The 72089-nt window shown below is 46.9% G+C and overlaps 2 protein-coding genes and 1 pseudogene across 3 annotated transcripts in view; 1 reads left to right on the forward strand and 2 right to left on the reverse strand.

Moving 5' to 3' along the window:
- Window positions 1-17039: 17039 nt before the first annotated feature.
- On the reverse strand, window positions 17040-35791 carry LOC310779396 (dynein axonemal heavy chain 8-like; annotated as a pseudogene). Its single transcript has 5 exons — window positions 35707-35791; window positions 35077-35333; window positions 34774-34931; window positions 21112-30452; window positions 17040-19641 (listed from the first exon to the last, which is right to left on the reverse strand). The product of its transcript is annotated as a dynein axonemal heavy chain 8-like (transcript).
- A 595-nt stretch (window positions 35792-36386) lies between these two features.
- LOC310779397 (dynein axonemal heavy chain 8-like) lies at window positions 36387-55137 on the reverse strand (the record flags this gene model as incomplete). The annotated part of the gene is given in 10 exon segments (XM_083639932.1): window positions 36387-36654; window positions 36656-38358; window positions 38362-41862; window positions 41866-46817; window positions 48224-48241; window positions 48244-48361; window positions 48365-49404; window positions 54073-54277; window positions 54423-54679; window positions 55053-55137. Coding segments are annotated over 10 exon segments (12147 nt in total).
- A 15539-nt stretch (window positions 55138-70676) lies between these two features.
- Window positions 70677-72089, forward strand: part of LOC310779769 (uncharacterized protein) — a 3181-nt gene continuing 1768 nt past the window's right edge. Inside the window, exon 1 of the mRNA XM_083640262.1 lies at window positions 70677-71029. The gene's annotated coding sequence lies outside the window, so the exon portion shown is untranslated. The remainder of the gene's footprint in view (window positions 71030-72089) is intronic.

A 72089-nucleotide genomic window follows, 5' to 3' on the forward strand; every position in this document is an offset into this window, starting at 1 on the left:
GAGGTTGTGGAGGCGTCCACCTGCATCCTTTGAAGCTTCTCACGCAGTAGTGCAGGTTGGATGGTGTTGAAAGCACTGGAGAAATCAAAGAACATCATCCTCACAGTGCTTCCTGCTGTGTTGAGTGGGCTCGCTGGAGCAGGTAGATGATGGCGTCGTCGACTCCAACCCAGGGGCGGTACGCGAATTGCAGTGGGTCCAGGTAGGTGTCCACCTGGGGTCTGAGATGAGCCAGCATCAGTCTCTCCAGGACCTTCATGATGTGTGATGTCAAGGCCACCGGTCGAAAGTCATTCAGGGCAGATGGAGAGGGCTTCTTAGGAACCGGAACAAGGCAGGAGGTCTTCCACAGCACCGGAACCCTCTCCTGGCTCAGGCTAAGGTTGAAGAGGTGCTGTAGAACCCCACATAGCTGTTCTGCACAGGTCTTCAGGACCCTGGGGCAGATACCATCCGGACCGGCTGCCTTGTTCTGGTTAAGCCTCCCCAGCTGTCGCCTCACCTGTTTGTTGGTGACAGACAGTCTGGTGGTGGGGGTAGGGGGGGTAGAGGGGGGATCAGCGGGTGGGGATGGTGGTGCTTCTTGAAGTCTCTGTTGGGAGGGGGGAGGGTCGTAAGGGGGGGGAGTGGTGGCCCTGAGTGAGCTGGTTGAGAGAGAGGAAAGAGAGTGAAACGACTGTGGGGGCAGGGAGGCAGGGGGGGGGGGCAGAGTGGCTGGGGGCAGAGGGTGAGCCAGCTGAGGGTCCTGTGCCGCTGAATCTGTTGAAAAAGTTGTTCAGCTCGTTTGCTCTGTCCAGGTTACCCTCAGCCTGATCCCCCTTTGCTTTGAATCCCGTTATCTTCTTCATACCAGACCAAACTTCCCGAGTGTTGTTCTGCTGAAGCTTGTTTTCCAGCTTTTTCCTATATGTCTCCCTGCCCTCCTTCAGCCTGACTTTCAGCTCTCTCTGTGTGCTCCTCAATAATTCCCTGTCCCCCTCCCTGAAGGCTCTCTTCTTTTTGTTCAAGAGCTCCTTCAGCTCACTGGTGATCCAAGGCTTATTATTGGGGAAGCATCGTACAGACTTGGTGGGAATTATGTTATCTACGCAGAATTTAATATAATCTGTTACGCAGTCATTCATGGCGTTGATGTCCTCTCCATGTGGCTCACAGAGCACATTCCAGTCAGTGATTTGGAAGCATCCCTGTAGAGTCTCACTTGTGTCCTGTGACCACCTTTTCACAGTCCTTGAGGTTACAGTCTGCCGTTTAACAATGGGTGTGTATTGGGGGGTGAGACACACCAGATTGTGGTCTGATCTCCCGAGGGGGGGTAGGGGAGTGGAGATGTATGCATCTCTAACGTTTGCATAGAGTAAATCTAGTGTTTTATTTCCTCTAGTGTGGCATGTAACGTATTGCTTGAAGTTAGGGAGTGTTGTGGAGAGGGAAGTGTGGTTAAAATCCCCAGAAATGGCTAAGAATGCATTCGGGTGCTTAGTTTGTAGCCTAGCTGTGACTGAGCTGATGACGTCACAAGCCTCTTCGGCAGCAGCTGATGGTGGGATGTACACTGTTATACAGATGGCGCTTGTGAACTCCCTCGGCAGATAATATGGGCGACAACTCACTGCTAACAGTTCAATGTCCGGGCTACAGAAACGCTCCTTCACAGTAACATGACTGGGATTACACCATCTGTTGTTCACAAACATTGCAATCCCCCCACCTTTTTTCTTGTTGCTCTTCTTGCAGTCTCTGTCAGCCCGTATGTCCTGAAAGCCGGGGACGGCGATGTTTGCGTCCGGAATGTGTTCCTGTAGCCATGTCTCAGTGAAACACATAAAGCTACATTCCCTATATTCCCGCTGCGTCCTCGTCAGCGCACAGAGCTCGTCCATTTTATTCGCCAGGGACCTCACATTTCCCATGATGATGGAGGGGATATACGGTTTGTATTTCCTCCTCCTTGCCTTCCTTGCCGCACCGGCTCTGCATCCCCGACGCCTCCTCTTCAGCTCGTCGGGGATTTGGTGTTCGTCTCCGGGCAGCAGTGTCGGCTTGGAGAGCGTGAGCAGCTGTTCGCGTAGGTAAACAATCCTACCACCGCTCTCGTTGGCATGGTGACCCGGCACAACAAACGCTAAAAGTGCCAGTAATAGAACGAGAAGTCCTTTCAAAAGAAGGGTATCCATTCCGCGTGAATACTCTGCTCCTACACTTATTTTACAAATAACAAAAGACCCGCAATAAAATACAATAGACTAAAAAAACACTAAGCATTGAGCAGAGCTGCTGTAACAGGCAGCCACCAGCGCGGCGCCATCTTGTCGTTAACAACGCTAAGCTATAAAGCTAACTCAGCCAAGACAGTGAAAAGCCCCGTTATCTAACAACCACAACGGCAGTGCTAGCTAATTAAATAACGTTACCTGATGTTGTAGAGGTCGATGCCTCTCTCAAGTGGTTACATGCTGCCACTCCGACGTTCTGCCACTCCGAAATATCGGCACTCCGAAAGGGGGTCTATATTCCCCGTTTTTCACTAACCTCTCCCAGCCCCCACGCCAAACCTAACCTCCCCCCATGCCTAAACCTAACCTCCCCCAGACCCTAACCCAAAACCTAACCTCTCCCACCCCCACGCCTAAACCTAAGGTCGGCATTACGGCTTCTAAGGTGAACGACCGCCAGTCCGAATAATGGAAGTTAACGTTCGGAGTGGCAGCATGTCGGAAAGGCAAAGGAACCCCCTCTCAAGTTCCGTCATCATCGTCCTCCAAGACTTCAGCTAACGTTACAGCTGACGAGCTGAGGAGGTGCTGCGGTGCGGTGTCTGCTTCATTCAATCAGGCTATCTAACACGTTACAGTCTTCAGCATTTAGCTAAATACATCTTGTGTTTGACCATGCTTCCTCAAGTTTGAGGTGTTTGCCTAGTCAGCTTTGCAATTCACATCACAAATGTTGCAACCAGTGTTGTCTGAGTCTATCTTGGTAAAGTGTAGCCACATTTTTGGACCGCTTTCGGCTGGCCCTGTTTTGCTTTCAGGACCTTCAGGTAGAGTGACGTACTGACGTAACGCGCTCTCCCGTGTTGCCCTAAGGTTCCATCGGAATTTCTATTTTATTTTCTCTTTCTATTACTCAGTTGCGTTCAAGTACCGAAATTTGGTACCGTTCGTTTTTATGTGAACTGGTACGGGGCAGTACCGACGTATTTCGGTCGGTGCCTGTAAAAGTACCGAGTTCGGTACCCATCCCTAATGATGAACAATGTTTATTTAGAGCACACATGGGCAACATATGGCCCGCGGGCGCCCCCTGTGTGGCCTGTGATGGAATTGGATTTTTTTTTTTAATAAGTGTCCAAATGTTCATGTCATTCTGGCCAATACTCTTCTGTTATAGCATTTCAGTCTGGAATATGGAATATCTTTCAATAATATTTATGACTAAAAGGCTAAAAGTAATCTCATGTGTAAGAAATGACTGTTCTACATTGAAGTAGAAATTTAAATAATTAACTTGTTGGTTTTGGATTTATTTCGCTTCAAGAGTGCATTTTTGTTCGTGTGACCCTCAACACAGGCTTTGATCATCCCGGGACACTTACTGATACTTATGCTTAAATTAACCCACTCATATTCTGGTTTATTTCAAGAAAAACATTTCGGCTAGTGGAAATTCTAATTGGCTGGTAACTTTCAAATCTAGCAGCCATATTGGCAGGTGGTGAAAAAAGTTAATTTCAAGCCCTGCAGGGAGAGCAGGTGGTGACATAGGAGTGAGTGAGAAAAGGATCAAATATTGGTGGTCAAGACTGAATAATGACATCACAACTGTTCATTTAAAATGAGTTATCCCTCTAAACCTGGCTTCAAATGCCCCAAATGTTTCGCACTGGCGCGGTTCAGCCCTCAGCAAAATCTGGTAGTGAGGACATTTTTTTGTGGCCCTCTCTATCAAAGTTGCCCATCCATGGGTTACGGCATGACAATATTTGTTCGGCCCCTGGCAACAATCTGGGTTTCTCATGTGGCCCCCCATGAAAAATAGTTGCCCACCCCTGCTATAGCTGCTTTATCCTCAAAACTGCATAATAATGTCAATGGTATGAAATGAAAAAATCTAGGCTACAATAGGCTATCATAACATGTTGGTGCGATCGTGATGGGATGTGAGTGCCAAAATGCGACATTTACACTTCAAGTTGTACTCTTTTATTGAATGGTGATAAGAACATAATTGACACACATAATTAACAAGCAGATGACAGAGATCACAGAGAATTTCTAATGGCAGAAATGGGTTAGAATTAAGTAGAGAATCCATGGTGACAGGCTGCCTGTGTGTGTGCGCATTTGGCACAGCAGCAAGATGAGGGGATGAAAGGCACACAGCGTGCAGCGATGTGCCTCGGTGCTGCTGACTGAAGTGAATACAGTGAGTAATACATGTTTAAGGTGCAATGTTATAATACACATGACATTCTCGCACCAAATCCCACTTTTTTCCCCTCCATCTCTGAATCGGACCGGTTTTATTTCCTTTTTTCACCTCTGTTGAATTAGTCATGCATTTACTGTAGCCAGAAACATGTTGCCACTCTTTTTCTTTTGAATTGATAATCAGGCTCGTTTATATGCGCTGTAGTCTGGGTTTCCAGACGTTTGGTGAGCGGCGCCAACAGCGCCACCTATCCACCAAACGTCTGGGAATTTACTGTTCCAAATCTGGTTCATTGAGCCCGGCGAGAACGGCCGGCAGCAGACACGCCTACATTTATTATTAGAATTTTATTTGGTAGCGGCAATGCAATGTTTCATAGTTCCAGAGCAAGACACTGATGTGCTGCAAAGAGAGTTTATACCTGTTGTTTATTTTACAATCATTTTTCCTACCCGGAAGTGGTCCACTTGCTACTGTGAGTCATCAGCAGGGTCTGTAACGTAGCCTCGGGAGTCGGGCTTATCGCTGGGGGAAAGACCTCTAGCCGCCGGGGCCGGATGAAACACGTCCTATTAACAGGTTATGTTTGTTTCTAAGTGATTAATATGTTTCTCCGCAAACGCGACAGCACCGGCTCTGCATGAGCGTCACTGCTCCCAGAAAGCAGGCCCGCCCACAACACTCATGATTGGTTCTCCGATGCAAGGCTTCCAACAGCACCACCTAACGTTATAAAAATATTTAAATAGTAATATTCTCAGTCTTACAGTAGTGGAACGGATTACGACTGAGAGCTGAGTCATATGCGCTGTAACTTCATGTTGTGATTTGCATTGACCATTGGTTGGATTTGAGTATGTAGGGGACGGGTTATGGGGCAGATCCCCATGCGTAATCACTGTGGCAGCTGCTGGTAATGGGGAATTGCGTTCAGGTGTGCGCGCCGTCACTGATAGGTTAGTCATTATTTTCAACACAGTCCTAGGAATCCTTAGTAGGGATTCTACGCAAGGTTTGATAGATGAGACCCCAGCAGGAGCGCTGGAGGAGGCTGAAAGAGAGGAAGAGAAGGCGCTTTGAGCAAAATCTGTTGGGTAACTGTCTGCCTTTCCGAAGCCCTGCCACTCCGAACGTTAACTTCCATTATTCGGACTGGCGGTCGTTCACCTTTTTTTCATAGGCCCCACCATTACGAAAATTCCTGCCTTCATTATTCGAAATGTCGGCCCTTCCTCGTTTTTCTAAAGGAGTTTGGATATTGTGTAATATGGCACGCATTTACTGATGCTTTCTGAAGGCTATTTAGCCTACTTGATTACTACTGTTTTTGTAGTGTCCACCCGCTATGCCGACCACCCGCAATGCCGACCTTAGGTTTAGGCGTGGGGGTGGGAGAGGTTAGGTTTTGGGTTAGGGTCTGGGGGAGGTTAGGTTCAGGCATGGGGGGAGGTTAGGTTCGGCGTGGGGCTGGGAGAGGTTAGCTCCACCGACACGCTGCACACCACCTCGGTTTTCCTTTCACCACTAAGTAAATAAATAAGTTATGTTTATACAGCAGCTTTCACAGACAGTCAAATCAAGTTCGGAGTGGTGGACCTTATGGAAATCGGAGTGGTGGGATTTCTGAGTGCCGATATTTCGGTGGCAGAACGTCGGAGTGGCAGCACGTCGGAGTGGCAGCATGTAACCAAGCTGTTGACCAGTCTCACAACCCTTTCCAACCAAATGACCCAGGTCATCAGCCAGCAGGCAACACTTATCGAACTAATGCAAAATAAACAATAAAGGATTCAGTTTACACGGTTACACCCTGCCTTTTCGAAACCCCCCCACTCCGAAGATCGACCTCCATTCTTCGTAATGGAGGGGTTTTCCCATTTTTTTAAAGGCACCGCTATTCCGAATGGGGACAACCCCTCCATTTCGAAACCCCCCCACTCCGAAATTGATTTTCAAGTCCATATTTCTCCGAGTTTCCTGCATCAAACTGCAACTCATTGTTTTTTATTGAAAATATGCATAGGCAGCGCTAGACCATAGGGAATGGGGAAGCTAAATTTCATCAGATTTTCATAAAACAAAATCAGTTCAACCTGACTGGCATTCACAAATAAGAACGTCCTCATCTTGCTAATATATGACTCAATGAACCTTATTCAACTGTGAGCATTTGACTCAAAGTTACAATTAATTTTTTTCAAACACTTTTCACGGTATGAATGTGGGCGTGTGTAACAGCTCACCTTTAGATGTGTAGAAAACATCATTTATGATTAGATCCTGTTGTGTCAGGAGATATAAATAATCAGTTGAATATGCTGCTGTGGAACAGATCCTTGCGCTCTCTGATTACGCATTTGACAAACTTAACAAACTGTATGGCAAGACAACATAAATAAACATTGTTTAGTGATTGTAGAGAGATATCTCTGTGCACCTGCAGAAAACTGCAAGCCAGAAATGCGCAAGACCACACCTGGTATTTAGACCAGCAGAGTGGAAAGTCTGTGTGCCAAAAAAATAAAAAATAAAAACACTGCTCCGGGCCCGATACGCGCTTAACTAGAGTGTGCGTTGTCAAGGTGTAGCCTATTTCTTTGCGGAGTCGGGGAGAAAGCAAGCCGGACAGCTGTGCCCAGTCCCTGAGCAGCGGCTCGCGCGATTCTGAACAACACAGAGTGCAAACATGTCTGTGATCCACAGCTGATTTCAGGATGTATCCAACGTTCACATTCCTGTATCTATCTGAATGCAGCATGGCTCACCATTGCGAAAGGGGGACACCTCGCCATTCCGAAGTGTCGGCATTCCGATCATTGACTTCTATGCTTTCGGAGAGGCGGCCCTTTTTTATCTCCAAAAAATGTTTCGCCGAGAGGTTAGGTTAGGCTTAGGCGTGGGGGGTGGGAGAGGTTAGGTTTAGGGTTAGGGTCTGGGGGAGGGTTCTTTCGCAATGGCGAGACAGATCTCAATTTTGTCGGAATGCCGGTATTTCGGAGTGCCGACATTTCGGAATGCCGAGGTGTCCCCTTGCGAAAGAACCCTAACCCGGGGGACCGGCTGGAGCTAACCTCTCCCAGCCCCCACGTCTAAACCTAACCTCTCCCACCCCCCATGCCTAAACCTAACCTCCTGCAGACCCTAACCTCTCCCACCCCCCACGCCTAAACCTAACCTCCCCCAGGACCTAACCTCTGCCACCCCTGTAGGCGAAATAACTCAAGATGCTATGTCGGAAAGGCGGACCTAATATCTTTCGCAATGGCGAAACCTTTTTTGGAGATAAAAAGGGCCGCCTCTCGGAAAGCATAGAAGTCAATGATCGGAATGCTGACACTTTGGAATGGCGAGATGACCCCGACTCGGTCTTTGATCCGCACCATGGTCCGTGGGAGGTTTCACACCTGTCATTTTGGTTCAGATCAAACTGGAAAGTCCGGACCAAACGAGGTAGGTGTGAAAGCGCCCTAAGACACAAAGCAAAGCCTTTATTAGGGAGAAATAATAATCATGTGGGAAATCATAGGTAAAAACAAGAAAAAATAAATTTGTGAAAGTATATTAAAATAGTTTCACTGTGGTGTTCATTTAGTGTGTTTATTGTCTGGTTGGGGCTGTTCTTTGTCAGTTCCCTCTGCTGCCTGAGGGAGGCGCACTGTCTTTAAACAAAAAGGCTGCAGAGAGAGCGAGAGATGATGTGGTCGTGGACAATGATAATTTTTCCTTGCACTGTGTGTGTGTGTGTGTGTGTGTGTGTGTGTGTGTGTGAGTGTGAATGAGTGAGTGAGAGTGTGAGTGAGTGAGTGATGGCCACCTTTGAAAAGGCTTGCTTGGAGACCAATAACATATAAAAGGAGTCAAGAAACAAGTTTGCCAAAAAAAGTTTTTTTTATTTTCAACTCAAATTTTAACAAAATAACAAAGGGGTCAGGTGGGACGGCCAAACAGAACAAAAGAGCGGGCACACTGGCCGGCGGACCAGGCACCACCCTAAACTACAAAACATAACAAACTAAATGAAAAAAGAAAGGATAAATCAAAGAAAGTAACAAAACAAACCAGATACATGCTGCTGCCACAAGCGTGTAGGTGTGTTGAGATGAGAGAGGGAGAGAATGACTAAAGCTGCCACTACTTATGAATGTGAGATCTATGATTAACAGATGAGGATCAGCTGAGTCCAGGCATAAGAAATGCCACTGAAATGGAGAGGAGGATCAGCTGAGCCAGGCATGAGCAGCAGAGTGGGATCAGCTTAGCAACCAGAGGCAGGACAACTAAGTAGAGCAGAGAGAGAATAATGTTAGGAGAGAAACATACAATAAGGGGGGAGCGCATAACTGTGTGTGTGTGTGTGTGTGTGTGTCTACAAGAGGCCAGAAATGCAATCTCTGTAGTGATTTTTGCATCTCGGGGTGGATGAGGGTCAGAATCAACCTGATCTTCATCAGGGTCATAATCAAGGTTGTCATCAGCCCTCAAGCAGATGTAGAGGATACAGCAGGCGGTGACTGCTGAACTAATGTTCCCGATTTCTTTCATGTGTAGGCATTTGAGCCTCCGGAACTTTGTCTTTAGAATTCCAAAGACATGCTCAATCACCACACAGGCTGTGTTCAGCTTCTGGTTAAACCGTCTATGCCTGCCAGTTAGATGGCTGTTATCCCTGTATGGCTTCATCAGTTGGGGTAATAGGGGATATGCAGAGTCTCCGATGATGTACATTCCCTCTGGCACCACGGAAAGGGGATCCTGCTCCAGCTGTGAACCAACCATGGACATGCGGAATGCCCGCGCATCATGCCAACTGCCAGGGTCACCTGCTTTGACATGGCAGAACCGGCGCTGGCTGTCGCAGAACCCAGTGAGGACGATGGAATAGAACCATTTTCTGTTGAGGTTGAGGCGGTTGGGTTGTTCAGATTCAGATTCAGATTCAGATATCTTTATTTGCCATTGTGCAAGACACATAGGAATTTGTTTTGACATTGACAGTGTGCACATTCGTTACTCTTTTTCACATATAACAACAAGACAACAACACAAAACATAGCACAGTGCAGGAGGTATAGAAATAAAGTGCAGAGTTAAGGAACATAGTGCAAAATGTCCGGTGACACTGCCTAGGGGGCAGGGGTGGGAGGGAACCCAGAGGCATTTAGCAGCCTGGCGGCTGAGGGGAAAAAGCTTAGTCTATGGCGGACCTTTGTAGCCTTTGGCAGCCGCAACCGTCTCCCAGAGGGGAGCAGGGTGAGGAGGCCGTGGCCAGGGTGGGAGGGGTCGGCCATGATCTTTCTCCCTCTCCTCAAAGCCCTGGAGTCATACAGGGATTTGAGGGAGGGCAGAGGACGGCCAATCACCCTCTCCGCAGAGCGTATCACCCGCTGCAGCTTGGCGAGATCTTTTGCAGCTGCAGCAGGGAACCAGGTGATGATGGAGTGTGTGAGGATGGACTCAATGATGGCTGTGTAGAACCGAGCCATCATAGTTCTTGACAGTCTGAACTTCCTCAGCTGCCTGAGGAAATACATCCTCTTCTGGGCCTTCTTTAGGAGGGCCATGCTGTTGAGTTCCCACTTCAGGTCCCGAGAGAGGATCATGCCCAGGAACCGACATGACTCTACTGGGGTCACCTGAGTGCCTCCCAGTATGATGGGAGGGGGCGGGGCTGCGTTCCTCCTGAAGTCCACCACCATCTCCACTGTCTTTAGAGCATTCAGCTCTAAGTTGTTGTTGCTGCACCAACTCTGTAGCCGCTCAATCTCCCTCCTGTAGGCCGACTCATCCCCATTGGAGATGAGGCCTACCAGGGTGGTATCATCCGCAAATTTCAGGAGTTTGACGGATGGGTGGAGGGAAACACAGCTGTTGGTGTACAGGAGGAACAGGAATGAGGACAGGACACAGCCCTGCGGGGAACCGATGTTGGTGGACCTGGAGCTGGAAGTGCACTTCCCCAGCTTGACCCGCTGCGACCTGTTGGTGAGGAAGCTCGTGATCCACCTCCGAGTGGACTCCGGTACTTGCAGCAGGGACAGCTGGTGCTCCAGGATGGATGGCAGGATGGTATTGAAGGCCGAGCTGAAGTCCACGAACAGGATCCTGGCGTAGTTGCCTGCAGTGTCCAGGTGTTGTAGGGTGTAGTGCAGATCCATGTTCACGGCATCCTCCGTGGATCTGTTGGCTCTGTACGCGAACTGCAGTGGGTCCAGTACAGGATCTGTGATGCTCTTCAGGTGAGCCAGGACAAGGCGCTCCAGGACCTTCATGACCACAGAGGTCAGGGCGACGGGTCTGTAGTCATTTAGGCCCGACACCTTGGCCTTCTTGGGGACGGGGATGATGGTCGAGACCTTGAAGCACGCTGGGACGTGACACTGCTCCAGCGAGGCATTAAAGATGTTGGTAAACACCGGGGCGAGCTGGTCAGCGCAGTGCTTCAGGACAGTGGGAGAGACAGATGTTGCAGTGTGGTTTGACGATGGGGATATGGCATCCATCTACAGCACAGGCAGTGTTGGGAATCCTGCAGCTCTGAATTTTGCAGAGCTTGACCAGTGGGCCAAGTAATGTGGTGTGATAGGTGGGTGTTAACAAGACTGCAGAATTCATGGATATGAAGTGAGACGGTGGATTTTGTGATGTTGAAGCGGTCTGCAATGCCTGCAATGTCAGACAGACAGGCTTTGAACTGCCAGTAGGGAGGACAAGCATGTACAAATCTGTCCAATCTTCATTAAAAACTCTGTGTCTCGGTTTTTTCTTCCCCGTGTGTGTGTATCGCTGCTCACTGACACCAGCTGTGACAAGCAGAGCGGACCCGCATGAGGAATTTTGCAGAGCCGTATACATAGAGGAGTCCCTATGGAGAATGGGCACTCCATAGAGGAGTGCCCATTCACTCCAATGGACCAGTTTATTTCCAGGAAGTAAGGTCCTGGAACTCTTGAGTAAAAAAAGCAGCACTGTCGAGTTGCAGCAAAATAGACAGTTTGTGTTGTACTTTGAAAGGGGTCTTCTTTGAAATCCCTTGAATCAAATTGTACATTATCGGCTTTATTTTAGCATGCAAAAGTAGCGCGAGACCCATTCCTGGCTGTTCATTGGCTAATGAGTCTCGCATTTTGGTCCTCCGCTGACGCCACTCTCTCTCTAGAGGACACTAGAATTTTGGAATGGCTGGAATCAGATCCGTGTAGATAGAAAATTTCATTGGCCGAGTAGCGTCATGTGGGACTCCAAACCAGTACCGTAAATGCTAGAATAGCCAGAAAAGCTGCACCATTTAAAAATACAAAACACTGCAACATCGAAGAAAAATCTCAGTTTATAGGTCTGCGTCCACATAGGACGGCGTCTCGGTCCGGATTTGGACCGCGGTCCGCCTATTAGTGACCCCTGCCATAGCCTATCAAAGTGAAAATGATTAGGTGAATGTTGTAGTTGTAGTTGCCTAATTATGATCTAAAATATGAACAAATATTCAAAATTAAATATGATACAAATGTGTAAATGAAATACAATCATATACGCCCAATAAAAGTCAAGATAAACTAACCCATCATAGGCTATGTTGTTTTCATTGTACCTTTCCTGTGTTCTTGGATTTAGCCTGCTGCTTTATCCTCAAAACTGCATAATAATGTCAATGGAATGAAAAGAAAAATCTAGGCTACAATAGGCTATCATAACATGTTGGTGTTATGGACACGATCGCGATGGGATGTGAGTGCCAAAATGCAACATTTACACTTCAAGTTGTACTCTTTGATTGAATGGTGATAAGAACATAATTGACACATAATTAGCGAGCAGATGACAGAGATTACAGAGAATTTCTGACAGAGATTACAGAGAATTTCTAATGGCAGAAATCGGTTAGAATTAAGTAGAGAATCCATGGTGACAGGCTGCCTGTGTGTGTGTGCGCGTTTGGCACAGCGGTGTGCCTCGGCGCTGCTGACTGAAGTGACTACAGTTTCAGGTGCAATGTTATAATACACATAACATTCACCAAATCCCCCTTTTTTCCCCTCCATCTCTAAACCGGACCCGTTTTATTCCCTTTTTTCCCTCTGTTGCGCACATGCATTTACTGTAGCCAGCAACATGTTGCCACTCTTTTTCTTTTGAATTGATCATCAGGCTCATTTATATGCACTGTAACTTCATGTTGTGATTTGCATTGACCATTGGTTGGATTTGAGTATGCAGGGGCCGGGATATGGGGCAGATCCCGTGTGTAATCACTGTGGCAGCTGCTGGGGAATTGCGTTCAGGTGTTCATTATTTTCAACACAGTCCTAGGAATCCTTAAAGGGCCTATATTTTGCTAATATAATGTATTATTATTTTATTGTTGGCCTCCAGTAGAGTAACATATTGCATCATTCATAGTTGAAAAAACTCAGTTTATCTTGTACTGGCTCTCACTGCCCCCTTCAGTTCAGCCTCTGTATGAAACGCTCTGTTTTAGGTCCTGTGCTTGAACCCCCACCCTCCAGAAAATACTCCAGGAGGCAGGAGGGCAGCGCGAGGAGTTTTTGTGTTTGGCCGCGGCACGTGATGCCCTGCTCGGCCAGCCGCCGAAGGAAATGTCCCGGCACAGCCCGGGCCTAGCGGAGCTGTAGATAGCTAGGGGGATGTTGATATATCAATTGATAGCCTTGCTTGTTACGCCCAAGTCACGTTTGTTATCGATGGTCAGATTCGTTTTGACAATCCCTTGCTCGTTTATATAATTGTTTTACAGCTCCCCGCCCTGCCCGGCGAGCTTCACACTCAAGCCACAACACAACAGCTAATGTAGCTGGTTAGCTAACTTCCCAATGCTTGTGACTATAGTGTGCCTCTCCTAGCAAAGGCTACACGGACCAAACCAAAATGAGGACTTGGAGAAGTCAGCAAGTTGGACTAACGTTACAAGTTCTGAAAATGTGTGCCTTCGTCATTCATCGGTTGTTCATGTCTATGAAAGGCAGCTGTGCTGCTAGGCTAATAGCAAGTGCTAACGTTAGTGGTATAAGTAACGTTAGCGCTTCCTAGCTGCTAGGTACAACCGATGCTGGAATGAGACACATATTTTCAGAACTTACCACTTCAGTCCTACATCCTGGCTCACTTCCAAGTCGTCTCCTTGTTTTGTGTGAAAGTGAAAGGCAGATACGGCCGAGACGAGTGGAAATTAGCAGCGCTACTGTCGTGTCGGTCGGCAGTGTACTGGAGAAATGTCAACACAGGGAAGGGTGGGGGGCTAGAGTGTGTGCGCGCGCTGCGCGCCGGCCGCAACGCTTTGTTGCCAGGGTAACAAGTCCTACCTGACGTCACCAAAACTATGGTTCTCGCACAAAATCGGCATAAATCCATGTAATCTCGTCTACGAGAGTTCATGGGCGGGAGGGGGGGTTCATGGGGGTAACATTAAAACACTTTCACATATTTATTTGAAGCTTAGCCCATGTTTAATATGACCATCCAAGATTGTAACAACATATATATGATACAAAATTAAGAAATGCATAATATGGCCCCTTTAAGCCCGACACGCACAGGGAGCGAAACTTTCAAGTTCTGCCCCTATAGCGCACTGCAAGCATCAGATCTGAAATGTATACACCACAGAATGACAGAACCATCACTATTTGGGGGAAAAGGCCACTAATTTATATGTAATCAGGCACAATTGACCGATTAAAAAGGAGTTGTTATACCGTAGTTTTGAGCCCCTGTGATAAGCCTCTTCTAAACATGAACTGCGGAACATAACCGTAGAATTAGGTCCGACTATCCGCCGCAGTTACCCTGCTAGACATGACTCAATAAACCGCTTAATCACTTTCTAAACATGGGGAGAAGCTCCGGCGCGGTTTGGAGCACAGTGCTGCCTGCCTACTGCAGAGGAAAAGTAGGCTACAATTCTCTCCTCTGGATCAAATTATATTGAATTGAATTGAAAACTTTATTTCAGACACTCCCACAGGGAGGTCCATAGCACATAGACACATACATAGCATACAGATAAAAATAAAAAATAAAATACAAATATAAACAGCCTAATATAAACATGAGCGCCAGTGGCTCCTCAGTCTAGAGGAGTACCTAACAGAGCTACGTCCTGGGTTGGCTATGACATTAATGATGTCATTATCAGAGGCATCAACTCTGCACATAAATTTGTACATTAAATTACGAAGCAGGGCAGGTGGGGACACCAACACTGACAAACATTTGACTAGCGCTAGAACTTCTAGGCGCTCTAAGCAGTAGCCTCATACCATCATTGTAGGCCACTGTGAGACGTCTCAAGCTTCTCTGTCTATATCTGCACCAGAGGTGGGCAGTATATAGGGGATTGCAGAATGTTCTGAACAGGGCTACTTTAACAGGAACCGAGCACATATTCAATTTACGGCACAACATGTTCGCTTGAGCGTACAATTTACGACACTGTCTATACATATCTTTATCATCAGAAAGATCATTAGAGATAAAGTGCCCAAGGTATTTAACCTTGTTACATTCACTGAGGGCAGAGCCAGATAAACAGAAAACTGGAAACCTGGACTGGCGATCGTCTCTACTGCGCACAATCAAGATGTTGCTCTTTTTTGCATTATATTTAATATCATATTCTATCCCATATTGGGTGCATAGACTTAGCAGCTGTTGTAGACCAGCAGTGCACGGGCTGAAGATGACCAAATCATCTGCGTACATCAGATGATTAATCATACTATCACCCACCATACAACCAGTACGACATGCAATGAGACTCTTTGATAGATCGTCCATATAAATATTGTACAATAAAGGAGACAAAATTCCACCTTGGCGTACACCATTGTTCACATGGAATGGGGCAGATGTTGACTTTCCCCATTTTACCCTCATGGTCTGATGGGCATACCAATATACCAATATTCTAACAAGATATATAGGAACCCCTCTTATACACAGTTTGTTAAACATTTTTTCATGATTCACACGATCGAATGCCTTGGAGGCATCAATAAAGCACAGGAACATTGACGTATTATGTCTATTGTAATTATCCAAGATCTCCTTCAAAGCAAAAATACACAGGTCTGTGCTATGTTTATGTTTAAACCCAAATTGGTTGTCAGAAGTGAGGATGTACCTCTCCAATCTATACATCAGAATTCTCTCCAATACTTTAGACAGTATGCTGGCTAAGGCTATTGGTCTGTAATTATCAGAGCTGTTAAGCTTGCCAACCTTATATTTTATGACCGGCACAAGCAGGACAGCCATCATAGTATCAGGTAAGGTGCCATGGACTAGACATCCAGTAAAACAAAGACTCAGCAGAGGACAGAGTTTCTTACTTGCATGTTTCATGTGTTCGGCAGTTATATTATCCATACCGCATGCCTTGTTATCACAAAGCTTCAAGATTGCGTCATGAACTTCAGAGGGAGTAATAATCATCCCCTCATCATACTCTACATTGCCAACATCAAGAACATTACTTTTAACACAGTTAAACAGCTCCTGATATTTCCTCTGCCACAGCAGAGAGATCTCATCAGAGCCACTCACACCATCTATATTACAGGGTAAAGGTGTTTTACTGTTATTAATTACTCTGATTTCTTTCCAAAAATCATTTATATTGTTGCTTTGAAACTTCCTCGCCAGTGAATCAGATCTCAAGGTGTTCTCATTTCTCTTTATATAGCGTAGAAGGCTATCATAATAATCCCCATTTATGTGCGGGATCCAGACACACAGCAGCAGAGTTTTGATGTATTAAAAAAAATAGTTTCGGAACATTTTGATTAGCAATAATAATGTTTTATTAATATTGCTCAACGTTTTATTATCCCCCCCCCCCCCGAAATTAACAACTAATATTACTAATATTCCTAATTAATATTTATTATTAATTCATTCAGAGAATTGACATTATAGGCATGTATATCGGTTTATGTGAGAGAAAGGGAGAGAGAAAGATGATGTCATGAGTCCCCAGACGGATGGGGACCTGGGGGGCTCATCCCCAGGAAACCACTGCCATTTGGTCAACCGCAAACTGCCGGTCGTTCCATTTGGTCAACGGTCCATTTGGTGAAGTATGTTCAATTTGGTCAACTATGTTCCAATTAGCCTCATCAGTGATGTCATCAGTCCCCACTGGTGGTGATGTCATCAGTGATGTCACTGGTGATGATGTCATGAGTCCCCAGACGGATGGGGGGCTTATAGAGCTGCTGGCCATGCTGACCACAGCTAAAATGGGTCCCTAGCAAATACCATCATCACTGATGACATAATCACAATAGTTATTATTCCGACCGCTATAGTCCGTCCGTTCGTTCATTCTTACGTTCGTGTAGAAGCTCTGGTTTGACTGGTTTAGTTGAATTCGTCAGGCTCGTCAAATTCGTAGCAGGGCCACCACGTGCAGGTACTAGTCTTGACCCCCCCTCCCTCCCCTTTTTTTTTGTATGCCCCTCCCCCACCCTAATTATTTTTATCTTTATTATTTTATACGTTTATTTCTATATTTTTACCCCCCCCAACAACGATGTCATTGTCCATCACGGTTTCACTGTTGACATCGCCAAACCCTGGTGACGCAGCTGTCACTTGTTGTCACAGAGCAGTGCGACGCCACGCAAGATCCAATGGTCTGGTGGCTGTGACTCAGGGGTCTGCAACACCACTCCTGTGATGTAATTCAGGTCTGTGCGTTTTTTTTTCTTGTAGATGGGGCAGACGTAGAGCTTGTCCTTGTCCTTGTCCTGGCCCTTGGAGAGGGCGGAGTTGATGGCGAACATGTGGATGATGGGCAGTGGCGTGAACAGCACCTTGGGCGTGGACTCGATGAGACGAATGCCCTTCCTGTCCCAGCCGGCCCCCTCCAGGAACAGTCCGTAGACGTACACTCCCTCATCTGGGGACTCTGTGATCTCCTCCCTGTCCTGCTTCAGGACTTTGTTGGATAAGACGACGGTGTCCAGAGCCCAGCCTTTGTGTGTTCTGGTTACCTCTTGTCTCATAGCTGTCAAGAAACCCTGAGGATTGAAGAAGCCGGTCATCCAAAAGGTTTTGGGTCTTCCTTCAAACACCCAGCTGTGGAACTGTTTGTTCCTCTCCAGAAGCTCGGTGAACCAAAAGCCCAGAGTGGACGACTCCCAGGAGATCTTCTTCCACAGGTTTGGCACACGGGCGTCAAACATGTTGTCCAGGGTGTCACAAAGATTCTCACTCATTATGATGGTGCCCTCAATCGCCAGCTTGAGATCGCTTAGAGTAATGCGCACCACACCGATGATCCTTTGCATTCGATCCACCTCCTGACCTAGGAAGATGTTTATAGGGTTCCGGAGTCCCATCTTCACCAGCTTGGCTTTTACCTCATGGGGCACATAATTGGGGGGCAGTTTCCCCAGCATGTCGTCTGCCAAGTTGTAAACGATATCCTCCCGAGTCGCTCCTCCTCCCCCTCCGCTTTCCTTGGGCTGGATTTTTGTGATTGTGCCTAGTACATTAGTAGATGTGTTTGTCTGGTAGGTGATATCAGCATTAGGATGCAGCCCAAAAACCTGGGGGGTGTCCAAATCAGGCAACATCTGAATGTATTCCATGTACTGCTCCACTGTTTCCAACACTGGAATTTCATAGCCAGTGTAGTAGTTGAATGACTTCTCAAAGATCTTGTCAGTGAACCATACTCGAGCAAAACAGTTGAGTAGGCGTTTATCATAGTCATCAGTAACCCTTCCTCCGTACTGCACCTCGCTTATCATGTAACGCACAGTTACCCATGATACACCCTTCTTGGGGGTGCACTCGTCCAAGTGGTTCTCAACAAACTCGACACTTGCAGTGAAGTCAGCTGAGTTAAACTCATAAGGTATGTTCCAACCCAAAGCATCAAATTTGCGCCGTTCCTGCACAACAGTGTGGAGAAGGGCCACACTGTACAGTAAAGGCTTCCAATAGATCAGGTTGCTGAATTCCACTTGCTTCTGAGAAATTCCTGCAAATGTGCGTTTCAGGCCAGCGCGCACTCCCTGAGGTGGACCATTGGTGAACTTGATAGAGGACTGCAGAAGGGTGATGGAGAAGCGATCGTGCTGTTCAGTGGTGATCCACACCCTGAAACTATCATGCATTGTCTCCACTGTAGTGATGGTTTCCAGCAATTCATCCATAAACTCCAGGCCCAGGTGACAATTCTGCAGAAGGACCCAGCCTCCCTGTCCTTTAATGTCCATTGACGTCTGTATGAGCTTCCTTGCATGCACCTCTTGTCCCTGTCCCATGGATATAGCTCTGCATTCAAGTTCAAGGTTCTTAGCAAGTGCATTAATCTGGTTGGTGGGATCTGAGCCCATAGACAGGAAGCAAATTAGCGCGGTACGAGGGTCACTCTCCTCCCAGGTGCTGTGAAGGTTCAACATGACTGGCTCAGCGAACCTCTTCCCCATAGAGTCTGCCACATAACCTCTGGCCTGAGACAAGGTGCGGTCAGGGCACCACGACCTGACCAGCAAGAGTCTATGGAAGATAGTGAGGGAGTCATTGTAGTTATCTGGGATGACACCTTCCTCTGGGGCATCCATACCAATCCACGCTTTCCAGGGTTTCTCATTGCTAGCCACCTGGTTCAAGATGTTAGCGAATTATGGTAATTTGCTGAGTTCCACCAGGTTTAGCCAGGACTCATCCTGTATCCATCTAAATGGCTTTGGTTGACAGGTCTTCAGGTCAAGAGCTGCACCACCTTTAATGAGAAGCTGAAATTCATTCTGCTCTATTAACTGCTTCTCTAAATCAATCTTGAGGGCCAACAAGAGTGTGAAGATGAACTTGTCTGATTCATAAAGGCCTCTGACTGTGTACCTGAACACCTCATAGCTCAGATAATTAATGATGTTGGTAAGTCGCGTCTGAGTGTCAGGAGACCTCTCAGAGTGTTCCATAGATGAGTCGAAAAGTTTAAGGAACTGACTCAAGGAGGTCTGGTACATGACATTGACCATACTCATCTCTGTGATGAGGAAGTAAAGGATGCTGCCTCGGGAGGCAGCGGGACGGTATTCCTCCTGAGCCGTGTTGATCTTCACCTCTGTCTCTGCTGCAACATGGAGCTTCTCACTAACTTCAGTTGCAGTCTTCTTAGTGGTACTCAGAATGCCAATGATGGAATCATAATCTACCAAGGAACCTTCTGTGGTGCTGATGTCACAGGGTGATGCATTGGTGTGGGAGAAATGTGGGTGTGATGGTTAACCTGGGGGTGGCAGTGTCTGTAAGGGGAGTTTGCTTTATTTTCGTGGGACTTTCTTAATTATTCAGAGCACAATGGCTGTGATTAGTGCACGGGGCTCTGTGGGTGGTTCCCTCAATTGCTCCGGACTGTTAATTAGGAGATGCAGAGCTGGTGTGCGGGACAGAGACGGACACACAGAAAGCGGACAGCCACAGAGGCAGAGAGAGAGCCTGGAAGCCGTGCTGGATATGGAGGACTGACGTGAACGGGTCGAGAGGAGGAATGGCGGAGCTGGGGAGCAGTATTCAGCCCTGCCTGCGGCTTAGGTAAGATTTGGTGGGGGCGGCTTTGGCTGGGATGGCCCAGGTACCTCCTCTCCCTCGCGTACCTAAGGTCGCACCGTGGCTGATGCACGGGTGAGAGGGAGAGGGGGGGAAGGCCCCGGAAGCCGCTCCACCATGAGCTGTGAGCCGCAGGTGGGGTGAGAGCTCCCCAGTCTCTTTCTGTTTCAGCTGCCATTCCTCCTCCAGACGAACCGAGCGAGTCAGTGTGCCAGCTGTACTTGTGACGGACGCCAGAGAACACGAGGGCACGGACGAGAGCGGACGAGTCGAGCTGACCTGAGAGCGAGCCGACCGGAGACCTGAGAGCGAGCCGACCTGAGATCCGAGAGGCGGAGGAACGAAGCCGCCTGGAAGCGTGGGAACAGCCAGAGGGACGCTGCGACCCCATCTCGCACGAGCTGCGAGGGAGAGAGGACAGGAGCGACACGTCGTGTGAAAGCGGAGGGGTGGAGGTTCGCTTCCCCCCTCCTTCAGTTAAGTCCCGCTCCATTTTTATTGTTTTATCTTTGAGTGTGACCAGCTCCGTGGATGACGCGGGTCTGCCCGCGCGCCTAACCCCAGACATTCGATAGTAGAAAGAACGTTCAGTGGAACTACTATAGCCCACTACTACACGGAACGAGGAGGAGCCCTTAAGGCGTGTCGTGCACATTATGTTCGCGTGATTTACATGAGTGATTTACATGCAATAGACGTATTGCAGTTGTTTTACAGTGAATTGGGTTGCAGTGCATTTATCCACTATTTAAACTTGGCTCATCCAAAATACCAGTTCTAGTGAGTTATCCTACAATTACTGAACTGTCGTTTCTCTGGGAAATTAAGCATTAAGCCCTGCTCTGTTCTATACCCTCGTCAGCTGGAGACGTCAGGAGAGGACGGGGAACCGGACGAGAGGGGGACAACGCAGGTGCTCGGCACTAGCAGATACTGGACCTTGTCACACGGACGTTGGACACTTTTAAATAGGCACAATTTTCTGGTTTGATTTTAGTAATAAAAACTCTTTGTTCCAACTTTGCATCTTGTCTGTGTATGCTGTTTGGGCCAGCACCACTCCCCAGTAGAATCCAATCATTCACAGTCACGCACACACCCGTGACGAGCTTGTCTAGCAAGTCGTCCTCCAACTTCTTCTTTTTCCTCTTATTGGCAGACACATCCTCCAATAGTGCCTGTCTCTCTTCCTCGAGTTCAGATTTCTCTTTGAGCATGACTATGCGTAGTAGCTGGTTCTCCAGACCCTTCATGGTCACAGTGAAGTCAATGATGGCGGTCTTGGCACTGACTTCTGGGGTGTATGCCGGATTAGGCAGTTTAGTGGTTATATAGAGCTGGAAGGTTTTCATCACATCTATCTCTTTGTCACCAACTTTTACTTTGAAAGAGTTACCAGATTTAATGAAATTCTTCTCAAGCACATTGTCTAGGGCCGGGTCCAGTTCCTCAAGTACATCCTCAATAAGTAGCGGGCGTCCCTGGCCGAGACAGTCTTCTAGGTGAGTGCGGAAGAACTTATGATTGAGCGATGTGATTTGGAGTTCATTGTTTTTTTCTTTTTCCTTGATCCAAGACCTTCCTTGTGTCAGGGGGTCAATAAGGAGGGGGTATCTTGTTGCCTGTGTGACAATAATGCCATTCTGCACTGACAAGTCATCTCCTGGCAGCCCTTGCAGGTCCCACTCACTCATAGTGGCAGGGTCCACTAGTGCTGAAATGAGATTGATGTTTTCTGTGAAAGGGATTTCTTGTTTGAGGAGTTCTGCCTCCCAAATGTCTTTCAGCAACATGTTACGGAAACTCTGGTTAAAGGGTCCACAGTAAGAGAGGAAGCCAGTGAGCTGAAGAATATCACCCACAAGTCTGCTGATCTCTGATTCAAATGCTTTGCTCTGCTCTTCCCAGCTGTTCCTCTGTCCGCTAAGTCCCCCAATAAGTGTCGTTGCGGCCTCCATTTTGTTCTGACACTTCTCAGCATCGTCCACCAACTCCTGCTTCTCTTTCATGGCAGCATCAAATTTAGCCTGGACTATGGCCGACTCTGCTTCCTTCGCGTCCAGCTCTTCTTGTGCAGCGGCCAGATCTTTACTAGCCACCTTCTGTCTGGCCTCCTGAATGATCAGGTTTGCCTTGAGTGGCAACACTTCTTTGTTAATGCCAAAGAATTGTTCCATAGATGTGGTCCAGCACAGCAGACCAGCTACGTCACTACACACTTTCTTTGCATTGTCCATTGTGTAATCCTCAATTCTCAAGTAGGGCTGCAGCAATTCTACCATTTCCTCGTTGATCTCGTCCTTAGGGAACTGCTGGAGGGAGGATAAGAAACCACTGGCACTCATAAGCTTCTGCGCCTCTTGCCATGATGGCTTAAGACATGGCCGCTCTGGATCCTGAGTGACGATGTCCACCTTCTTCTGGAATAACAGCAGGCAGCAGTCCATAATCCTCATGATCAGATGTGGAGGCTTTGCCAGTTTTTTTACAGTGGCAATGTGAGAAGGTTCGATGGTATTCAATGCAGACTCAGCCGCCGCTAACGCTGGTTTGGCATCCTCCAGTTTTATATCTGCAACGGCTTTCTCTGCCTCAATCTCCTTCAAAAGTTTCTCAGCTTTATCCTTCACTTTCTGGACGGAATCCTTTACCTTTTGAGCAGCTGCAGCCTTGACTTCCACCTCTTCAAGCACCTTTTCGGCTTTGGCAGACACTACAACCAGATCTTTCTTCTTCACTTCCAGATCTTTGGACAGCTGAGCCACAGACTCACTAGCCTCCATCAGTTTGGTCAACCCACCTTTTATGCGCTCTGATAGCATCTTGATGGAGTTGTACTTTTCCTCGTACAGTGTTTTATATCCATTTACAAAGGAGAGGTAGGATTTAGGGGTAACATGAGTTCTTCTTCTGAACCTTTCATAGTAGCTCTCACAGGTCTCAGATACTTTGTCATGGTATGTTCCCATGGTATTCACCACAGCAGCCTTCACAGCATCAGAGCAGACCATTTTAAAATCCTCCAGGAAATATTTAGACACAGCCACCAGAGCCTCTTTTGGCCAAGGGGTGAACCAGTCCATGGTGCAGCCTGAAATTAACCCCGGGAACTTCAGGGATCGAGAGCGGAACTTCTCACCCACTGGTGAGAAACACAAAACTACGTGCAGATTTTTTTTTGCCCTGGATATGAAGTACTCGTATAAATTGTCAACAGTTGGTGGGTTTTTAGGCAACTCTCTTTTCATCACAGGGATCAGGCCCTGGGTGATCTATGTCATCTCATCTTTAGGAAAAAGGTTAGAGACCTCACCAGATGAGAGCACATTGTTGAGATACTCAAGGAAGGCCTCATCTTTCATTTCATTGTCTGTAAAGACAAAGGTGATGCCTTTGCCATCAGCACCAGCGGTTTTGTACAACACTTTCAGGTCATCCATGAGATTAGTTGTGTTATACGACCTCGTCAGTGTGATCTGGAAGACTCCGTATCCAGCTATATATGAAGCCAGGCGAGTGAGGCTCTGTTTTCCTGATCCTCCCACTCCTACCAGCAGGGCGTTTCCATTGTCAGTTCGAATGATGCGTGAGATTTTAATGATGATGGCATCCCTAAAAAAAAACAAATCCAGCCTGGCACCTCTTGTGGCCTCATTGCGCTCTTCCTGATACATCTTCAGCTTCTCTTCTAAGAACTCAAAACTTGGTACCAGTTCATAAATTTTGGGGGCCTCCAAATCGGCATCTTCCGGTTCATCTCCAGTGACTTCAGGAGCATCTCGCAGGAAGTCCACAAAGTATGGCTCAGGATGAAGCCCTGCGATAAGCTTTTCATCATGCTCTTCTATCACAGATGTTATAGACGCTTCAAACCAATCTTTGTCCGCCTTGCAGACAAACCTGTCAGCAATCACCCTCGTACATTCACTCTTGAATAGAGCCAATAGAGAATTGATATTATCACATTCTTCTGCCTTGATGTTTAACATTCCTTGCCAGATCCTGGACAAGTCTCTCAAATTGAAGACATAGTGGAACTTGGCTGGTGTGGGCAGCATTTTTACCTTTGTCTTCTGCCATAAGACCCTCCCAGCTTTCACAAGATGAGTCACCATTGCTGACACCTCAGGCTTGAATCCCCTGCATGAATGGATATATCCACCACCCATTACACCAAAGATCTTATCAATGGAGGCATTGGATGGCAGGGTACAGTTGAAGACGCTGAACTGTCTCTTCAGTCTCTGTAGGATATCGTTTCTCCCACCCCCCGGGTGAATCATGGCAGCCACTATCTGCACATCCACAATAATGGTAAAGTCTCCTGGTTTGTCCAGACTGTACATGCCGCACATTTCCATCATCTGGCGGACTATCTCATTGGTGATCTGATCTCCCCACTCATTCACGATAGGCATGTTGATGTCATCAACAAAGACGGTCATCCTGCGCCCCCCTGGGGGTCCATATGTGCTGCCGATTCGTTTCTCAATATAGCTCTCCACTGTACGCTGGAACATCATGGGCTCAGTCGCAGATGAGAAGTTCAGAGACTTGAACAGGTCTGTCTCAGGATCATACTTTTTTGTATAGCCTTTTATCATCACGGTCTTGGCTGTTCCTTGTTCACCAATAAGCACCACAGCCTTCCGCTGTTTGGCAATAGTTTCCAGCAGGAAAGTTGTTCTTATGTTATCCACATTTGGGACAAGGATGGAGGCATAGTCTGGCACATGGTCAGTTGGATAGGGGTACTCCACTACATAGTTATCCCAATGAGACCAGTCACCGTTTTCGTTGACCTTGTACTCAAACATAGTCTCTCCTGGCTTCGTTTCAGGCAAGTTAATTTTGGTGTTATGCTTTCTGATATAGTGCTCCAGTGTGTCCCTGTCCTCCAGCTCCAAAAGAGCTCCCAGGCTCCACATCAAGCAGAAGACAAAGAGGCGCTCTAGGTGCATTTTGCCATGCAGGCCCCCATTCTCTTTGGAGGGGATCAGACCCTCCAGCAGATTCACAGACTGTATTATGTAGTTGCACTCCAAAAGTTCCATTTTAGGCTTAAGATTTTGCTTCATATACAAGTAGGCGTCCTGATATATCCTGTCATATAAAGTTAGAATGTTTTCTGACTCTTGTGCATTTCGCTTGCGAGCCCATCCCTCCAGTATGGGTTTCCAGCTCAGAGCAGATGAGCTCATGAAGACCATTCCCACCCGGGACACAGTAGCAGGCGATGCATTGTCCATGTTGTGTACCTCAAACACCAACTTGCAGGATGGAGACATGACGATGCGATCTCCATTAGCCAAGGTCAGGGTTTTATTGTCATCCAACACAGAGTTCAGGTTCTCAATCCAAATGGCATCCACAGGGCCATCCAGCACGATCCATATCATTTCCCCTTTCTTGCCTTTGAGTGTCCTCCTCCACAAAGTGGAAAAGATGCCATCAGTCCAGTCATTGGTGGCTGCATCAAGACGACCAAACATCTGTGGTGCAGTGATCGCCTTGGGGTTCATGCGCATCTCCCTATGTGGGGTTCCACATTCCTCCATGGCACGCATGAGAATGTTGATGACCTTGGTCTTCCCAGCTCCGCTGGGGCACAGAGTCATCAGGCCATGGCGCACACGTGAAGCCTCAAAGAGCTGAACCAGCTTCAGGTTCCATGGATCGTGGTTGACAAGGCCATCTTTTTCCACCTGATTGGCTACAGCGGCCTGCAGGTCTTCATACGTACTCCCATCGAGCTGAATCCCGGGGAATAGGTCATTGATCAGACTGATGAAGAGGGGCTCATCTTCATCCACCAATTTAGAAAGATTCATGTCACGCAGCACTCTCATGACAGTGCTGGACTCTGTGTCATTGGGTCGGTTTCTTTTATTGGCCCCCAGTGTTCTCAACACAGACAATATGTTCCTCAGACCAAAATCGTAGTGAACCTGTTTTGTTAGTTGCTCCTCACATAGTTTATAAAGGACAAAGAATTTCTGGGCTAAGATGACATTCTCAATGAAACCACAACTGGCCAGTTTGACTCTCATGATGATCTGCCGGTCTGGTACCATCATAGACACTGTCCTGAACTGCACTTTTAAGTTTTCAGGAAGTTATTGTCGCCCTGCGTAGCCAGGATTCATGGTGATGAACAGACCAAACTCCGGATTCAGATTCACACAGTCTCCATCGCTGAAGATGAAGCTGGTTTTGTGCTCCTTGCGTGCATTCAGAACAATGAAGATCTGCTGAGCAGCAACAGACAGCACTGGCAGGTCAATTCTGTTGAATTCATCAAAGCAGCCCCAGGACCCTGATTGTGCAAAGCCTTTGTATATCCTGCCAAGTCCTCTGAAGTCCATCTGATCAGAGCAGTTGAAGACCACCACATACTTGCCCAGGCAGCGACCCATGTCCTTGGTGGTTTCAGTCTTCCCAGTGCCAGCTGGCCCTGCAGGGGCTCCTCCCATGTTCATGCCCAGAGCCTGGGACAGTGTGATGTAACACCTGTCAGTAAGAGGGGTGATGACCAGACGGTCGGTGCAGCCTAGGAACTCATTCTGATAAATGAAGTCGACATTAGTAATGGACACAAGGATCTGATCCAGGTCCTCCTTGTAATAAAATCTGCTCTGCTTCAGCCATTCAAAGTCAGTGACAGATTTGACACCCATTTTTACCATGTCATTAAATATATCCCTCTGGTGCACATGGATTGTGACCAGCGTCTCAAACTTGACTCTGTCAAACTTGGTCAGGTCAAGGGTGGTCTGTGAAATAAGTGTGTTGAGTAGATCCAAGAATGATTGGTTGGTACTTGGCATGATCTCCTTGTTATCTACGGCACATTCCAGTGCATCTTCTGAATCTCTTGTCCAAAGCATCTTAATTCCCAGCAAGCCCACCTGTGCTTGGAACTGGTTGAGGAAGGGTAGAAGCTGGAAGTCGTAATCATTGATCTCAAAATCAGCATATTTGATAACAGTATGCAGAGGACTGCTGTTCGCGCAACAGCTCCCCTAGCCAGAGCTCCACTGGTCCCTGCGCCATCACAGGATGGTCCAGATCCAGTTTCTCTGACTCTTGTGAAAGAACAGCCAAAATCTTGTCATATTCTGATGCATGGAATTCTACTTTGCCGACATTGTCAAACACCCCAAGTAGATGTGCCTGAATGGTGTGAGAATCACTGGCTTGTCCGAGGATTTCCAAGAGGGCTGGATCAGACACAAAAAAGAATCGTGGAAACAGAAGCCTCTTTTTCTCAAGGTAACCCGTGAGAGACTTCTGGCAGAACTCCAGCTGGTTCTGAAGATCTGGTAGGATCTCTCCCACAAGTTCATGCCCTGTACAGCACTCCACCACATTTGGGACTGCTTGGGCATGCTGCATTACCTTCATCCATTGCTTGTCAATATTCTGAAAACGCTTGGCTTCCTGTGGCAGCTCTTTCGCAATGTCTCCCCCAACAAACACAGCCTCCAAATAGACCCATGAGTTTTGTACAATCAACCATTGCTCAATCAATTCAGTTGATTTTGAGATATTGTTGACCCACTTTTGGATTTCATCCCTGTAGACGGCATTGTATCTGTTGGTCATCAGTGAGCCCAGAACCATGAGACTATCCTCCATTTGGGTTAGGATGTCTGCCGTGTCTGCCAGCATCACCTCTCCTCTGTCCTTGAACTCCTTCAAGGTCAGGTTGTAGGCGATCCATACTTCTGTCACTTCTTTCAGCTTGGCCTCAATATCCTTCTCCTTCACAGCTGATATGCAGATGTCCTCAATGTCATCCTTATGCTTCAACAGAGGTGCTTCCATGACGTTCCGCAGTGCAAAGGTAGGAGAATCCACCTCAAATGTGTGCCCAGTCAGGTCTGCGATCCATTGCCAGTGTCTCTGTATCATGGATTTGTCTGCCATCAATTGTAGCAGAGGGCAGGACTCACTGAATCATCATCATCAACCTTTTGCTTAAGGTCCATAAAGGCCTGCCATTCTTTCAGGGCTTTGGGCAGCTTACGACACCTGTTCCCGAATTCCAAAAGTTCTCCATTGATCTTGTCAATGTCAACGTCTCTCCACGGAATGTCATAGCACCCGCTAATATTATTCATCACTGCATCATATAGGCCATAGAGTTTCTGTAGCAGCCCAAGCTCTCTTTTTTTTTTCATCCAGCTCTTCATACTCCGTAACTGGCAAACCAAGGATCTGCTCACCAGAATGGTATGTGATATAATCTTTATATAGGTCATCAAATCTAGCCTGACAGCTCTGGAGCCTGCCACTGGCTTCTTGGGGGAGCTATTCCTTCCACCATAGGGCCATTTTAATCATATTCCTCTATAAAAGAGGCAGCATCATTTTTGAAAGTGGAAACACCCTCCAGAAGGTTTTGTTTGAACTTGGGTTGCATATGAACAAGCTCATCCTGGACTGATCTAGCTTTGAATTGGAGCTTGGTGAAGGAACATCTGAGATTGCCCAACCCATCTGCCTCTTTTGTTGTCACCTCCACTTGAGATCTTTTCAGAATGACATAGGCTTCCTTAATAGAGTCAAATTTCACATCATTCTCTATCTCAGAATCCCGGAGCTTGGACAGGGCCTTCATGACAATACGTACATCTTCCAGATCAGCTATGGGCCTCGATAGCTGTGCGTGGTGTTTGGCAGTAAATATGCTGATGTCGATCATTTTCTTCCTGTACACTGCCTTCAGGTATTTGCACAACAGTTTCTTCACGGCTTTGACCTCAACTGTCAGGCACATCTTTAACGGAGCTGTTGACAATTCCATGGACCACAAAATAATGATGGGTTGGATATCACCAATGTCTTGTTCAAATGAGGTGTAACGCTGGATTTCAGATTTGATCTCGCTCAAGTATGGATTGCTGTCCATGAATTCCTTGACTTTCAAGTCCCTGTCTTCAGCACAGATCACTTTAAATGGATGGAACTGCTTCAGAAGATCATCAGCTTGTCCCCTCAGGGAGTTGAAAGCTGTGTCCAGGACATTCACAAGCTTGCTGATGTCCTTGTGTTCAGCAACACTCTGATAAAAGTTCTTGACATTCCCTTTCACTTCCATGCCATCAGGCTTGCACTTCTGTCCCCAGCATGAAACACCCTGTCTAACTTCTAGCACCAACTGTACCAAGTGGTTGATGGCTTGCTGGACGTCGTCTACAGTGGGAATCATAACAATATTGGGTATAACCAGGTGGACTTCAGATTTTATGAGTGTGACCAGCTCAGACTGGCATGTGGTGGCATGCCCTTTTCTGGATGGAGAAGCAACAAGAACCCTCCTCTTCAGAGAGTCCAGTGATAACCTGGTTGCTTTCACCAGTGCGTCTAATAGCTTGGCATTGAAGTACTCATACATCTTCTTGCACTCTTTTTCAAAATTGCTTTCTTTGTCACCATCTTTTGACTCATGAATGGCACAGAATGTTTTTATCAGCTCCTTTACTGCCTCTTCAACGTGGCTACTTTTGTGGTCCAAGGTAGCCGCCCACTTCTTACATTGATTCTCATTTGTATCAATTAGGTACTGCAATGAAGAAGGCTGATCTTCTGGAATCTCAATCAGCACAGCCTCTGAAATGTCTTTGAGGACATTGTCAATGTGTATTTCACAGATATCCCGCACCTTCTTTAGAAGATGTTTGAGCTCAGACATAGCAGTGTCGACATTTTGAAAGAACTCGTCCAGAATGAAAGATGACCAGGTGAGCAGCACTGACGGCCTCTCTCCAGGGCTTTCCATTGTTTGTTTCTCGAAACAAGAGCGATACTTGTGATACAAGTAGATGCAGTCCTGTATTCTTTTGATGATGTCTTCAGCATCTTGGTCCCAAACTGGACAGGTGCCGCTGACAGTAATATATGCTCTGCATGCTGAAACCATCTGATTTGTAACATGGCCAAACAAGATGGTCATTCTCTCAGATGTATTGTAGTACTGTGAAAACCTGTGAATCATTTGAATGGAGTTGATGATGTTCTGGATGCTCTTTGTCATGGTGAGCGGGTCACTGTTGTAAAGAGGTTGGCAGAACTTCTCCAGTGTGCGTAGGAATTTGGCATTATCTTTGGCCTCATTGGCACGATCTGTTACCCTGGCATCCAGCTCATGCCACTTCTTCAGCGTCTTGGAGCGGGCGACATGGATGACCTTTACCACTGCTTTGCACTCTGGGCCCTTGATGTGATCAATGATGGTGTCGAACTTCGCCAACGTTCTTTTCCAGTGATTCAACTCGTCCAATGGCCCAGCAGTGTTAACCTCTTTCCTTATCAGATCACTTTCTGTCAAGACCAGCTCCATCTGCTTATACCACTTCATCAAAATGTCTTCCAGTTGATGTACCCTTTCAAAGTCTGCTGCCGCTGCTTTAATTTCTTCAGGTGTAACCAATCTGGAGAAGTCAATGTCTGTGGCTGTACTCAGATGAACAATACCATCGATGGTCAACTGGATATCATCTAAGAAGCTAATAGAACCTTGTACGGTGTCCTTGAAGTTCTGTATATTTCTGTCCGTATTTAGACTGATTCAAGACACCCCAGTTTTGCGTTGCGTTGAGATGGCAGCAAAAATTTGTAAATGAGATTCCTGGTTCCTTTCAGGATGCCGTCGGTGGCATTGAGCATTGAGAAGAAGATCTCCTCATTTATGCTTTCTGGATTTACAGGAATGTCAACACTAGGTCGCACAAAAAAGCAACACATGCCTGTCATGCAAGTCTGAGACAAATTGGCTAGTGAGAACAATCTGTTTATCTTTCCACCTTTGGCAGTTCCAGGAAATAAGCGGCCACATTCTATTCCTGGGACTTCAGACTCTTGATACAGGAAGAAAATGGCTTTGCATCCTCCTTTGGCAAAGAAATCATCAAATGTAGCCAGTGATGGAGAATCTAAAAGAAAGTCTTCTACTGCTTGTAGCTCCATGAACAGCCTGTCAGCCAATATGTCAATCATGTATTTGTGTGCAGGAGTGAGTAGCTTCTTTCGAGCTGCTCTTGCCTTCATATGTTTCAGGCACTGTATTCTCCTTGACCTTGTTTGCCCTTCGACTGTGTGCATCTGGTTTACGGTGGTCACTCTCTTGCTCCGTCATTTGCGAAACTCATGAGACAGCCCTACTTTATAGCCCCAGCAGGTCAGGATTTATGACATCACTGATGATGCCACAATGTCAAAGTGTCTTCATCAGTGATGTCATAAATCACTGATGTCACTTATGCATATCAGTGATGTCATCAGTGATGTCATTGGTGTGACATCACACAAAAAAGTTTGATTACATGCATTAACACATTGAGCATGTGCATGAGATCACACTCAAAAAAATTGCCAGGCATACATCTGGACAAAGGGTGACAAATGTCATTGACGACATCATTCACTGATGACATCGCTCATTTATTACATGAGTGGCTAACCGGGAAGAGGGTGTGACTTTGGCATTTTATTCACCTTATGTTCCAACACAGGGGTCAGTCAGCCAGTTACTTCCTATTGTGTTTACACTTCCTGTGACAGTACAGTACTATAGTGGGCAGGTAAAACAGACAGTGTTTTGAACAGGAAGTCATAACACAACTGGGTCAAGTGGGTGGGGGCTACATAAGGCGAATAGAGGTCGATGCTAGAATGGTTTGGCCGAAGGGATCTTACCCATAACCTCAACAACAGGCAATTGTCGGATTATGACCTTAACGGCTCTGCCTCAAAGGAACAGTCCCAGAGTCCTGAAGAGTGGACCTCCGGGGCCGAGAGGGTTCAGGACACTCGGTGGGAGGTGGGGCTGAAGGAGGGGTAAGGGGCAATTTGGGGGGCTCTATTGGCTCTATTCATAAGTGATTTATGGACAGATATTGATTAGTGTGTGAGCTCTCACAAGTGTCATAGAGATTGTGACATGATCAATAATGATGTCATCACTGATGATGTCATCTGTTATGTCACTTATGTCCCAAATGTTAGCTGGATGTACTATGCTGGTGAAGTAGAGACACATGATTTCACACACAGCCCTCCACAATAATGCTAATGAGGTTGTATTCATCAGTGGTCTACTACTATTACTACTACTACTATTGCTACGCTATAACAGCTCATTGTTGGTCTAGAAATGATGATGTCATCAGTGATGATGTCATCAGTTATGTCACTTATGTCCCAAATGTTAGCTGGATGTACTATGCTGGTGAAGTAGAGACACATGATTTCACACACAGCCCTCCACAATAATGCTAATGAGGTCGTATTCATCAGTGGTCATACTACTACTACTACTACTACTATTGCTATGCTATAGCAGCTCATTATTGGTCTAGAAATGATGATGTCATCAGTGATGATGTCATCAGTTATGTCACTTATGTCCACACGGTAGCTGGATGTACCTATGCTAGTGAAGTCATAGAGACTGATGATGTCACTTCACACACAGCTCTCCACAATATGCTAATGAGGTCATATACATTGTGATATCATCAGTGGTGACATGCAGCTACAGTTTGAGATGCCCCTGCTTGGGAAGCCATTTCTCCCTAATGATTTCACTCAGTATCGTGACACTACTGATGATGTCATCAATATGTGAGATCACTGATGACATCACCGCTTCCTAATGTCCCTAGGAGGTACGACATCAATGCAGGTTAGTGATTCCACTTATGATATCACTAGGGGCCTTCGCGGCCGTGGATTTTGAGGAACAGGACTTTTAAGTTTTGCCATTGCATTCCAAACAAACCCTTGTATTGGACAGTGTGTGTGTGTGTGTGTGTGTGTGTGTGTGTGTGTGTGTGTGTGTTTTGAGCCAAAGACAATTTTCCACCCTGGTGGACAATAAAGTTATATTCAATTAAATTGAATCAGCTGAGCCCAAGGTGGCCAACATCTTCTCCATGAGCTCAGACGGCTTGCTGTCGCCAAGACCATTAATACCATTAAGCGACAAAATCCGGTCGGCTTTCTCCATTTCTGAGAGCTCAAATGCCGTTAATAACAACTCCTTAACTCATTCACCGCCAAAGACGTCTTTGACGTGTTATCAGAAATAGCCATCCCCGCCAATGACGTGTTTGACGTGTTTTTGTTTTTATTAGTGCAGCGCGTAGTTCAAAGACTTCCCCAGCCTGTGACATGTTATCAGGTCCCTAGCCTCAAAGTCAAAGCCGACAACACGTGAACAAACACATACCGCAGCTGTTGTTTGAAATGAGCAGGAGGAAAAACAGAGAAACACGCTTCCTTGTGCAGAGGAGAAACGCCATTGAAATGCCCCTCGGCGCGCTGCGCTGGTTGCCTTGCTGCAGGGCGAACCTGGTCAATCCAGTGTTCGCGGTAGTCAAACCCGTGACGAACATGATCGATCCGGTTCCAGCGCCTGGTCCCAAAGCCAAGCCGGACCCGTTCCTGTGTCGCAGCATTCGTCCCAGCCCGAACGAGAGGAGGAAAACGATGCAGAGGCAGAGGAGGCTAGACGCTGATCTCAGACCAGTTTGGTGTTCCCCTCCTACATGTATGCTAATTTGCGGGGCGATCAATAGTGTTCCCTTGGAAGGAGGTGCGATCCAGCAGCGGCTGTGGACAGAACTCTCTCTGTGTGTGTGTGTGTGTGTGTGTGTGTGTGTGTGCGTGCGTGTGTGTGTGTGTCTGTCTGTCTGTCTGTCTGTCTGTCTGTCTGTGTGTCTGTCTGCACACTCACTCACACTGAGTAAACTGTATTGTTGAATGTAAAAAAAGCACTTCATGTATATATATAATAATTTGTGTCATAACGAATAATATTTACATGTCTGATGTCAATACAGTTCAAAATAATAGAATTGAGAGCGAGTTCTGCCTGAGATTGTGTCTTTTACAAAAATGGCCTTTTCTGCTGTTTCTCTTCTCAGAGAGACCTTTTTGGTGAAAACAGGGTGTATATAAATGGCTATAAGTAGAGTACAGAACATGCTAAAAGCTCACTTTTTTTTTCCTGGTGAACCCAGAGACGTACATCTTCATTTTGAGGTATTGCGAATCACTCTGGTGCTAATAGATAATTTACTGTGAGTCTTGAAAGATGACCAACAATTATGAAAATCTTTGGCCTGTGCTAAATATTGGCAGTCCTAAACTGGCCATGAATGAGTTAATGGCGAGTACTTGCCCGTCTCGGGGGGGTTGTCCAACAATCTCATCACACGGCCGCTTGTCGAGGCGTCTCAGTCCCCAGGAAACCACTGCCATTTGGTCAACCGCAAACTGCCGGTCTTTCCATTTGGTCAACGTTCCATTTGGTGAAGTATGTTCAATTTGGTCAACTATGTTCCAATTAGCCTCATCAGTGATGTCATCAGTCCCCACTGGTGGTGATGTCATCAGTGATGTAACTGGTGATGATGTCATGAGTCCCCAGACGGATGGGGGCCTGGGGGGCTCATCCCCAGGAAACCACTGCCATCCACTGACAGGATTAGAGAGGCATGGCAGGAGGAACTTGGTGTTGATTTGTCTGAAATGATATGGGACAGGAGTTTGTCTGTGGTCCAACTCTGCTCGATTAACAGCAGACACCAGCTGATCACTCACCATCTTCACTAGTCAAGGTTGCACAAGATCTACCCTTCTGTCTCTCCATTATGTGATAGATGTCAGCTGTTAGAGGGTACACTATCACATGCTTTTTGGTTTTGCCGTTCACTATCTGCCTCTCGGAGGCAGATGCAGGATGGGCACCTCACACAGGCGGTCCAGGACTGCTGCTGCTGTCGCTCCTCCGCCACCGCCGCGGCCTCCACCACTCCACGATCCGCATTCGCCACCATCAGCAGCTCCACAGAGCGCACCAGCGAGGCTGCTCCGCTCCCCCCATCTGTTGCGCGAAGGCCGGCGTCCTGCCAGGAGGAGGGGACGGCCCCGTGGAGGGAGAGGAGAGAGAAGAGGACGACCGTATTAATTTAATCTTTTGCTTTTTCCGAATTGTTTATTTCATATTTACTTTTGAATTGTGAGGCCGGCCTCCAGACGGTTGAAACCGACTTCCATGATGTTGAAGCCGGCCTCCTGGAGCTGGAGGAAGCGCTCGCTCTCCGCATGCAGGCGGGCGGTCCTGGAGCGGCCTGTCCCTGGCGGCCCTGGCCGGTTGCGGGAGCGGGCGCCGCTGCTGCCGCTCAACCCTGACGGTCCCGGTTGAGGGGAGCGCTCGCCCCCTGACGGTCCCGGTGGAGGGGAGGGCGGGTGGTTGGGAGGGGAGCGCTCGCCCTCAGACTCAGCGGTCTCCCTGTCCATGTCCGCTGCTGTAAATAAAATAATTGTATGAGCACTCAATCTGTTTGTCACCGACTCTGAATGAAGACTGTTCTATGTGAATATTTGCACTGATTAGCTCTACTACATCTGCTGTTCTGACAGGAGCTCCATTCCACAATGGTGTGCTTGATCCCATCCGTGCGTAAAGCACGTGTCCAACAAACAAATTTGCCTGCAGTCATTACGCACACCGGACACTGCTGATTACTCTGTACTAAATACACATTTATTGATAGGTTCTAATGATAGCGTGGTAGTCTCCCGCAAGCCTATATGATGATCTATTGTTATTGGATTAGTATGGTATTATTCCTATAATTAAACAAAGGGAATAAATGAAGAGTTAATTGGATGACTTACCGCCCACCTGTGGTCCACCAAACCCCTCCACCATCTCCGGGGGGATGCTGGCTGCAGTCAGCTCCTCGCTGGGGCTTAGCTCCATGTCGGAAGTCCGAGTTCTGCTTTTTTGACAAAGAATTTAGCTCTTATAACTCACAGACTTGATAGGACAAAACGATCAGTAAAGCACGTTCCTAAAAAACGAACAAAAATGATGAGCGATGTGCCTCAATTACAAAACTGGCGATAGTCTCGTCGTAATGCGACCGCCTCCGAAGTTGCGGATGGGGGCCTTATAGAGCTGCTGGCCATGCTGACCACAGCTAAAATGGGTCCCTAGCAAATACCATCATCACTGATGACATAATCACAATAGTTATTATTCCGACCGCTATAGTCCGTCTGTTCATTCTTACGTTCGTGTAGAAGCTCTGGTTTTACTGGTTTAGTTGAATTCGTCAGGCTCGTCAAATTCGTAGCAGGGCCACCACGTGCAGGTACTAGTCTTGACCCCCCCCCCCCTCCCCTTTTTTTGTATGCCCCTCCCCCACCCTAATTATTTTTATCTTTATTATTTTATATGTTTATTTCTATATTTTTACCCCCCCAACAACGATGTCATTGTCCATCACGGTTTCACTGTTGACATCGTCATAAACCAATTTGGTAGACATCGCCAAACCCTGGTGACGCAGCTGTCACATGTTGTCACAGAGCAGTGCGACGCCACGCAAGATCCAATGGTCTGGTGGCTGTGACTCAGGGGTCTGCAACACCACTCCTGTGATGTAATTCAGGTCCGTGCGTTTTTTTTTCTTGTAGATGGGGCAGACGTAGAGCTTGTCCTTGTCCTTGTCCTGGCCCTTGGAGAGGGCGGAGTTGATGGCGAACATGTGGATGATGGGCAGTGGCGTGAACAGCACCTTGGGCGTGGACTCGATGAGACGAATGCCCTTCCTGTCCCAGTCCGTAGACGTACACTCCCTCATCTGGGGACTCTGTGATCTCCGCCCTGTCCTGCTTCAGGACTTTGTTGGATAGGACGACGGTGTCCAGAGCCCAGCCTTTGTGTGCTCTGGTTACCTCTTGTCTCATAGCTGTCAAGAAACCCTGAGGATTAAAGAAGCCGGTCATCCAAAAGGTTTTGGGTCTTCCTTCAAACACCCAGCTGTGGAACTGTTTGTTCCTCTCCAGAAGCTCGGTGAACCAAAAGCCCAGAGTGGACGACTCCCAGGAGATCTTCTTCCACAGGTTTGGCACACGGGCGTCAAACATGTTGTCCAGGGTGTCACGAAGATTCTCACTCATTATGATGGTGCCCTCAATCGCCAGCTTGAGATCGCTTAGAGTAATGCGCACCACACCGATGATCCTTTGCATTCGATCCACCTCCTGACCTAGGAAGATGTTCATAGGGTTCCGGAGTCCCATCTTCACCAGCTTGGCTTTTACCTCATGGGGCACATAATTGGGGGGCAGTTTCCCCAGCATGTCGTCTGCCAAGTTGTAAACGATATCCTCCCGAGTTGCTCCTCCTCCCCCTCCGCTTTCCTTGGGCTGGATATTTGTGATTGTGCCTAGTACATTAGTAGATGTGTTTGTCTGGTAGGTGATATCAGCATTAGGATGCAGCCCAAAAACCTGGGGGGTGTCCAAATCAGGCAACATCTGAATGTATTCCATGTACTGCTCCACTGTTTCCAACACTGGAATTTCATAGCCAGTGTAGTAGTTGAATGACTTCTCAAAGATCTTGTCAGTGAACCATACTCGAGCAAAACAGTTGAGTAGGCGTTTATCATAGTCATCAGTAACCCTTCCTCCGTACTGCACCTCGCTTATCATGTAACGCACAGTTACCCATGATACACCCTTCTTGGGGGTGCACTCGTCCAAGTGGTTCTCAACAAACTCGACACTTGCAGTGAAGTCAGCTGAGTTAAACTCATAAGGTATGTTCCAACCCAAAGCATCAAATTTGCGCCGTTCCTGCACAACAGTGTGGAGAAAGGCCACACTGTACAGTAAAGGCTTCCAATAGATCAGGTTGCTGAATTCCAGTTGCTTCTGAGAAATTCCTGCAAATGTGCGTTTCAGGCCAGCGCGCACTCCCTGAGGTGGATCATTGGTGAACTTGATAGAGGACTGCAGAAGGGTGATGGAGAAGCGATCGTGCTGTTCAGTGGTGATCCACACCCTGAAACTATCATGCATTGTCTCCACTGTAGTGATGGTTTCCAGCAATTCATCCATAAACTCCAGGCCCAGGTGACAATTCTGCAGAAGGACCCAGCCTCCCTGTCCTTTAATGTCCATTGACGTCTGTATGAGCTTCCTTGCATGCACCTCTTGTCCCTGTCCCATGGATATAGCTCTGCATTCAAGTTCAAGGTTCTTAGCAAGTGCATTAATCTGGTTGGTGGGATCTGAGCCCATAGACAGAAAGCAAATTAGCGCGGTACAAGGGTCACTCTCCTCCCAGGTGCTGTGAAGGTTCAACATGACTGGCTCAGCGAACCTCTTTCCCATAGAGTCTGCCACATAACCTCTGGCCTGAGACAAGGTGCGGTCAGGGCACCACGACCTGACCAGCAAGAGTCTATGGAAGATAGTGAGGGAGTCATTGTAGTTATCTGGGATGACACCTTCCTCTGGGGCATCCATACCAATTCACGCTTTCCAGGGTTTCTCGTTGCTAGCCACCTGGTTCAAGATGTTAGCGAATGATGGTAATTTGCTGAGTTCCACCAGGTTTAGCCAGGACTCATCCTGTATCCATCTAAATTGCTTTGGTTGACAGGTCTTCAGGTCAAGAGCTGCACCACCTTTCATGAGAAGCTGAAATTCATTCTGCTCTATTATCTGCTTCTCTAAATCAATCTTGAGGGCCAACAAGAGTGTGAAGATGAACTTGTCTGATTCATAAAGGCCTCTGACTGTGTACCTGAACACCTCATAGCTCAGATAATTAATGATGTTGGTAAGTCGCGTCTGAGTGTCAGGAGACCTCTCAGAGTGTTCCATAGATGAGTCGAAGAGTTTAAGTAACTGACTCAAGGAGGTCTGGTACATGACATTGACCATACTCATCTCTGTGATGAGGAAGTAAAGGATGCTGCCTCGGGAGGCAGCGGGACGGTATTCCTCCTGAGCCGTGTTGATCTTCACCTCTGTCTCTGCTGCAACATGGAGCTTCTCACTAACTTCAGTTGCAGTCTTCTTAGTGGTACTCAGAATGCCAATGATGGAATCATAATCTACCAAGGAACCTTCTGTGGTGCTGAGCTTGTCTAGCAAGTCGTCCTCCAACTTCTTCTTTTTCCTCTTATTGGCAGACACATCCTCCAATAGTGCCTGTCTCTCTTCCTCGAGTCCAGATTTCTCTTTGAGCATGACTATGCGTAGTAGCTGGTTCTCCAGACCCTTCATGGTCACAGTGAAGTCAATGATGGCGGTCTTGGCACTGACTTCTGGGGTGTATGCCGGATTAGGCAGTTTAGTGGTTATATAGAGCTGGAAGGTTTTCATCACATCTATCTCTTTGTCACCAACTTTTACTTTGAAAGAGTTACCAGATTTAATGAAATTCTTCTCAAGCACATTGTCTAGGGCCGGGTCCAGTTCCTCAAGTACATCCTCAATAAGTAGCGGGCGTCCCTGGCCGAGACAGTCTTCTAGGTGAGTGCGGAAGAACTTATGATTGAGCGATGTGATTTGGAGTTCATTGTTTTTTTCTTTTTCCTTGATCCAAGACCTTCCTTGTGTCTGGGGGTCAATAAGGAGGGGGTATCTTGTTGCCTGTGTGACAATAATGCCATTCTGCACTGACAAGTCATCTCCTGGCAGCCCTTGCAGGTCCCACTCACTCATAGTGGCAGGGTCCACTAGTGCTGAAATGAGATTGAGGTTTTCTGTGAAAGGGATTTCTTGTTTGAGGAGTTCTGCCTCCCAAATGTCTTTCAGTAACATGTTACGGAAACTCTGGTTAAAGGGTCCACAGTAAGAGAGGAAGCCAGTGAGCTGAAGAATATCACCCACAAGTCTGCTGATCTCTGATTCAAATGCTTTGCTCTGCTCTTCCCAGCTGTTCCTCTCTCCGCTAAGTCCCCCAATAAGTGTCGTTGCGGCCTCCATTTTGTTCTGACACTTCTCAGCATCGTCCACCAACTCCTGCTTCTCTTTCATGGCAGCATCAAATTTAGCCTGGACTATGGCCGACTCTGCTTCCTTCGCGTCCAGCTCTTCTTGTGCAGCGGCCAGATCTTTACTAGCCACCTTCTGTCTGGCCTCCTGAATGATCAGGTTTGCCTTGAGTGGCAACACTTCTTTGTTAATGCCAAAGAATTGTTCCATAGATGTGGTCCAGCACAGCAGACCAGCTACGTCACTACACACTTTTTTTGCATTGTCCATTGTGTAATCCTCCATTCTCAAGTAGGGCTGCAGCAATTCTACCATTTCCTCGTTGATCTCGTCCTTAGGGAACTGCTGGAGAGAGGTTAAGAAACCACTGGCACTCATAAGCTTCTGCGCCTCTTGCCATGATGGCTTAAGACATGGCCGCTCTGGATCCTGAGTGACGATGTCCACCTTCTTCTGGAATAACAGCAGGCAGCAGTCCATAATCCTCATGATCAGATGTGGAGGCTTTGCCAGTTTTTTTACAGTGGCAATGTGAGAAGGTTCAATGGTATTCAATGCAGACTCAGCCGCCGCTAAAGCTGGTTTGGCATCCTCCAGTTTTATATCTGCAACGGCTTTCTCTGCCTCAATCTCCTTCAAAAGTTTCTCAGCTTTATCCTTCACTTTCTGGACGGAATCCTTTACCTTTTGAGCAGCTGCAGCCTTGACTTCCACCTCTTCAAGCACCTTTTCGGCTTTGGCAGACGCTACAACCAGATCTTTCTTCTTCACTTCCAGATCTTTGGACAGCTGAGCCACAGACTCACTAGCCTCCATCAGTTTGGTCAACCCACCTTTTATGCGCTCTGATAGCATCTTGATGGAGTTGTACTTTTCCTCGTACAGTGTTTTATATCCATTTACAAAGGAGAGGTAGGATTTAGGGGTAACATGAGTTCTTCTTCTGAACCTTTCATAGTAGCTCTCACAGGTCTCAGATACTTTGTCATGGTATGTTCCTATGGTATTCACCACAGCAGCCTTCACAGCATCAGAGCAGACCATTTTAAAATCCTCCAGGAAATATTTAGACACAGCCACCAGAGTCTCTTTTGGCCAAGGGGTGAACCAGTCCATGGTGCAGCCTGAAATTAACCCCGGGAACTTCAGGGATCGAGAGCGGAACTTCTCACCCACTGGTGAGAAACACAAAACTATGTGCAGATTTTTTTTTGCCCTGGATATGAAGTACTCGTATAAATTGTCAACAGTTGGTGGGTTTTTAGGCAACTCTCTTTTCATCACAGCGATCAGGCCCTGGGTGATCTCTGTCATCTCATCTTTAGGAAAAAGGTTAGAGACCTCACCAGATGAGAGCACATTGTTGAGATACTCAAGGAAGGCCTCATCTTTGATTTCATTGTCTGTAAAGACGAAGGTGATGCCTTTGCCATCAGCACCAGCGGTTTTGTACAACACTTTCAGGTCATCCATGAGATTAGTTGTGTTATACGACCTCGTCAGTGTGATCTGGAAGACTCCGTATCCAGCTATATATGAAGCCAGGCGAGTGAGGCTCTGTTTTCCTGATCCTCCCACTCCTACCAGCAGGGCGTTTCCATTGTCAGTTCGAATGATGCGTGAGATTTTAATGAGATGAGTCATGGCATTCCTAAAAAAAAACAAATCCAGCCTGGCACCTCTTGTGACCTCATTGCGCTCTTCCTGATACATCTTCAGCTTCTCTTCTAAGAACTCAAAACTTGGTACCAGTTCATAAATTTTGGGGGCCTCCAAATCGGCATCTTCCGGTTCATCTCCAGTGACTTCAGGAGCATCTCGCAGGAAGTCCACAAAGTATGGCTCAGGATGAAGCCCTGCGATAAGCTTTTCATCATGCTCTTCTATCATGGTTATAGACGCTTCAAACCAATCTTTGTCCGCCTTGCAGACAAACCTGTCAGCAATCACCCTCGTACATTCACTCTTGAATAGAGCCAATAGAGAATTGATATTATCACATTCTTCTGCCTTGATGTTTAACATTCCTTGTCAGATCCTGGACAAGTCTCTCAAATTGAAGACATAGTGGAACTTGGCTGGTGTGGGCAGCATTTTTACCTTTGTCTTCTGCCATAAGACCCTCCCAGCTTTCACAAGATGAGTCACCATTGCTGACACCTCAGGCTTGAATCCCATGCATGAAGCGATACATCCACCACCCATTACACCAAAGATCTTATCAATGGAGGCATTGGATGGCAGGGTACAGTTGAAGACGCTGAACTGTCTCTTCAGTCTCTGTGGGATATCGTTTCTCCCACCCCCCGGGTGAATCATGGCAGCCACTATCTGCACATCCACAATAATGGTAAAGTCTCCTGGTTTGTCCAGACTGTACATGCCACACATTTCCATCATCTGGCGGATTATCTCATTGGTGATCTGATCTCCCCACTCATTCACGATAGGCATGTTGATGTCATCAACAAAGACGGTCATCCTGCGCCCCCCTGGGGGTCCATATGTGCTGCCGATTCGTTTCTCAATATAGCTCTCCACTGTATGCTGGAACATCATGGGCTCAGTCGCAGATGAGAAGTTCAGAGACTTGAACAGGTCTGTCTCAGGATCATACTTTTTTGTATAGCCTTTTATCATCACGGTCTTGGCTGTTCCTTGTTCACCAATAAGCACCACAACCTTCCGCTGTTTGGCAATAGTTTCCAGCAGGAAAGTTGTTCTTATGTTATCCACATTTGGGACAAGGATGGAGGCATAGTCTGGCACATGGTCAGTTGGATAGGGGTACTCCACTACATAGTTATCCCAATGAGACCAGTCACCGTTTTCGTTGACCTTGTACTCAAACATAGTCTCTCCTGGCTTCGTTTCAGGCAAGTTAATTTTGGTGTTATGCTTTCTGATATAGTGCTCCAGTGTGTCCCTGTCCTCCAGCTCCAAAAGAGCTCCCAGGCTCCACATCAAGCAGAAGACAAAGAGGCGCTCTAGGTGCATTTTGCCATGCAGGCCCCCATTCTCTTTGGAGGGGATCAGACCCTCCAGCAGATTCACAGACTGTATTATGTAGTTGCACTCCAAAAGTTCCATTTTAGGCTTAAGATTTTGCTTCATATACAAGTAGGCGTCCTGATATATCCTGTCATATAAAGTTAGAATGTTTTCTGACTCTTGTGCATTTCGCTTGCGAGCCCATCCCTCCAGTATGGGTTTCCAGCTCAGAGCAGATGAGCTCATGAAGACCATTCCCACCCGGGACACAGTAGCAGGCGATGCATTGTCCATGTTGTGTACCTCAAACACCAACTTGCAGGATGGAGACATGACGATGCGATCTCCATTAGCCAAGGTCAGGGTTTTATTGTCATCCAACACAGAGTTCAGGTTCTCAATCCAAATGGCATCCACAGGGCCATCCAGCACGATCCATATCATTTCCCCTTTCTTGCCTTTGAGTGTCCTCCTCCACAAAGTGGAAAATATGCCATCAGTCCAGTCATTGGTGGCTGCATCAAGACGACCAAACATCTGTGGTGCAGTGATCGCCTTGGGGTTCATGCGCATCTCCCTATGTGGGGTTCCACATTCCTCCATGGCACGCATGAGAATGTTGATGACCTTGGTCTTCCCAGCTCCGCTGGGGCCCAGAGTCATCAGGCCATGGCGCACACGTGAAGCCTCAACGAGCTGAACCAGCTTCAGGTTCCATGGATCGTGGTTGACAAGGCCATCTTTTTCCACCTGATTGGCTACAGCGGCCTGCAGGTCTTCATACGTACTCCCATCGAGCTGGATCCCGGGGAACAGGTCATTGATCAGACTGATGAAGAGGGGTTCATCTTCATCCACCAATTTAGAAAGATTCATGTCACGCAGCACTCTCATGACAGTGCTGGACTCTGTGTCATTGGGTCGGTTTCTTTTATTGGCCCCCAGTGTTCTCAACACAGACAATATGTTCCTCAGACCAAAATCGTAGTGGACCTGTTTTGTTAGTTGCTCCTCACATAGTTTATAAAGGACAAAGAATTTCTGGGCTAAGATGACATTCTCAATGAAACCACAACTGGCCAGTTTGACTCTCATGATGATCTGCCGGTCTGGTACCATCATAGACACTGTCCTGAACTGCACTTTTAAGTTTTCAGGAAGTTCTTGTCGCCCTGCGTAGCCAGGATTCATGGTGATGAACAGACCAAACTCCGGATTCAGATTCACACAGTCTCCATCGCTGAAGATGAAGCTGGTTTTGCGCTCCTTGCGTGCATTCAGAACAATGAAGATCTGCTGAGCAGCAACAGACAGCACTGGCAGGTCAATTCTGTTGAATTCATCAAAGCAGCCCCAGGACCCTGATTGTGCAAGGCCTTTGTATATCCTGCCAAGTCCTCTGAAGTCCATCTGATCAGAGCAGTTGAAGACCACCACATACTTGCCCAGGCAGCGACCCATGTCCTTGGTGGTTTCAGTCTTCCCAGTGCCAGCTGGCCCTGCAGGGGCTCCTCCCATGTTCATGCCCAGAGCCTGGGACAGTGTGATGTAACACCTGTCAGTAAGAGGGGTGATGACCAGACGGTCGGTGCAGCCTAGGAACTCATTCTGATAAATAAAGTCGACATTAGTAATGGACACAAGGATCTGATCCAGGTCGTCCTTGTAATAAAATCTGCTCTGCTTCAGCCATTCAAAGTCAGTGACAGATTTGACACCCATTTTTACCATGTCATTAAATATATCCCTCTGGTGCACATGGATTGTGACCAGCGTCTCAAACTTGACTCTGTCAAACTTGGTCAGGTCAAGGGTGGTCTGTGAAATAAGTGTGTTGAGTAGATCCAAGAATGATTGGTTGGTACTTGGCATGATCTCCTTGTCATCTACGGCACATTCCAGTGCATCTTCTGAGTCTCTTGTCCAAAGCATCTGAATTCCCAGCAAGCCCACCTGTGCTTGGAACTGATTGAGGAAGGGTAGAAGCTGGAAGTCGTCATCATTGATCTCAAAATCAGCATATTTGATAACAGTATGCAGAGAGGACTGCTGTTCGCGCAACAGCTCCCCTAGCCAGAGCTCCACTGGTCCCTGCGCCATCACAGGATGGTCCAGATCCAGTTTCTCTGACTCTTGTGAAAGAACAGCCAAAATCTTGTCATATTCTGATGCATGGAATTCTACTTTGCCGACATTGTCAAACACCCCAAGTAGATGTGCCTGAATGGTGTGAGAATCACTGGCTTGTCCGAGGATTTCCAAGAGGGCTGGATCAGACACAAAAAAGAATCGTGGAAACAGAAGCCTCTTTTTCTCAAGGTAACCCGTGAGAGACTTCTGGCAGAACTCCAGCTGGTTCTGAAGATCTGGTAGGATCTCTCCCACAAGTTCATGCCCTGTACAGCACTCCACCACATTTGGGACTGCTTGGGCATGCTGCATTACCTTCATCCATTGCTTGTCAATATTCTGAAAACGCTTGGCTTCCTGTGGCAGCTCTTTCGCAATGTCTCCCCCAACAAACACAGCCTCCAAATAGACCCATAAGTTTTGTACAATCAACCATTGCTCAATCAATTCAGTTGATTTTGAGATATTGTTGACCCACTTTTGGATTTCATCCCTGTAGACGGCATTGTATCTGTTGGTCATCAGTGAGCCCAGAACCATGAGACTATCCTCCATTTGGGTTAGGATGTCTGCCGTGTCTGCCAGCATCACCTCTCCTCTGTCCTTGAACTCCTTCAAGGTCAGGTTGTAGCCGATCCATACTTCTGTCACTTCTTTCAGCTTGGCCTCAATATCCTTCTCCTTCACAGCTGATATGCAGATGTCCTCAATGTCATCCTTATGCTTCAACAGAGGTGCTTCCATGACGTTCCGCAGTGCAAAGGTAGGAGAATCCACCTCAAATGTGTGCCCAGTCAGGTCTGCGATCCGTTGCCAGTGTCTCTGTATCATGGATTTGTCTGCCATCAATTGTAGCAGAGGGCAGGACTCACTGAAATCATCAACCTTTTGCTTAAGGTCCATAAAGACCTGCCATTCTTTCAGGGCTTTGGGCAGCTTACGACACCTGTTCCCGAATTCCAAAAGTTCTCCATTGATCTTGTCAATGTCCACGTCTCTCCACGGAATGTCATAGTACCCGCTAATATTATTCATCACTGCATCATATAGGCCATAGAGTTTCTGTAGCAGCCCAAGCTCTCTTTTTTTTTCATCCAGCTCTTCATACTCCGTAACTGGCAAACCAAGGATCTGCTCACCAGAATGGTATGTGATATAATCTTTATATAGGTCATCAAATCTAGCCTGACAGCTCTGGAGCCTGCCACTGGCTTCTTGGGGAGATATTCCTTCCACCATAGGGCCATTTGAATCATATTCGTCTATAAAAGAGGCAGCATCATTTTTGAAAGTGGAAACACCCTCCAGAAGGTTTTGTTTGAACTTGGGTTGCATATGAACAAGCTCATCCTGGACTGATCTAGCTTTGAATTGGAGCTTGGTGAAGGAACATCTGAGATTGCCCAACCCATCTGCCTCTTTTTTTGTCACCTCCACTTGAGATCTTTTCAGAATGACATAGGCTTCCTTAATGGAGTCAAATTTCACATCATTCTCTATCTCAGAATCCCGGAGCTTGGACAGGGCCTTCATGACAATACGTACATCTTCCAGATCAGCTATGGGCCTCGATAGCTGTGCGTGGTGTTTGGCAGTAAATATGCTGATGTCGATCATTTTCTTCCTGTACACTGCCTTCAGGTATTTGCACAACAGTTTCTTCACGGCTTTGACCTCAACTGTCAGGCACATCTTTAACGGAGCTGTTGACAATTCCATGGACCACAAAATAATGATGGGTTGGATATCACCAATGTCTTGTTCAAATGAGGTGTAACGCTGGATTTCAGATTTGATCTCGCTCAAGTATGGATTGCTGTCCATGAATTCCTTGACTTTCAAGTGCCTGTCTTCAGCACAGATCACTTTAAATGGATGGAACTGCTTCAGAAGATCATCAGCTTGTCCGCTCAGGGAGTTGAAAGCTCTTGACATTCCCTTTCACTTCCATGCCATCAGGCTTGCACTTCTGTCCCCAGCATGCAACACCCTGGCTAACTTCTAGCACCAACTGTACCAAGTGGTTGATGGCTTGCTGGACGTAGTCTACAGTGGGAATCATAACAATATTGGGTATAACCAGGTGGACTTCAGATTTTATGAGTGTGACCAGCTCAGACTGGCATGTGGTGGCATGCCCTTTTCTGGATGGAGAAGCAACAAGAACCCTCCTCTTCAGAGAGTCCAGTGATAACCTGGTTGATTTCACCAGTGCGTCTAATAGCTTGGCATTGAAGTACTCATACATCTTCTTGCACTGTTTTTCAAAATTGCTTTCTTTGTCACCATCTTTTGACTCATGAATGGCACAGAATGTTTTAATCAGCTCCTTTACTGCCTCTTCAACGTGGCTACTTTTGTGGTCCAAGGTAGCCGCCCACTTCTTACATTGATTCTCATTTGTATCAATTAGGTACTGCAATGAAGAAGGCTGATCTTCTGGAATCTCAATCAGCACAGCCTCTGAAATGTCTTTGAGGACATTGTCAATGTGTATTTCACAGATATCCCGCACCTTCTTAGAAGATGTTTGAGCTCAGACATAGCAGTGTCGACATTTTGAAAGAACTCGTCCAGAATGAAAGATGACCAGGTGAGCAGAACTGACCCACGGCGAAGCACAGACTCCAGGAGACCCCAGGTATATTCTCACAAGTGGACTCATAGTCTTCTAAAATGGTCTTTAGTCTGATGTGATTGGCATTTATTCTGCGTTCTGACTTGACCAGATGCAAAACCTGATTTGGAACCTCAAGACCCATCTTCAGCATACATTTAGTCTCCCTAATGACCTCAGTTATTTTAGGATCAAAGTTGACAAGTAATTTTCTTGTCTCAGGGTGACGAACCAGCAATGCACTTTGTAAGGCATATTCTAGCTCTGAGACGTCCTTCATCCAGGCTCTGTGGTAAAGAAGTTCAAACTCCACAAACACTGCAGTCCGATTGTACATTTTGACCACCTCCTTTCCTTCCGGACTGGATAGGATGTCAAATTTTTTATATATTATAGGTTCCTCTATTCTTCTGTAGAGGTGTCTGACCCATCCAATCCTGCCAGCCACAGGAGGCAGGTTTCTGGCTATAGGGGGCTCGTCTCTGTGTTCCTGATAGAGCCTATTCACAAACTTTAGTTCTGAAGCATACTTCTGAAGAATGAGACCCAAAATGTTGGATATTTCAGTCTCTAGCCGGCAGAAAGCGTGCTGAGATGAGATGATTTTTGAAAAAAAGAAATTCATAAATTTCTGCAGCTCGTTCTCAAGGTCACGGGTTTTAGTCATAAACTATCAAAGTCCCCTTCAAATTCAGCTCCTCTTGGATCCAATATATCATATTTCTTCTTCTTCACACTCGAGAATATATCCTGGAATTTCCTAGACATTCTCTCAATGCCATCAATGTTTGATTATCCAAGAACAGAGAATGTATTCACCATTGTAATGATTTGGGTGATCTTCTCCAGTTGGTTGCAGAAGCCTTTAAACTTGCGAAAAATTTGCATCTCGGAAACCTCAAAGTGCCTCTCTCCAGGGCTTTCCATTGTTTGTTTCTCGAAACAAGAGCGATACTCGTGATACAAGTAGATGCAGTCCTGTATTCTTTTGATGATGTCTTCAGCATCTTGGTCCCAAACTGGACAGGTGCCGCTGACAGTAATATATGCTCTGCATGCTGAAACCATCTGATTTGTAACATGGCCAAACAAGATGGTCATTCTCTCAGATGTATTGTAGTACTGTGAAAACCTGTGAATCATTTGAATGGAGTTGATGATGTTCTGGATGCTCTTTGTCATGGTGAGCGGGTCACTGTTGTAAAGAGGTTGGCAGAACTTCTCCAGTGTGCGTAGGAATTTGGCATTATCTTTGGCCTCATTGGCACGATCTGTTACCCTGGCATCCAGCTCATGCCACTTCTTCAGCGTCTTGGAGCGGGCGACATGGATGACCTTTACCACTGCTTTGCACTCTGGGCCCTTGATGTGATCAATGATGGTGTCTAACTTCGCCAACGTTCTTTTCCAGTGATTCAACTCGTCCAATGGCCCAGCAGTGTTAACCTCTTTCCTTATCAGATCACTTTCTGTCAAGACCAGCTCCATCTGCTTATACCACTTCATCAAAATGTCTTCCAGTTGATGTACCCTTTCAAAGTCTGCTGCCGCTGCTTTTATTTCTTCAGGCGTAACCAATCTGGAGAAGTCAATGTCTGTGGCTGTACTCAGATGAACAATACCATCGATGGTCAACTGGATATCATCTAAGAAGCTAATAGAACCTTGTACGGTGTCCTTGAAGTTCTGTATATTTCTGTCCGTATTTAGACTGATTCGACACCCCAGTTTTGCGTTGCGTTGAGGTGGCAGCAAAAATTTGTAAATGAGATTCCTGGTTCCTTTCAGGATGCCGTCGGTGGCATTGAGCATTGAGATCTCCTCATTTATGCTTTCTGGATTTACAGGAATGTCAACACTAGGTCGCACAAAAAAGCAACACATGCCTGTCATGCAAGTCTGAGACAAATTGGCTAGTGAGAACAATCTGTTTATCTTTCCACCTTTGGCAGTTCCAGGAAATAAGCGGCCACATTCTATTCCTGGGACTTCAGACTCTTGATACAGGAAGAAAATGGCTTTGCATCCTCCTTTGGCAAAGAAATCATCAAATGTAGCGTGATGGAGAATCTAAAAGAAAGTCTTCTACTGCTTGTAGCTCCATGAACAGCCTGTCAGCCAATATGTCAATCATGTATTTGTGTGCAGTAGTGAGTAGCTTCTTTCGAGCTGCTCTTGCCTTCATATGTTTCAGGCACTGTATTCTCCTTGACCTTGTTTGCCCTTCGACTTCGTGCATCTGGTTTACGGTGGTCACTCTCTTGCTCCGTCATTTGCGAAACTCATGATACAGCCCTACTTTATAGCCCCAGCAGGTCAGGATTTATGACATCACTGATGATGCCACAATGTCAAAGTGTCTTCATCAGTGATGTCATAAATCACTGATGTCACTTATGCATATCAGTGATGTCATCAGTGATGTCATTGGTGTGACATCACACAAAAAAGTTTGATTACATGCATTAACACATTGAGCATGTGCATGAGATCACACTCAAAAAAATTGCCAGGCATACATCTGGACAAAGGGTGACGGATGTCATTGACGACATCATTCACTGATGACATCGCTCATTTATTACATGAGTGGCTAACCGGGAAGAGGGTGTGACTTTGGCATTTTATTCACCTTATGTTCCAACACAGGGGTCAGTCAGCCAGTTACTTCCTATTGTGTTTACACTTCCTGTGACAGTACAGTACTATAGTGGGCAGGTAAAACAGACAGTGTTTTGAACAGGAAGTCATAACACAACTGGGTCAAGTGGGTGGGGGCTACATAAGGTGAATAGAGGTTGATGCTAGAATGGTTTGGCCGAAGGGATTTTACCCATAACCTCAACAACAGGCAATTGTCGGATTATGACCTTAACGGCTCTGCCTCAAAGGAACAGTCCCAGAGTCCTGAAGAGTGGACCTCCGGGGCCGAGAGGGTTCAGGACACTCGGTGGGAGGTGGGGCTGAAGGAGGGGTAAGGGGCAATTTGGGGGGCTCTATTGGCTCTATTCATAAGTGATTTATGGACAGATATTGATTAGTGTGTGAGCTCTCACAAGTGTCATAGAGATTGTGACATGATCAATAATGATGTCATCACTGATGATGTCATCTGTTATGTCACTTATGTCCCAAATGTTAGCTGGATGTACTATGCTGGTGAAGTAGAGAGACATGATGTCATTTCACACACAGCCCTCCACAATAATGCTAATGAGGTCATATTCATCAGTGGTCTACTACTACTACTACTATTGCTACGCTATAACAGCTCATTGTTGGTCTAGAAATGATGATGTCATCAGTGATGATGTCATCAGTTATGTCACTTATGTCCCAAATGTTAGCTGGATGTACTATGCTGGTGAAGTAGAGACACATGATTTCACACACAGCCCTCCACAATAATGCTACTGAGGTCGTATTCATCAGTGGTCATACTACTACTACTACTACTACTACTATTGCTATGCTATAGCAGCTCATTATTGGTCTAGAAATGATGATGTCATCAGTGATGATGTCATCAGTTATGTCACTTATGTCCACACGGTAGCTGTATGTACCTATGCTAGTGAAGTCATAGAGACTGATGATGTCACTTCACACACAGCTCTCCACAATATGCTAATGAGGTCATATACATTGTGATATCATCAGTGGTGACATGCAGCTACAGTTTGAGATGCCCCTGCTTGGGAAGCCATTTCTCCCTAATGATTTCACTCAGTATCGTGACACTACTGATGATGTCATCAATATGTGAGATCACTGATGACATCACCGCTTCCTAATGTCCCTAGTCAAAGTCAAGTCAAATTTTATTTATATAGCACTTTTCATACACAAAGGCAATTCAAGGTGCTTTACAAAAAAATAATCGAAAAAACAAGCAGCAAAGCAATGCACATATAAAAAACACATAAAAAACACAGCCGACAGTTTTAGTTAAAATATATACTCAAATTAACAAACATGAAACATTATTTCTGTTTTAAATAAGTTACAAGGCACTCTTCAGTATTATTATTACATGTACAGTCCATTTGTTGGAAATGTACAGGAATTTTTTTTTAAATTACAGGCCGAGAGAGGCAGTAGTTTAGTAGCAGTTAAAAGCAAGAGTAAACATAAAGGTCTTTAGCTTGGATTTAAAAATAGGCAGAGTAGGGGCAGATCTAATGTGTTCAGGGAGTTTGTTCCAGTTATGAGAGGCATAGTGGGAGAACGCGGCTTCACCATGTTTTGATTTGGTCCTTGGGACAATTAGTAGACCAGTGCCTGAAGATCTCAGGGATCTGGATGGTTCATAGTGTAGAAGCATTTCAGAGATGTAGTGTGGGCCTGACCCGTTGAGAGATTTGTAAACTATTAGCAGAATTTTAAAGTCTATTCTAAGATTTACTGGCAGCCAATGCAGGCTAGGAGCCTAGGAGGTACGACATCAATGCAGGTTAGTGATTCCACTTATGATATCACTAGGGGCCTTCGCGGCCGTGGATTTTGAGGAACATGACTTTTAAGTTTTGCCATTGCATTCCAAACAAACCCTTGTATTGGACAGTGTGTGTGTGTGTGTGTGTGTGTGTGTGTGTGTGTGTGTGTGTGTGTGTGTGTGTGTGTGTGTTTTGAGCCAAAGACAATTTTCCACCCTGGTGGACAATAAAGTTATATTCAATTAAATTGAATCAGCTGAGCCCAAGGTGGCCAACATCTTCTCCATGAGCTCAGACGGCTTGCTGTCGCCAAGACCATTAATACCATTAAGCGACAAAATCCGGTCGGCTTTCTCCATTTCTGAGAGCTCAAATGCCGTTAATAACAACTCCTTAACTCATTCACCGCCAAAGACGTCTTTGACGTGTTATCAGAAATAGCCATCCCCGCCAATGACGTGTTTGACGTGTTTTTGTTTTTATTAGTGCAGCGCGTAGTTCAAAGACTTCCCCAGCCTGTGACATGTTATCAGGTCCCTAGCCTCAAAGCCAAGCCGACAACACATACCGCAGCTGTTGTTTGAAATGAGCAGGAGGAAAAACAGAGAAACACGCTTCCTTGTGCAGAGGAGAAACGCCATTGAAATGCCCCTCAGCGCGCTGCGCTGGTTGCCTTGCTGCAGGGCGAACCTGGTCAATCCAGTGTTCGCGGTAGTCAAACCCGTGACGAACATGATCGATCCGGTTCCAGCGCCTGGTCCCAAAGCCAAGCCGGACCCGTTCCTGTGTCGCAGCATTCGTCCCAGCCCGAACGAGGGGAGGAAAACGATGCAGAGGCAGAGGAGGCTAGACGCTGATCTCAGACCAGTTTGGTGTTCCCCTCCTACATGTATGCTAATTTGCGGGGCGATCAATAGTGTTCCCTTGGAAGGAGGTGCGATCCAGCAGCAGCTGTGGACAGAACTCTCTCTCTGTGTGTGTGTGTGTGTGTGTGTGTGTGTGTGTGTGTGTGTGTGTGTGTGTGTGTGTGTGTGTGTGTGTGTGTGTCTGTCTGTCTGTCTGTCTGTCTGTCTGTCTGTGTGTCTGTCTGCACACTCACTCACACTGAGTAAACTGTATTGTTGAATGTAAAAAAAGCACTTCATGTATATATATAATAATTTGTGTCATAACGAATAATATTTACATGTCTGATGTCAATACAGTTCAAAATAATAGAATTGAGAGCGAGTTCTGCCTGAGATTGTGTCTTTTACAAAAATGGCCTTTTCTGCTGTTTCTCTTCTCAGAGAGACCTTTTTGGTGAAAACAGGGTGTATATAAATGGCTATAAGTAGAGTACAGAACATGCTAAAAGCTCACTTTTTTTTCCCTGGTGAACCCAGAGACGTACATCTTCATTTTGAGGTATTGCGAATCACTCTGGTGCTAATAGATAATTTACTGTGAGTCTTGAAAGATGACCAACAATTATGAAAATCTTTGGCCTGTGCTAAATATTGGCAGTCCTAAACTGGCCATGAATGAGTTAATGGCGAGTACTTGCCCGTCTCGGGGGGGTTGTCCAACAATCCCATCACACGGCCGCTTGTCGAGGCGTCTCAGTCCCCAGGAAACCACTGCCATTTGGTCAACCGCAAACTGCCGGTCTTTCCATTTGGTCAACGTTCCATTTGGTGAAGTATGTTCAATTTAGCCTCATCAGTGATGTCATCAGTCCCCACTGGTGGTGATGTCATCAGTGATGTAACTGGTGATGATGTCATGAGTCCCCAGACGGATGGGGGCCTGGGGGGCTCATCCCCAGGAAACCACTGCCATCCACTGACAGGATTAGAGAGGCATGGCAGGAGGAACTTGGTGTTGATTTGTCTGAAATGATATGGGACAGGAGTTTGTCTGTGGTCCAACTCTGCTCGATTAACAGCAGACACCAGCTGATCACTCACCATCTTCACTATTCCAAGTCAAGGTTGCACAAGATCTACCCTTCTGTCTCTCCATTATGTGATAGATGTCAGCTGTTAGAGGGTACACTCTCACATGCTTTTTGGTTTTGCTGTTCACTATCTGCCTCTCGGAGGCAGATGCAGGATGGGCACCTCACACAGGCGGTCCAGGACTGCTGCTGCTGTCGCTCCTCCGCCACCGCCGCGGCCGCAGTCAGCTCCTCCACCACTCCACGATCCGCCTTCGCCACCATCAGCAGCTCCACAGAGCGCACCAGCGAGGCTGCTCCGCTCCCCCCATCTGTTGCGCGAAGGCCGGCGTCCTGCCAGGAGGAGGGGACGGCCCCGTGGAGGGAGAGGAGAGAGAAGAGGACGACCGTATTAATTTAATCTTTTGCTTTTTCCGAATTGTTTATTTCATATTTTCTTTTGAATTGTGAGGCCGGCCTCCAGACGGTTGAAACCGACTTCCATGATGTTGAAGCCGGCCTCCTGGAGCTGGAGGAAGCGCTCGCTCTCCGCATGCAGGCGGGCGGTCCTGGAGCGGCCTGTCCCTGGCGGCCCTGGCCGGTTGCGGGAGCGGGCGCCGCTGCTGCCGCTCAACCCTGACGGTCCCGGTTGAGGGGAGCGCTCGCCCCCTGACGGTCCCGGTGGAGGGGAGGGCGGGTGGTTGGGAGGGGAGCGCTCGCCCTCAGACTCAGCGGTCTCCCTGTCCACGTCCGCTGCTGTAAATAAAATAATTGTATGAGCACTCAATCTGTTTGTCACCGACTCTGAATGAAGACTGTTCTATGTGAATATTTGCACTGATTAGCTCTACTACATCTGCTGTTCTGACAGGAGCTCCATTCCACAATGGTGTGCTTGATCCCATCCGTGCGTAAAGCACGTGTCCAACAAACAAATTTGCCTGCAGTCATTACGCACACCGGACACTGCTGATTACTCTGTACTGAATACACATTTATTGATAGGTTCTAATGATAGCGTGGTAGTCTCCCGCAAGCCTATATGATGATCTATTGTTATTGGATTAGTATGGTATTATTCCTATAATTAAACAAAGGGAATAAATGAAGAGTTAATTGGATGACTTACCGCCCACCTGTGGTCCACCAAACCCCTCCACCATCTCCGGGGGGATGCTGGCTGCAGTCAGCTCCTCGCTGGGGCTCAGCTCCATGTCGGGGTCATTTTGAGAGGGGCCCCCCCGGTTCTGCAGATAGGTACTATTGCCTCCCGGCGGGGTAATTCTCCTCTCCAAACAGCTGTTGATGGTACTTTTTAACCTGGATGGATAGATGAATGAATGACTTGAGTAAAGAGTTGTTTTGTAGCTATTCAAAATGGATGGTGGACAGATATATCACCAAGACAGCAAAACGCCAACGCGTCACCCACCCTGCCAGACGAACTCAACGCGTTCTACGCCAGGTTCGACCCCTCTGCCAGAGCGGCTCCCCTCCTCCCCACCTCCTCTCCTACCCCTCTCCTCCCCACCACCCCCCCCCCCCCTCAGCCACCCCTCCCCCCCATCACCCCCCCTCTCTCCTCCCCCCCACCACCCCTCCTTCTCTCCTCCCCCCCATCACCCCCCTCTCTCCTCCCCCCCACCACCCCCCCTCCCCCCCTCCTCTCCTCCCCCCCTGCCACTCTCCCCTCATCACCTCTCCTCCTCTCCGCCCCCCCAACACCCCTCCTCCTCTCCTCCCCCCCACCACCCCCACTGCCCTCCTCCCCCCGACCACTCCCCCTCCACCCCTCCCCCCCCCACCCCTCAGCACCCCCACCCCCTCCCATTCCCACCCAACCACCAACCCCTCCCACCTCCCACCCCCCACAGATCCAGACCGCCCTCTCACCATAACTGAGGATGAGGTGCGCCGGTCGTTCCTGCGCATCAACCCATGCAAGGCGGACGGCCCGGACGGCATCCCCGGGCGGGTCCTCAAGGCCTGCGCCCACCAGCTGGCAGGCGTATTCACAGACATTTTCAACCAGTCTCTCTCCCTCCGACGAGTTCCCTCCTGCTTCAAAGCAGCGACAATCATCTCCATTCCCAAGCAGCAGAAAGTGACCAGCCTCAATGACTGGCGCCCAATAGCCCTCACGCCAATAGCCAGCAAGTGCTTTGAAAAGCTGGTCATATCAAAGATCCGTCCCACACTCCCCCCGGACCACGACCCGCTACAATTTGCATACCGCCCCAACAGGAGCACAGCGGATGCAGTAGCACACGTGCTCCACACCGCCCTGTCCCACCTGGAGGGGAAGGACACCTATGTAAGAATGCTGTTCATGGACTACAGCTCAGCATTCAACATCATAGTACCCTCCAGGCTGGTACACAAGCTAAAGGATCTGGGACTAAACACAGCAATGTGCGACTGGATCCTGGATTTCCTGACAGACCGCCGCCAGGTGGTGAGGGTGGGCAACCTCACCTCCTCCCCACTGACCATCAGCATAGGAGCGCCCCAGGGGTGCGTCTCCAGCCCCTTCTGGTACAACCTCTACACCCACGACTGCGTGGCGACTCAAACTTCGAACACCATCGTGAAGTTTGCAGACGACACAGCAGTCGTGGGGCTGATCTTGGGGGGCGACGAGACGGCCTACAGAGAGGAGGTGGGGGCCCTGGAACAATGGTGCCAGGACAACCACCTCTCTCTGAACGTCTCCAAGACCAAGGAGATCATTGTAGACTACAGGAGGGGGGGGGGGGGGGGGGGCGCACACCCCCCAATCACCATCAACGGCACAGTGGTGGAAAGGGTGGACAGCTTCAAGTACCTGGGAGTCAACATCCACCAGGACCTGACTTGGGCCGGCCACACCGCCACTGTTGTCAAAAAGGCCCAACAGCGACTACACGGACTCAGGCGCCTGAAGAAATTTGGGCTAAGGTCAGAAATCCTTAGGGACTTCTACAGAGGCACCATTGAAAGCCTGCTGACTGGCTGCTTCACCACCTGGTACGGGAACTGTACCAACATGGACCGCAGGGCGCTACGGAGAGTGAGACGCGCGGCCCAGCACGTAACAGGATGTGAGTTGCCAGAACTGCATGAACTGTACAAACAGCGGTGCCTCAGGAGGTCCCTGAAGATCATCAAAGACACAAACCATCCCCACAACAGCCTGTTCTCCCTGTTACCCTCAGGGAGGAGATACAGGGTTCCAAAAGCACGCACAAATCGCTTGAGGAACAGTTTCTTCCCGCAGGCCACGAGACTCCTTAACATACACAAATAGTGTAGTAGCCGTACTGTACCGTATTGTAGCTGCTACCATTACGTATGTCTAATGTTTAATTGTATGTTTAATAAGGAATATGCTATTTGCACCTGTATGTCAAATACACCGAATTTAAAATGTTAAGCACGTCTAAAGTATGCACATGACATGTGCACCTATGTGCAGTGAATATGCCACTGTCTCTGACTTGCCTTATCACTATACTGCCTTATTGCTTGTTGTGTCTCTTGTTGTTTTTGCACTGATATGCCCTGTTATATTTGTACTATGTTGTAAACGGAGTCCACAGCACAAGAATTTCACACGTGATACTTGTACCATGGAGTGACAATAAAAATCTTGAATCTTGAATCTTGAATCTCATGCGCCAGCACCATTTTCTCCTCCGCAGAGAATTTTGCTGATCTGTTGTGTTCTGCCATATTGATCACACTGCGCCAGCTGCTGCCAATCTGGCTTTTAAAGCCACTGTGATTGATTACTGAATATTTTATTGAGAATGAACATATTTGTCAGAGCCTGTGGGCAGGGGGGGGTAAAGCATATATAGGCAAAATAAAATACACTCAATACTCAATAATAAAATCCAGTAAATAAAATAGAATAAAGTAATCAGATCCAGTAAAAGTGATAGGTGTCATCAGAGGCTGTTGCATCATGCAGCGGGGGAGAAGAAAAGGTAGGAGAGGAAACGATATCATTCTGCCCAAACTTTCACCAATCTAATCTCATGACATCCAGCCAGGGATAGGCTATATTTTTTCCTATCCGATGCGTTTAGAACATTCTTTTCACTTTGATCTTGCTATAGTGTAGCGTATTTACATGCTTGCAGTATTTAAACTGCAGTCAGATTGGTTTGAGAAGCATAATAATATGGAATATTATATATGGAGACAGACGGGGATGAAACAGGGAGGGGGGGAGCTCAGAGCGCTTCGGTCGGCTTTTCTCACCGGACTGGATCGCTCCGTGGAATTGGAGCTTAAAAGGGAAGCTTGTGATTTGTTTACTGCACTTCTCCAATGAGCAGGTAGTGCATCATTTTACGCTTAAAAGGCGTGGTTATAATGCTTAAGGCCGCGTGTAGCGTCGACACCAAAATATCGAGTGGGCCGGTCCACGCCCACTAATCTGCACTGCGCCGGGCGCAGTTTCTAGGCCGATGCAACGATAGAGACCCTTATCTCTAGATTTGTATATCTGATTGATGGCTGTGTCAGGGCCTCCACTGATAGGATTATAGAGGCATGGCAGGAGGAATTTGGTGTTGATTTGTCTGAAATGATATGTAACAGCAGACACCAGCTGATCCAATTTAAAGTCACTCACCATCTTTACTATTCCAAGTCAAGGTTGCACAAGATCTACCCTGGACGGCACGGTGGCTCAGTGGTTAACACTGTTGCCTCACAGCAAGAAGGTCCCGGGTTCGAACCCCGGTCCGTCCCAGGTCCTTTCTGTGTGGAGTTTGCATGTTCTCCCCGTGTCCGTGTGGGTTTTCTCCGGGTGCTCCGGTTTCCTCCCACCATCAAGAAAGACATGTATGTTAGGGTTAATACTCCTGTCAGTGCCCCTGACCAAGGTACTGGCAAAAGAACTGGAGTTGGTCCCCGGGCGCTGCACAGTGGCTGCCCACTGCTCCTAGTTCTAGGAAGGTTCCTAGTAGAGGATGGGTCAAATGCAGAGGATGAATTTCCCCACGGGGATAAATAAAGGATAACTTATAACTTATAACTAACTTCTGTCTCCATTATGTGATAGATGTCAGCTGTTCGACGGTACACTCTCACATGCTTTTTGGTTTTGCCCTTCACTATCTGGATTCTGGGCCAAGATATTTGACTGGTACTCTAAGGCATACATGGGCAACATACGGCCCGTGGGCCGTATGCGGCCCCCGGGCGCCCCCTGTGTGGCCCGCGATGGAATTGCATTTTTTTTTTTTTTTTTTTTTTTTTTTTACAGTGCACTTGAACGCAACATGCAATATACCCGCAGAATAAGTGTCCAAATGTTCATGTCATTCTGGGCAATACTCTTCTGTTATAGCATTTCAGTCTGGAATATTGATATATATATTCAGAAATTTAAATAATTAACTTAGTGCATTTTTGTTCTTGTGTGACCCTCAACACAGGCTTTGAGAATCCCGGGCCACTTACTGATACTTATGCTTAAATTAACCCACTCATATTCTGGTTTATTTCAAGAAAAACATTTTGGCTAGTGGAAATTCTAATTGGCTAGTAACTTTAAAATCTAGCAGCCATATTGGCAGGTGGTGAAAAAAGTTAATTTCAAGCCCTGCAGGGAGAGCAGGTGGTGACATAGGAGTGAGTGAGGAAAATGATCAAATATTGGTGGTTAAGACTGAATAATGACATCACAATTGTTAGTTGTTACAACAGTTGTTAGAGTTATTCCTCTAAACCTGGCTTCAAATGCCCCACATTTTTCGCGCTGGCGCCGTTCAGCCCTCAGCAAAATCTGGTAGCGAGGACATTTTTTTGTGGCCCTCTCTATCATCAAAGTTGCCCATCCATGGGTTACGGCATGACACTATTTGTTCGGCCCCCGGCAACAATCTGGGTTTCTCATGTGGCCCCCCATGAAAAATAGTTGCCCACCCCTGCTCTAAGGCCTATAAAATAACCCTCCAGCTGGAGACAGAACTCGCCATCTTCAGGCTGCTCGGAATCCTCTCTGCTCCTCCCCACGGCTGTGCAGCAGTCTCTGACGCAGGGGACGACTGTCGCCAAAAGACTCATTTTTGTTACTTCATTCATCTTCACCGCCGCGGAAAAGTATAGGCCTAGTAGCCCTAGCCAATATGCTATATTGTTATTGTGGTTATGTGAATATGTAAATGTAATGCATAAAATGTTTGCATAAAAATGTGGGGTGAAATATTTAAAGGTCCCATACTGTGAACAACGGTTTTGATTGGGTTTTGTGGTTTGTATAAACTTGAAGGTGTTAACTAACATCTGTAAAAGTATGTAATCACTTACTACAGTCATTCCTCTCCCTCCCCTGCCACAAATTGGGAGCCCCAGGAGAGGGCGAATCAGAGTTCCAGAATTTGCATGGATTTACTACATCACTTGCCGCCAACCAATAGGCGTCGAGCAAAAAATTCACAGGGCCCGTCCAGAGCCCGCCCCCTCACAGCCCCGTCCTCCGAGGCCCCGACAGCTGCCTGCAGGAAACCTGTTGTGTTCGCGTATAATGGAGGTCGGCATGGGAGGCCTGTCTGTTCTGTTAACTGCTGTGTTACTGTAGCATGGAAACATGTCCAGAAAACAATTAACTGAACCCATGGGTAAGTAATAGGGCTGGCACGGATCACGGATAATCCGTGACCCGTACGGATCAGCCCCCACGGTTCGGAACGCGGTTCGGAACGTCAATGCGTCAACACGTTTCACAAACACATTATCACCGGACGGTGAAATGTTGCCTTAGGACACATAACAACAAAACAACACGTGGGGCCACTGAGTAGCTTAACGTAGCATCAACGTTATATTTCCAGACTGACTGACCTGGTCTGGTCTGTACCCGTGTCATGTGACTGGTGCAAGCAACAGCCACGAAGTTAGGCATAGCAGTGCCACCTAAAACAGGAAGTTGGGTTGTTCTGCCTTCAGAGTAAAAGCATACATTGTGTCACTTATGAGAAGAAAAAAAAATTGAGCTGTGCAGGGCAACAAATGGTTAGAGAATTAAAATAGTATTAAAAAAATCTAATCGAAAATCTAATTTTGAGAGAAAAAATCAGATATATATTTTTTTTTGCTGATCCGAAAAATCCGTGATCCGTGGCTCAAAATCCGTCACGCGATCCGATCCGTGGGTTTTCTGATCCGTGCCAGCCCTAGTAAGTAAGTGTCACCACTTTGTGGTTGTTCAGTTATATACAGCCAGCTGGGTTTGAAAACATAATGGAAGAGATGCATGTTAGTGGTGTAGGCATATCTGCTGGCCTAGTGTGAATGGAGGCTGTTAGCCACAACAACTGTGCCTTATAGGCTAACCTCAGCCAGCCAAAACAAACACCTTGTGGCGTTAGGACACACGTACTGTAACGTTGATCAATGTTAGGGACTAGTTGCAACAAGCTAATTGAGCTAATGCTAGCGTTAGGCGTTAGTAAGCATGCTAGCCAAGCAGCTTCTCTGGCTGACTGGACACATGACAACCAATCAGCATCTCTGTAACAAAACTAAAAGGGTAACATTACTTTGGGGACCAGGGACTATTGTCAGTACAATTTCAATTCAATTCAAAACGTTATTCGGGACATCTCAGGGGGGTCCATAGTACAACAAACATCACAAAAATCATATAGATAAAAATACAAAGACTACAAGAAAAACACAGGTATTATAGGTATTGCACAAGGTCATTTTACATACAGGCTAGAGCGCCAGTGGTCCCACAGTCTGGATGAGAATCTGACAGAGCTCATACCAGGATTCGTTAGTACTGAAATAATATTGTTTTCTGATACTGCCAATCTGCACATACATCTATACATGAGATTTGGTATTACAGCAGAACAGGTGGGAAATTGATGTTAACTCATTCATGGCCAAATACGTCTTTAACGTCTTATCAGGAATGTGCCTCCCCGCCAAAGACGTGTTTGACGTGTTTTTGTTTTTATTAGTGCAGCGCGTAGTTCAAAGACTTCCCCAGCCTGTGACATGGTATCAGGTCCCTGGCCTCAAAGACAAGCCGACAACACGTTATCAAACAACTACCGCAGCTGTTGTTTTGAAATGGAAGAGGAGGAAATAACAGAAAACGGAGAAACGCTTCCCTGTTGCAGAGAGGAGAAACTCCATTGAAACGCCCCTCGGCGCGCTGCACCAGCTGGTCGCCTTGCGGCAGGGCAGCGGACATGGATGAGTTGTTCGCGGTAGTCAAGCCCGTGACCAACATGATCGATCCTGGTCCCTGGACCCCGTTCCTGTGTGCCAGCCCGAAAGAGACGAGACGGAGTCACAACTTTGTGAGGAGGAGGAGAACAGCAGCCTCGCCACAGAAATTGCTTTCACACAGAGCCAAGCAGCACGGCCACTTTCCATGTCGAGGGCGAGGAAGACTGGACTCCAATGCGACAGGACCCGGATGATCTCGCGGTAAGGAGTAATTTTGTTGTTGATATATATGCATTGCCAACGATGCAGAGGAGGCTAGACGCTGATCTCAGACCAGTTTGGTGTTCTCACTTCTCCTCCTATGCTAATTTGCGGGGAGATTAATGTGTTCCCTGGGAAGGAGGTGCGATCCAGCAGCAGCTGTGGACAGAACTCTCTCTCTCTCTGTGTGTGTGTGTGTTGTAACAGTCACTTTGGGTGCAATTACATGTTGGTCCACTGTGTGGCGCTCCGTGTTATTGTATTGTCTTTACGACAACCTACTTTACGTCCTTCCTCTTCTCCAGTCTGCCTCCACGCAAGACTATTCTCTGTTACAAGACTTGGCGTGTGTGAACTAGCTTCTCTGTCTAACTTCTACATGTGTGTAGACAAGTAGTGCCGTAGAGACCAGGCTTAATATGGTCGACAAGTAATAAACAGTCTGTGCGCAAATCCCACAACTGCCGTGGTTTGAGTCTGTCACGTTAGCTAGCTATCCAGGAGGCTAACAAGCTACACAACACCCCCAAGCTTGTTACAAGTGGCGCCCGAACATAGTTCCTTGGACTTTTCCCCTCAACAAACAAGCTACGGATCTTGTGTTGGATCTTGCGACTGGAGTGCCTGCCGAGTCGAACATTGGTGACGGATATTCCACGTACGTCAAGCTAAGTGCTAATTGGAGCTAGGAGCTAGCCAGCAGCATACACGTGAATAGACAGTGGTGTGTGGAGCGCATCGGCGCAGGACGGAAAATCCGCCGAACGGTGTGTGTGCTGGAAACTTTTTGTGTGTCAGTGTGGAGAGCACTGAGGAGCAGGGACAAGCAGAGGCTCCAGACTGAGTTAACCGTTTCACGTCCAGGCAGCAGGGTAATGTTGCTACACCACCAAAACTGTTTTGAATCGTCATAATCTGGATAGTATGGAACTTCAGTTTGCATCTACTTTATTCTAATCTACATCTGACTTTTGCTACTTCACTAGAGTGGATTCTGAACTGAGCTGAACTGAACCGGATTAGATTTTGGAACAGTGGTAACCACTTTATAAAAACACGCTATATTATTTGATAAGGCTTAAAAAAAAAAAAAAAAAAAGCCTTTTGAAACTGTATTGTTTTCATCCAGGACTGTCATCTGAAGAAGAAAAAAAAATATTTTGTTTTTGTAAGTCAAAACTTATGTTTGAGTTAATTTGCATAACAGAATATAAAAAGTGTGACTTGTAATATGAATACCTGGAATATTGTGGATATGGTGTTTGAAGTTTGGGTCATTTACATTCACTAGCGTGGTGTTTATGAGTATTTTGCATCTGATCCTGATTGATTGTTATTTCAACACTATTTGTTTACCTGCTGTAAATGATGATGTCTGACTCTGACTGGCTGTCAGTGTTACCTGATTTTGAACATGAGAGTGGCACAGAGGCAATTCCAGAAAATGTTGTTCCTCATCAGATTGCACTAACCCTTGATGTGCAGGTTCAGGATCTAAAGACTGAGGTTCAGAGACTCAGTGGATGTATGCGTGAGTGCCTTGATCTGCAAAAGAGCATGCTCACACACTGGGAGCAAACCAGCAAAGTCCAAGCAGATGTCTCTGCAGCTCAACAGTCATCTCCTGTGCCAGTGGCTACCTCAACCCCCTACGCCCCTGCTGTAGCATATATGGGACCCACACCTTCTAGTGGGGAGTATGCTGCTAAAGCTCACGCTGGACACGCCCCCTCTTTCCATCAATCTAATTCACTTGAGCTCAACAACACAAGCAGAGTTCTCGCAGCAGCTCTACACCAAGCTAAGCTCGAACCACCTGTCTTTGCGGGTGATGGTAAAGTTCACCCAGAGGAATGGCTACAGTCTGTCAATACTTATAGGTCTTCCTTGAATCTACCTGATGTCCAAATACTTCATGAGCTGCCAAACTTTCTTGCAAAGGAACCTAGGAAATGGTTCAAGGTTCTCAGCTCTCACGTTGTCACTTGGGGTCATTTCTGTGAGCTTTTCAGAACAGTTTTCCTGCCGGGAGACAACCAAGAACGTGTCATGAGAGGCATCCTCGATCGTGTACAGGGGCAGGAGGAACCTCTACCTACATTTGTAGCTCACATGCTGAGTGAGTACAACAAACTAAAAAGCCCACCCCCTGAGCGAGAACAGATTGAACTGATATGTAAGCATGCACGGGAGAGATACAGAGTTGCTCTCTACGGGACACACATCCCAACAGCGATGGACCTGTTGTTACGGGCTCACGAGCTTCACTCAGTTCTTGGTCCAACTGGCCCGCTTCACTTTCCTGTTGGTTCCAGAGGGAATCCAACCAGCGACACCTACTGCTTTAAATGCTCAAGACCTGGTTTCACTTCTCGTACCTGCCCCAGCTGCAACAGCATGGCCCATTTCAACACTCGTGCTCGAGAGGAACCTGAGCAGCACAATCAACCTCAGCAAATGATTCCAAATTCAAGCACGGCTGAGCACGGGAGTGGAGCAGCTGATGTGTCTGATCAGTCCAGGCAGCTCAACAGGCAGGAGGGAAACTCCAGAGGAGGGAGGACATCTCATCGAGGCAATCCTCTCTCCAGACGCTAACTGAGCCTCGCACACATGAACCGCCCTCACAAGATGAACACATGCTTGGTCATGTGGAGGATGTAACGTCGCAGTCACACTGGAACACGCCTTTTAGAGTGAAAGTGAACTTCAAAGGTGTGTGTTTGGATGCTACACTCGATACAGGGGCATCACTCTCAGCTGTCCGTGCAGAACTTGTTCAGACGAATGGGGAAAACCCCAATAAAGTCAAAAACTGGGAGGGTCCGCCAGTGTCTCTTGCAGATAATGCTCCTTGCACCCCCGAAGGTGTCACTTGGTTGTCGCTTGGTTTCATGAACAAAAATTTCTACCATCGCTTTGCCATAATTCACAACCTCTCCTCACCTCTCGTACTGGGGATGGATTTCATGATGAGAGCCTCAATAACCATCCATATCCCCTCAAGGACTGTGATTATGGATGATAGCGCAGTTCTGTTTGAAGAAGAGGAGGACTGTGTACCGTACACGGGACATGAAACCATCATGTGCCTCGGCGTGTTCACATCCACCCTTCACACAAAAGTTGATGAAGCTGATCTTGATATGGAGCAAAAGGAGCGGATGTTAGGTCTCTTGACACCCTTTGGAGACATGCTTGATGGTCGTTTAGGCCGCACCTCTCTGACAGAACATGTCATTGATACAGAGAAGGCAAAGCCCATTCATCTTCCTCCATACCGCACATCTCCAGCAAAGAAACAACTGATCGAGGATCAGGTACAACAAATGTTGCAAGACGGAATCATTGAGCCGGCATCAAGCCCGTGGGCGGCTCCAGTAGTGATCGTGAGCAAACCGGACACTGATCCCAGGTTTTGCGTTGACTACAGGGGACTGAACCAAGTTACAGTGAGAGATTCATATCCTCTGCCACGTGTGGATGAATCTCTTGATTTCCTATCCAGAGGGCCTTTCATCTCCACACTGGATTTGGCTCGAGGATACTGGCAGGTGGCAGTTGCAGAGGAATCCAGACCAAAGACAGCTTTCGTGTCTCACTGCGGTCTATTCCAGTTCCGTGTGCTTCCCTTTGGACTCTGCAACGCACCTGCCACGTTTCAAAGACTCATGAACACAGTACTCTCTGGTCTTGTCTACAAGACCTGTGCAGTATATTTGGACGACATCGTCGTCGTTTCACCGACCTTTGAGCAACACTTGGCTGACCTTAAGGAGGTGCTCGAGAGGCTGAAAGCAGCTGGTCTCTCGCTGAAGATCAGTAAATGTCACTTCTGCCGGTCAGAGTTCACCTTCCTCGGCTACCGCATCACACCTTTAGGTATAAAACCTAATCCTGATAAAGTGAGGGCTGTGATGGAATTCAAAACGCCATCCACCATACAGCAAGTCCAACAGTTCACAGGCCTGACAGGATACTATCGTCGCTTTGTCCATGACTACGCCCGCCATTGCGAGCCCCTCCATGCCCTCACCAGGAAAGACGTACCGTTTCTTTGGAGCGATGAGTGCCAGGCCTCCATGGATCTCTTGAAACGCTTCATAACATCTGCGCCGGTCTTGAGATTTCCAGACTTCACACACCCTTTCTACATTCATGCTGATGCATGTGACGTCGGGTTGGGAGCAGCCTTGATGCAGAAGGATGAAGGGGGCAATGACGTGGTTGTAGCGTATGCAAGCCGTACCCTGCATAAGTCTGAAAAGCCGTACTCAACCCCTGAAAAGGAGTGTTTAGCAGTGATATGGGGTCTCGAACACTTCAGACCCTATGTTGAGGGCCTACATGTAACTGTCATCACAGACCACAGCAGTCTACGGTGGTTAATGGGTCGTCCTAACCTCTCTGGCCGGTTAGGCAGATGGTCTCTTAGGCTCCAAGACTTTGACTTCACCATAGTGCACAAGCCCGGTGTACAAAACAAAGTGCCTGACGCTCTCTCCCGAAACCCCCTGTCTCCCTCTTGTGACACTCCCATGGATCTCCTGCCTGATTTTGCTGTTATAGGGGGTCTTGATCTTCGTGCCCTGCCCCCAGTGATGTTAGCAGAGCGACATCATGTGAGACAGCTGCAGCTGGATGACCCACTGACGGGTGAGCTACTCAGGAGTCTTGAGGAGGAGCTCCCAGCTGAGACAGGAGGAAACCAATCTCTGCAGTACGCAATACACGATGGTCTACTCTACTACCAAGACCCCAAGATGAAATGCGGGTTACATCCTCTCAAGCAACTCAAGCTCTATGCCCCTACATCAATGCGTGGCTCTCTTCTCAACTATTACCATGACCACCCCACTGCGGGACATCTAGGTGTTACAAAGACACTAGCAAGGCTACGGCACAGGTTCTTCTGGCCTAAGATGCCAGCTGATGTTAAGCGGTATGTCACTTCCTGTTCAGTCTGTCAACTCACCAAGCCAAGCCAGAGAAAACCAGCAGGTCTCATGGTTCCCATCCTGCCTCAAAAACCTTGGGAATATGCTGGAGTGGATTTTGTTGGTCCGCTCCCTCGCACGCAACATGGAAATGCGTACATACTAGTGTTTGTGGACTATTTCTCTAAGTGGATTGAAGTGAGCGCAGTGAGGGAAGCTACGGCTCAGGTGGCAGCGGGGAAGTTCATGAGCGAAGTGTTTGCCCGACATGGTGCTCCAAGGTACCTCATATCAGACAGAGGGTCACCATTTGTGAGTGAGTTCTTTGAGCGTGTCATATCTACACTTGGGTCTGAACACAGGCTCACTACAGCCTACCACCCTCAAACGAATGCAACTGAGCGTGTAAACCGAACTCTGAAAGCAGCTATACGCGCTTATGTTGGGGACAAGCACACGTCATGGGACAAATATATTCCCCAAATCTGCTTCGCGCTGCGCACTGCCCCTCATGAAAGCACAAGTCTCAGCCCCTCCATGATGCTGTACGGTCGGGAGCTAGAAACTTCTCTTGATCTCATTACTCAACCCACCTGTGATGGAATGGATGAGCCTGGAGTTCCTTACCCTGAGAATCTGAAAGCGTCTCTCCAGGAAGCACATGAACATGCCAGAGCAGCTCTAAATCAGAGCCACGAACGTCAAAAGCGCTATTATGACCTGAGACGTAGAGAAGTGGCATACAAAGTCGGTGATCTTGTCAGGGTAAAGTCTCACCCAAGGTCAGATGCCTTAGCTAACTTCACAGCTAAGTTGGCCCCACTGTTCACAGGCCCCTTGCGTGTCACACAGAAGTTAAGTGATGTCAACTACAGGCTCACACGTGTGGATACTGGCCAGGATGCTGGAGTCTTCCATGTAGTGAACATGCAACCTTTCCATACGTGGAGTACAACTTCTTCCAGCAGGCGCCCTGTTTCTGTGGCCACGGAACAAGAGGAGCCCAGGTCTGTGGATCTGGACGTTTCCGCGGATGAAGGATCGAGCCATGTCCCTGATGTTTACATGAACTGTGAAAGTATCCCAGACATGACAGAGGAAATGGACTGTGAGCCTGACGGCACTGACGGAGACACTCCTGTGACTGAGACTGACCTTGGTGGTGCACACTATGACTTGAGACCAAGACGCTTCCCCAGAGTCACTTCTGGTTGGTCAGAGGACAGATGGACGAACCGTTACCATACTGACAAGCTTGACCTGAAGTAGAGGTTTCTGTTGAAAGTGCACAAGTGGAAGTGCTATGTAAAAAAAAAAAAAAAAAAAAAAAAAGATGATGTAACCCTTTGTGTAAATGTATGGTGCATATTTTGGTTTCATTGATCTGCCTAAGAGGTATTTTTGTTTTCTGCATCATTCAAGTTTTTGGATGGGTTGACTGTTCAGTAACACATTTTGGTGTTGTTAAAGTTCATTTACGAAGAAAAAAGAAAAAAAGGGATTTTGTGCTGTACGTTTAGACTTGCTGCTGGAGCGTTTCTTGTTTTGTTTTTGGGTTGTGAATTTCTCTATATGCTGACATGTGTAACGGTGTTAGGGAGGTTTATGTTTTTCCCTGTGTGATTGAGAGAGCTTTTCTTATAGTCTATGTGTGGATATTGGAAAAGTAGTGTCTTTCCTCAGTTGTGTGCGGCTGGGGTCAGCCTTTGTTTCACCGGGGGGGAATATGTAACAGTCACTTTGGGTGCAATTACATGTTGGTCCACTGTGTGGCGCTCCGTGTTATTGTATTGTCTTTACGACAACCTACTTTACGTCCTTCCTCTTCTCCAGTCTGCCTCCACGCAAGACTATTCTCTGTTACAAGACTTGGCGTGTGTGAACTAGCTTCTCTGTCTAACTTCTACATGTGTGTAGACAAGTAGTGCCGTAGAGACCAGGCTTAATATGGTCGACAAGTAATAAACAGTCTGTGCGCAAATCCCACAACTGCCGTGGTTTGAGTCTGTCACGTTAGCTAGCTATCCAGGAGGCTAACAAGCTACACAACACCCCCAAGCTTGTTACAGTGTGTGTGTGTGTGTGTGTGTGTGTCTGTCTGTCTGTCTGTGTGTCTGTCTGTCTGTCTGTCTGTCTGTCTGTCTGTCTGTCTGTCTGTCTGTCTGCACACTCACTCACACTGAGTAAACTGTATTGTTGAATGTAAAAAAAGCACTTCATGTATATATATATATATATATATATTTATTTATTTTTTGTCATTTGTGTCATAACGAATAATATTTACATGTCTGATGTCAATACAGTTCAAAATAAAAGAATTGAGAGCGAGTTCTGCCTGAGATTGTGTGCTTTACAAAAATGCACTTTTCTCCTATTTCTCTTCTCAGAGAGACCTTTTTGGTGAAAACAGGGTGTATATAAATGGCTATAAGTAGAGTATAGAACATGCTAAAAGCTCACTTTTTTTTTCCTGGTGAACCCAGAGACGTACATCTTCATTTTGAGGTATTGCAAATCACTTTGGTGCTAATAGATAATTTACTGTGGGTCTTGAAAGATGACCAACAATTATGAAAATCTTTGGCCTGAGCTAAATATTGGCAGTCCTAAACTGGCCATGAATGAGTTAACAAACATTTGACTGGCACTACAGCTTCTTGGGGCTTTGAGCAGCAGCCTCATGCTGTCATTGTAGGCCACTGTCAGTCTCCTCATACTGCCTTTTCTGTAGTTTTGCCACAAGTGGGCTGTATGAAGCCTTGAAGCCTTTCTATGAGAAAGCCACCAGCACTATGGATGACCAAGCCCCAAACACATTTGATTGGTCGCCGCAACGGCTTCTTCCTGAAAACATGCGGCAAGTAAAATAAATATATATATAAGATTTAGGTTTAGGGGGTGAAAAAAGTTCAGTTCAGGTTGGGCTTATGTCTTGGTAAGGTGCTTGCCTTCCAATCCGAGTGACTGGGCGTTCGATTACTGGTCAAACCACACACATTTTTAACAAGGATTTTCCTTATTTTAAAACATTGGGGCTAGGCAAGTAAAACAAATTGGTTAGGGTTAGGGTATGGTCGTGGTTAAATAAGAAAAGCCAAATCTTAAACATATCTTTTTTACTTGCCGCACATTTTCAGGAAAAAGCAGTTGCGGCGACCGATCAAATGAGTTCGGGGCATGTCATCCTGGCCAAAGGAAAAAAATCTCACTTCACACCTGGAAACAATAGGCTCTGTGCACAAGTGATTAGACAAACTTCCGGTTGCAGTCAAATCGGCTCGCAAGCTTCCGCTTTAGCCCGGTCACTGTGTGTATGTAACTTATCTCTGACTATCTGGTTTTTATACACTATTTCTGGAACTCATTACTGAATTTTTATGACGGACTTGGCTGAATTGATATTTGATTAGGCCGCCGCCTGGACACGGACTTGAATTTTTACGGATTGCGGACTTGTATGAAGCTTAATATGCTATTACGTTAGCTAAAGCTAACGTTAACGTTAGTTTAAAGCTAACAGTGTTGGAACCATAGGTTTAGAACGAACATCTTCTCTACCACCGAATTGCTTAAAAAATGCCAATTTTTACGAGATGTCTCCAAGATCTGCCTAAAATAAACGTAAACGATGTCCATCGTATCGTTAATGCCTGTTCCCCCGCTCCCATAAGCAAGCGAGAGAAGGGATTCAAGTTATACATATCGAGTTATCTCCACAACTACGAGGGTAAGTAGTGTTTAGATTCAAGCTGCCTTGCTGATGCTTTGCTTTTGTTACGTTTGTTAACTTCATCCTAATACCTCATACCAACATGTCATACCTACTCAGAATTTTAACCCCTCAAATGCCAGTGTACAGTAAAAAGTACAGTAGAAAACACAAAAAGTGAATTATTTTCCTTCCCATAAAGGCAAACTGGATTTCTCTTGGGGGGATTATCATAGCCTGGGATATGTTCAAGATTGGCAGGATCCATTTTAGAATGATGTCACAACAGCGATGTCATAAGATGATTTTGGTCAATAATGATGGGTTTTAATATTTTTTTCAGATTACGTTTGTTTACGATGTTAGCTTGTTTTTATTAATGTTGACATTGTTAGTTGTTGTACTAACTACTAACCTCCCCCCTCTCTCAGTTTCAAACAAAGATCAGAGCACAGGTGAAATGATTATCAGGGCATTGTGCCACAGATCCATGAGGAAATCTGAGAAGCCACACAGTTTGAGTGTATGGTGAAGCTATATGCGATATGCATGTTACTTTAATAACCCAGTGTTCCTGTTGTTTCTGGGGATTCAGCTAGTGTTGTAATACAACGTAACTAGTAATGGAACGCTCAAAAGAGTGGCTAGAGTAGGCAGATACATTGACCTAGCTGATCCCCAGAACCTGGGTTAATCTGTTCGTTTTGTTCATCAGATAATTTTGCATGTGTTTTTGTACCACTTGGTCGTGGTATATAAGCTATGTTTTAGCCAGGGGTGTAGTGGTAAATACAGAGGTGAGTAAACTATCAATAGTGAGTAGTTTATCCACCTTGTTTCCCCTCTGCAATTGATACAGGTGATCTGCAAATAGGTGAGTAAACTATCTGCCTCATTTCAAAGAGGAGGGTAAACTGTGTTTACTTGTGTTTAGCCTCCACTACGCCCCTGGTTTTACTCAGCCATTCATTTAGGTGCAATCTGGTGTTAAAAGTACAAGGCTATCATGAGTCAAATAAACAATCTAGTGCATTTGACTTATACAACATGCTCTTAACATATCGAAGTACATAACATT

This window comes from Poromitra crassiceps (genome assembly GCF_964638095.1).
Source record: "Poromitra crassiceps genome assembly, chromosome: 7".
Taxonomy (NCBI): Eukaryota; Metazoa; Chordata; class Actinopteri; order Beryciformes; family Melamphaidae; genus Poromitra; species Poromitra crassiceps.